Raw genomic sequence first — 62,582 nt, forward strand, 5'->3', positions numbered from 1 at the left:
ATACTTATAATATACGGTTGTTAAAAATCATATCAAAGTTATAAAAGAGGGTAATTATTTTGAGCTCGAGGATCCAGATACCTGACTTCTCTTGTTTTTGACAAGCTCATTGATGTCAGGTATCATATTCGTTGTATTTATTTTAAGAATTGATTAGAGATGTTCATTTGTAAGTCTTGTGCGATGTTTGTTCTTATTTATTTTCATGACGGAAAACATCTGCTCACATAAATAGGTGCTACCAAACATGCACAGAATGCGTGCTGCATGCTTTTTTAATTCCGGGTAGTTATCCAAACTCTTGAAATATTGTGTATAAAATGTAAGTGCGTTAACCTCTTTAAATTTTTCTTTCAAAATACTGTCCGATTGAAGATCTATCAACTCCATTTGCAAATGAACTGGTGCCTGTGAAGCTTCAAAATTGAATGGATTGTTGAAAATTGGGAATTCCATTTCATTCATTTTGTGGAAGTCTTCAAAACGATTGTTGAATTCCGTGATAAGATTTTGCAGAAGTTGAGAATATTGATCCAATTTTTTTTGATCCACTGTGCCAAATGATTTTAAATGAGGGAAATGATCCAAAGTTTGATTTTTTACCTGATTTTCCCACAGCCTCAACTTTGTTTCAAAGGCTTGAATACATGAGTACATTTGAGTGACAATCAGATTTTTACCCTGTAACTTTACATTCAGATCAGTCAAGTGTTTATTCATATCTACCAAAAAGGCACAATCAACCCACCAGTCATTGTCATAATCAATTGGGTTGCCTTTTTCTAACATGAAAGCTTGAATAGGGTCACGTAATGCAAAAAATCTTTCTAAAACTACTCCTCGACTGAGCCAACGAACTTCGGTGAAATAAGGGACATCAGAAAACTTTTCGTCCAAATCTTGTAAAAACTGCCTGAACTGTCGGTGATTTAGTCCTCTGCTCCTTATAAAATTTACTATTTTAATTATAGGTTGCATGACATGGTCCATTTTTAAATGTTTGGATGCCAATGATTCCTGGTGAATTATACAGTGAAATCCCACAAAATTTCCTGATGTTTTCTGTTTTAATTTAGTTACAACGCCCGAATGTTGGCCAACCATGGCAGGAGCGCCATCCGTAGTTGTGCTGCTAAGTATATTCCAATCGAGTCCATATTCTGCCATCAAATGCTCCAATGCAGAATAAATATCATTTGCTGTTGTAGTACCTGTCAATGGAACGCACTTTAATAGTTCTTCAGTTATTTCAAAGTTACTGTTAATACCTCGTATAAAAACAGCAAGTTGAGCTGTATCAACAGTATCAGTGCTCTCATCAACAGCCAGTGAAAAGTTTGTAAATTCCTTAATTTTCTCCTTCAGTTGAAGAACCAAATTTTGAGATAAATCATTTATTCTTGAAGCAACAGTGTTTCTTGACAGCGAAATATTTTGAATTATTGACTTTTGAAATGGAAATGAAACATCGGCAACTTTCAACATACAGTCTTTAATAAAATCACCATCAGTGAAAGGTTTTGATCTCTTCGCGATTTCTAATGCAATAATAAAACTTGATTTCAGGGCATCTTCGCTCTCAGTATTAGCTTTAGTAAATATCGATTGTTGACCTTGAAGTTTAGATTTTAAAGATGACAATCTGTCCATTCTTATTTTTTCAGTGTAACAATCGAATTTTGATTTATGATTCGTATCATAGTGTCTCTTCAAGTTAAACTCCTTACAAACAGCAACTGTTTGATTGCAAATCAAACACAGTGGTTTACCTTTCCATTCTATGAAAAAATATGCATTTTCCCATTTAGACTGAAAAACTCTACGTTCACTATCAACTTTACGTTTTTGTGACATTATGCCGAAATCGTAACAAATATGGAACTCGACACAATTATGGATATCGCACACGCACGACACAAACAAATGTACAATACCTTCTCAACCACTACTTCGCAACTGACTCACGTGACACGTCGACGCACTTCTTTTATATCGATAAGGAAGGTTCTAGTCTAGACTCGAAGCGCATGGAAGATTCTATTGTTCTCAACAAAAATAATAGGGTGTTTCCGCTAAGAGATGGTGTTACTGTCTATCTCTCTCGCTTGTCTAGGCACGCGCTGCCTTTGAAATGACTTATAAATGTAGTGTAGTGTACGCATTTTAAAACTTCCGTAGAGCAATCGAGTGAAGTCTAAAAGCTCTAAAAAACATGATTCTTCTTTCTGTGACACATTGCGATCGCGGGCCGTATCTTTGACATGACTGCTCTAAGTTATATGTTAAACAATATCAGCGCGCGGACAAAGCGTTCCAGGATTGCAGTCTTAATTTTCAATATTTTATTGAGATATTTGGCATACATTCGTAATATAGTAAAAAATGGCGTTACGGAGCCCAATTTGAGAAATATGTTAGTGTGTGGAAAGTACTCTACAATTAAATAAAATATTACAAAACGAGCCTGTACCACCATTAATAAGAACAAAAAAATACACTTTCTTCAAATAAACTTTTTTACCTCATGCCTAGATTTTTTGTCACATTGGAATTACTAAAAATCGATTATCTATATCAAGAAATCGAACTTGACTGACTTGTCAACATTTAGCGCGCCTATGAGTTATTGTTATCACAATACCGTGCCTTCGTTTTTGATAGCATAGTGTCACTGTCGTATTGCTAACGCACTGTTGCTGCACTGTTAAAAGTTCGCAGAACTTTCGAAAAACAAATATTGATGAGGGTAGCCTCTTAAAAAATTGCCATTTTGACACTTACTTGTTAATAACTATTATATGCCTCCGAACTGTGACGGTCATTTCTGTATTTATAATGTAATCGGTATATAGTACCCAAAAAACCCATTTGCAACCTGGCTGGGTCAGTGTCCGTAACATGGTAGTACTTGTATATGTATCAATCAACAATTGTTGATTAATAGGGCTTTGTCATATCAGAGGAACTATACTACTGAATGAAGGGTGAAGCAGTACGATGTGCTCCTACTAGTGTAAAAATGGCAGAAATTGTGCAGTGGCGGATCTAGACATTTGCCTGGGGGGGGGGGGGGACTTCCAGTGAAACACCAACCAAAAGACATAACAAAAATAAACTCAGATTACATAAAAGACATAAGTACAGTAAAGACATAAAAGTTATAGGCATAACAACACGAAACTTTATAAGCGGAGATTTTTTAGGATGAGGAATCTAAATTCGCCACCAAAAATGATGTATTACCCAGAGGGCGCCACATACGTCTTTCAGCGCTCATTTAATACGTTCAATTGTTTTTTATCCCCCACTCTACATACTTTTTGAATAAAAATTTTTATTCTCTTAATATTTTTACTTAAAAAAGGTATACTAGATTTATCTCGATAAACTCAACTGTTTTCGAGATAAACGCATTTTAAATCTGCGATACAACAGAATTTTTTGCATAATAAATATCATTGTAGTTAGACCCGAAAAATAAACTTGAAACCATAATAATTGTGCCAGTTCTCATATTTATGTCATTGCATCGCAAATTCCATTTGAAGAAATTTACGATACATTTTTGCAAATTTTTATGGTTTTAAGTTATTTTGCGGGTGTAACTACAATGATGTTATTCAAAAAATTATGTTACCTCACAGATTTAAAATGCGTTTATCTCGAAAACGGTCGGGTTTAGCGAGATGAATGTAGTATAACTTTTTTAAGTAAAAATATCAAGAGAATAAAAGTTTTGATGCAAAAAAGTAGATAATAAAAAAATTTAACTAATTAAATGAGCGCTGAAAGGTGTATGTGGCGCCCTCTGGGAAATACATAATTTTGGTGACGAATTTAGATTTCTCGTCCCAAAAAACCCCCGCTTAGCAAACTTTGTGTTATTATCCCATACCTGTTAAGAGATATTCAAGAATAAAAATAAAATAAAAGTTTAACTTTGACCGTATTTCGGTTACTATCATTTTTCGTACTAAAGTAAGTTAGCTTAAATCGACTTATTTTAATCTCAGGAATCTGAGATTAAGCTATGGCCCATTCTTTACCAAACACCCTGTATAGAAAAAGCTGACCAGTATACTTTCTAGAGACGCCAGAATTCTACTATTCTTAGGAAACATTGTTCAACTAATTAAGCTAGATTGATATAGGTAACTAATGCGATTCAATTATAATAAAAGAATGTTAAAAATATGTTATTATAATATATGTATTTACCTACTCACATCACAATAATACAAGTACCTAACCTAGTCAGAAGACGTTAGGTCTGTTAACATCGTTTCTGGTATTCTGGTTCGGTGTAAGAAGGGAATACGATAAACTTGCGATAAACAAAACCGGCAGCCTTATCATGGCACTGACTAAAACCACAGTTTAATGCTTAAAAGAATTTTTAATGCCATATTATACTGCGAAACAATCAAGGTGATGAATACGTGACTACGTTTACACAGGCAGGTGTAATTATTACACCGTGTAATATTACCATTATGTAAGCAGCAGAAATCCAGCCAGTGACGATGAATGAAGTGTGAATGCATTGTAAATGCAAAACAACAATTTGTTTCACGAAATTACCAACGTTCTCAATATTTGGAATGGTCTAAAGTTAGAAATCAACAAATGAATAATATAATAACACAATTACAAACACGTATCAGCTTAAAACGCAAATAAAGCAAATAAGCAGTCATACCAATGCTGCCATTATATTTTATACAGTGTTGAGCACGTAAAAGTTGGAATAAATTCATTTTGTCGAAAATGGACGATTTTGGAAAAAATCCCTAAACAGGTCCATTTTTATTTTTAAATTACGACTTCTTGGCATATCTATCATCCTAGTGACGTCACCCACCTGGGCGTGATGACGCCATCGATGTTTTTTTTAAATGAGAATAGGGGTCGTGTGATAGCTCCTTTGAAAGGTAATTCAATTATCTATTCAGTAATATAAACATTAGCATAATTATTTATACAGGGTGTCCAAAAAAATTTTTTGGATTAAATTTATTGACATAAAAAGAAGAATGTCTGTAATTTATTTAATTCAAGATACATTTTACTGCTCTCAGAAAACAGAGGTTTTACTACATTTTTAATGTTTAATTATGTTAATAATTATTATGTCGATATAATAACAGCCGAAAATGAAGATGACCTACAAAGATTAATTAAAGAATTCGAAAATACGGCTCTCATATACAACATGGTGATCTCAACAGAGAAAACTAAATCGATAGTAATATCGGCGGAACCGAGACGATGTAAATTGGTCGTAAATAACAAAATAATAGAACAAGCGATGGAAACGGAATACTTGGGAGTAAAACTGTCAAGCTACGGAAAAGTGGAAGAAGTACAAAAACAACTGAACATGGCGAACAGAGCAGCAGGATGTCTCAACAAACACAATCTGGAGAAACAAATACCTCACAATGGAAACGAAAACCAGGTTATATAAGTCAACAATAAGACCGATAATGACGTACACAGCGGAAACAAGAGCAGATACGGCGAAAACACAAAGACTGCTGGAAACAGCAGAAATGAAAGTTTTACGAAAAATAACAAACCGAACTCTAAGAGACAGAGTAAGAAGTGAGGAAATAAGCGAGATGTGGTATAGAACAAATAAACATGAAACAAGAAGAAAGATAGAATGGAATCAACACATAGAAAGAATGACAGAAAATAAAATAGTACGAATAGCAAGAGACAAATCGCCAAATGGAAGAAGATCATTGGGGCGACCGAGGAAAAGTTGATCAGACAATGTCAATTGAGGCTAAAAACCGAAGTAAACTCAGTGGCGGCTCGTGACCTCAGTATGCGGGTAGGCAACACACACACACACACACACACACACATATATATATATATATATATATATATATATATATATATATATATATATATATATTATGTTATATGTCTATTTGATCTGAAAATTAAATTTTGATAATTATAAAAAGGATTCAATTTAATATAAAATATTTTCAATTTTCTCAACCACGGGCATATAAATGTAGAACAACCTGTATACAACAAATTGTTATATTTAATTTTAAGAAGTGATTAAACGAAACTCGGGAAAATGCGCTTAGAACAAACAAAGTGAATGGCGCGTACCATTATCGTTGTTCGCGGAAGGTTCGATCATTAGCCTATGCTAAATAAGACTCAGTTGGAATCGATAATAGGTCATTATCGTTGTTCGCGGAAGGTTCGATCATTAGCCGATGCTAAATAAGACTCAAGTGAAGTAGATAATAGGTCATTAAATTTTGTAAATAGTAGAAAGTAATTTTAGAATGGGAATTAACTATTTCTTTTTTGAAATCCATTAAGCATATTTAGAAAGATTAAAAATTGGTTTTGAGGAATACTGCGAATGAGAGTTGGTGGTGGAAGGTTGATTTGTGAATCTGGAAGGGATATTTAGAAAGTAGGGGAATGAATGACAAATAGAGATCAGAATGTTTTGAGCTGTCGAGAAGTGAAGTCCAGTAGTAGACGGTAGTGTACGGAGAGTGAGAAAGCCGGTGTAGTTCCGTGAGTGTGGAGTATCTATCGTGGAACGAGAGGTAGGCCAGGTTGAGAGTAAAAGAACCTCCTTGAGCCAAGAGTGTCCCGGTAGCTGATTGCAGTTTCGAAAAAGGTAGAATACAGCATCACGACAGAAGCAGGAAAGAGAGCTATACGAGCTAGTTTTCAAAGGAGAACATTACTGAAAGCCAGGACGAGGTTTTGATCGCAGCCAAGGATAGCAGGAAACGGGTCTTGTGTGAAGACATTCTTAGTTCACCAGAAAAAGGTCAGTCTCATATGTTTGGACATGAATGTATGGGTTTTTCGTATTAAATACCACATTATAAATTGAAGAACATAATAAATAATATCAGAAAAGCTTCATCAAACTTAAATAGAATTGTTGCTAATAAATCCTAATAGTTAAATGTTAATAAAAACTTTCAATTGGAAACCAAAAGGAAATAAGATTCCCATTTGTAAATGTTATGATTAAGAATAATAAGATCTAGCAAATATTAAGCAGTGATTGCCATTTAAATAAAATAAACAATATTTTGATTATAATTGTAACCCATATGTGTGTATTATTTTACTCTTTTCTTTCCTATCCCGATTAGGAACCATTGAGAAATACTTAGAAGCCACGAGAGTAAGTAATTAATTTTATAATTCGCCCTGAGATTGAAAACATATTGATATGTGATCTGGTAAATTAATTAGATTATGATTAATGCATTGATTAAATTAAATGACATATAAGAATATTATCTCATATCAATAATCAAGATCACATCAACTGTCGTCCAACGTGGAAAGCATTGAAAAGTATTTCTAGTGGCAAATTTGAAGGATAGAAAGAGTAAAGCCGGTATTTGAAAATTTATATGCCTGTGGTAAAAAGTGAGATACTTACATTTGATAACATAAAATTTTAGATCTCTTTAGGTACAAATTTTACATAACTGATTTAATACTTTATTTTTACGATATTTACATTTGATATATTTATGAACAATTTATAATATTGGGTGAGAAAAAGTCGTTTTGGTAACATACTAGTAAAATTTCATATTTGGCGGGGACAGTACTTCTTGAAAACAAATGTCTGTGACAAGAAGCCAAAGCAAAGACAACAAAAAACAAAAAGAACATTCAAATCAAGAGAATAATTCAGACCAAGAAGATATTTTAGACACGACAATCATGGCATCAGAACAGCAAGAATTATCAGGAATAGATAAACTATTACAACTGATGCAACTCCAGTCACAAAAAATGGATGAAGCAAAAAGGACAATGGATAAAAATCAGGAAGAAACATCAAAGAAAATGGATAAAGTGGATCAAAAAATGGATGAAACACAACAAAAATTGGATCAAAAAATGGATGAAACACAAAAAAAATGGATGAAACACAACAAAAATTGGATCAAAAAATGGATGAAACACAACAAAAAATGAAACAAGCAATAGAAGAGAACAACAACAAAATGGAGGAACGCATAGGAAAGTATGAAAAGGAAGTAAAAGGATGTTTAACAACAATGAAAAACGAGATGAAAGAACAAGAAATGAAAATTCAAAATAAAATAATGCCAAACATGTCACATGACATGATAGTAGGAGTTGACGAATTGGCAGAAAAACATGTAGTGATAGATTTTAAAAATAATACGATGAATCTAACAGAAGAAAAAGAAGAAGAACAGGACAAGGAACAGGAGAAACAAAATACGGACGAATCAGGTAAAGAACAAACAGTGGAAATGAATTTGGTAACGAAGCAAGGACAAAGAAGAAAAGGGAGAAAAAGTCAGAAAAAGACAAAAGAAAATGAAACCTGTGGCTCCTCAAAAGAAGAGTTGAGCCCAGAAGAAGAAAAATTGAGAGTATCAAAAGCAAAAGAAAACTGGGATTCCTCAAAAGAAGAGATGAGCGCAGGAGAAGATGAAATAAAGCTAACAAATGAAAGCGAAAAAGATATGATCGAAACAGTGGCATTTGAAGAGGAGGCATATGAAAACGAGGATGCAGAATACACGGTAAAAGTATGTGAAAAATCTGAGGAAAAAGACAGAAGATTGATATGGGAAAAAGGGAAAGACAACATAATAGCCGACACTCTAACACAGGATGAGGACACTGAAAATAAGGAAACAATTACTCTACAGGTGGGACTAATTAGAGTAATACAAGAAGAAGGGGTATAAGACGTAGATTAAAGTAATGAAATATACAGGGAGTTGGTTTTGCCTCGAGAAAATTTATTTAAAAATGCAGATAAATTTTATCGAATACAAGGCGGGGATTTGTTATATGTCTATTTGATCTGAAAATTAAATTTTGATAATTATAAAAAGGATTCAATTTAATATAAAATATTTTCAATTTTCTCAACCACGGGCATATAAATGTAGAACAACCTGTATACAACAAATTGTTATATTTAATTTTAAGAAGTGATTAAACGAAACTCGGGAAAATGCGCTTAGAATAAACAAAGTGAATGGCGCGTACCATTATCGTTGTTCGCGGAAGGTTCGATCATTAGCCTATGCTAAATAAGACTCAGTTGGAATCGATAATAGGTCATTATCGTTGTTCGCGGAAGGTTCGATCATTAGCCGATGCTAAATAAGACTCAAGTGAAGTAGATAATAGGTCATTAAATTTTGTAAATAGTAGAAAGTAATTTTAGAATGGGAATTAACTATTTCTTTTTTGAAATCCATTAAGCATATTTAGAAAGATTAAAAATTGGTTTTGAGGAATACTGCGAATGAGAGTTGGTGGTGGAAGGTTGATTTGTGAATCTGGAAGGGATATTTAGAAAGTAGGGGAATGAATGACAAATAGAGATCAGAATGTTTTGAGCTGTCGAGAAGTGAAGTCCAGTAGTAGACGGTAGTGTACGGAGAGTGAGAAAGCCGGTGTAGTTCCGTGAGTGTGGAGTATCTATCGTGGAACGAGAGGTAGGCCAGGTTGAGAGTAAAAGAACCTCCTTGAGCCAAGAGTGTCCCGGTAGCTGATTGCAGTTTCGAAAAAGGTAGAATACAGCATCACGACAGAAGCAGGAAAGAGAGCTATACGAGCTAGTTTTCAAAGGAGAACATTACTGAAAGCCAGGACGAGGTTTTGATCGCAGCCAAGGATAGCAGGAAACGGGTCTTGTGTGAAGACATTCTCAGTTCACCAGAAAAAGGTCAGTCTCATATGTTTGGACATGAATGTATGGGTTTTTCGTATTAAATACCACATTATAAATTGAAGAACATAATAAATAATATCAGAAAAGCTTCATCAAACTTAAATAGAATTGTTGCTAATAAATCCTAATAGTTAAATGTTAATAAAAACTTTCAATTGGAAACCAAAAGGAAATAAGATTCCCATTTGTAAATGTTATGATTAAGAATAATAAGATCTAGCAAATATTAAGCAGTGATTGCCATTTAAATAAAATAAACAATATTTTGATTATAATTGTAACCCATATGTGTGTATTATTTTACTCTTTTCTTTCCTATCCCGATTAGGAACCATTGAGAAATACTTAGAAGCCACGAGAGTAAGTAATTAATTTTATAATTCGCCCTGAGATTGAAAACATATTGATATGTGATCTGGTAAATTAATTAGATTATGATTAATGCATTGATTAAATTAAATGACATATAAGAATATTATCTCATATCAATAATCAAGATCACATCAATATATATATATATATATATATATATATATATATATATATATATATATATATATATATAGAGTTACTAAGTTTTATTATATTATAAATACATTTTTCTTAGGTTCTATGTACATTTAAAAAAACGCTGATTTAAAGGACTTACTTCTTGACAAAACTCGGAAGTGAACCAGTTCGCGTGGTGATGTATATATTGTGTTTAGCGAAATGACATACACACCCCCCGGGCCAATCCCGGTCCCTGCCAAATCGACCCCCGACACTATTCGTCCGAAAACTAGAGTGCCACGAGTAGATTCGGGAAGAACCCTTCCTTACCACCCCCTGGCTCATCCGCCAGGTCGTCACTCGATCTCGCGTCACCCGAACGTCTAGTTTCCTTATCCCATGATTGCATTTGGTGAAGGAAACTATTCAATTCGCGCTACTCAGAAGAATAGGGCATTTAAGAAGCCCCTCTATCCTCTGTCACTAAAATTCGAATTCGCTGGTGTGTATCCTGACCGCAGTATCCCACAGCCCTTCGGCGGATTGTGAGATAAACCATCAGCCAGATGTCAATACCTATATTATTATGTTCGAAAAGTTTAGGACCCTGGCCGATCTGAAAGGTGAAAAGCTGAAAAAAAAACATTTTTTTGGGGGTATCGAAGTACCATTTTTTGTTTTTATATATATTTTTTGTATTTTTATATTTTATTATTTCAAACCAAAATGCCTTATTTAAAAATAGTTTTATTACCTACGATAAATTAAATTAATGCGCCTGTCTTTGGTAGAAGAAAACTTATTTATGATTATGTCGTAAAATTGTTCGTTTTTAGACAAAATCGAAAGGAAATCTTTTTCAATTGACAGTAAAGACAAAGCTGTCAGTCGATTTTGTGACATAGCATTTCTTAGATAGGTTTTAATTCTTTTTAAACAAGAAAAATTGCGTTCAACGGAAACGGAAGTTGCGGGTATAGTAGCAATTAAAACAAATAATTTATATGCTTCAGGAAATATTTCAATTAAGTCATTCTCGTTAAAATATTGCAAAATTTTAAAAACATTTAATGTATAAAATTCTTTATCTTCGTAAATTTATTTAATTTTTGTTTATTAAATATTCCAAAATATTGTGTTATTAAACTATTTATTTAATTATGTAAAAAACTTTTTGAAAAATTTTGAAAATGTGAAAAATTTGCAAGGCTAAAAAAATGTAATTCTTTTAAATCTCTAAAGCGAGCTTCAAGTTGCATAATAATATTATCTATAATTTCAAAATATAAAGCTCTATATTTTGTCGTCCGGTCAACATCGGACGACTGTTTTATTCTTTTAGGCGGGTTTAAGTTAAATTCTGATACCCTTGATTCAGCCACAGAAAATAAATTATTAAAATCCTGATCATTACGAAGTTGTCTTATTCTTCCCAAGGCTATATCTATTTCTTTTTGACAGAAATTTATATCTAAGCATTTCAGTTGTAAAATTTTGTACAATATGTCAGTTATATTAAATATTTTATTATAAAGGCACAGAAGAAAAGCAAACTCAAAATTTTTTAAATTTTGCAAATATCCTCGAGCACCATTTATAGATTCGGCTCCCGAATTTTCGTCTTCGATAATTTTATTAAACACTGAAATTAACTCATTCCATTTTGAATTAAGAACGTTTACAATTTTCGACTTTGAAGTCCATCTAGTTTCAGAGTTTGTTGGAATACTTCGATTTAGAATTGAATTCAGAATAAAGGTTCTCTTCACCGAATGATTAAAAAAACCAGGAATTGATGTAACCGTTGCAAAAAATATCCTACAATTTCTAATACATTTTGAGCCGTCTTGCAATACTAAATTTAATCTATGAGCGCAACAATGTGTAAAAATTGCTTTTGGAGCATCTACTTTAATTTTTGATTGTAATCCGTTTAAAGAGCCGGCCATTACACTTGCACCATCATAACATTGAGCAATTAATTTATTTTTGTAATCATATGGCTCAAGCACGTTTGAAATTAAACTATATAGAGCGCCTGCAGATCTATTCTCGCTAATATCAAAAAACCCTAAAAATCTTTCTGTTACCTGACCAACTTTGTTAACAAAACGGATTGTTAAAGTACACTGTGATTTTTCGGTTATATCAGTAGTATCGTCCGCTAGTATAGAAAAAAATTGACTTTCATTAATTTCTCTTGAAATTTCATTTTTTACGTAATCGGCAAGACAATCTATTAAATCATTTTGTATTGTTTTTGACAAACCCGTGAACGCCCCTTCTATTTTTTTAACATGATCTTGGATTTCCTGATCGCGTTTAACTACTAAATTAAAAATTTCTTTAAAATTACCCATGTTTGAAGAATTATGGCTCTCATCACGACCGCGAAATGCAAGTTCTTGTTTTGCTAACAGAATTGTAACATCAATTAAATATGTTAATAAAATTCTATTTTTTCTAACTTCTTCATTATATATCTTATTAGATAGAGAAATATGTCCAGCTAAAGCACTGTCAATAGTTTGTTTATTTTTTTCTAACCGTTTTAAACCTAAGCAATTGTTTAAATGTTCTTTCGAAGATTCATGTTTTTTTACACTAGCTGATAAATTTTTCAGATCTGAATATCCCTGACTCACCCAAACATTTTGCTTCATATTTGAGAGCAACAGACAAGGCCAACAAAAAAGTGAATTTTTAAAATAACTTCCGCTTAGCCATTTATGGTTTTCATACCATAATGTTTTAAACGATCTCGAAAATGGTCGATTGTCTTTTGTCTTATCTGTTGATAAAATTGTTAAATTTGGTAAAGGCCGGCCCATTGAAATAATTTCTGATCTTTCTTGATTTTGGCGCCTTGAAAAAGGCGTCTCGATCAAACTGCATATTACATCGTTTAAAATATTCATATTCGATGACAAATGTTATTCCACCAATAAAACTAACACACCTACGTTTCCACAACGTCAAATATTACTTATTTTATTTATGTATGAAATAATAATTTACTCTTCGAATAAATTGATAAGTTAACAATTAACCTCGCTTTAAATTTTTAATTATCTATATAATCTAATAACACAATTCGTCAGTTTAACTTTAAATTATCCAAATTGTATTGAAACACAATACAAATATAATGGATGACTGACAAATAACTATTCACATATTTATTTGTCGTTAATATATTAATATAAAATTAAAATGCCCTTCAATAGACCGATCTCAAATTTACCTGTTTATTATTCAGTTTTCATAAACAAATTTAAATTGTCCTACATATTTTTGTTGAATACTTAACCTACTAATAACAGCCAAATTCAAAAAACAATTTTTTAAAACAGTTTCACAACACACCATGGAAGCAACTGATAAAGTTTTGTAGGTTCGGCTACAAGATTCTGTGCCTATCCACTTTCAAAATTCGTAGAGATCGGGCCCGCACCAGGCCTTTAGTTCGTGTAAACAAAGAGAGATCGCACGTCAATTCGATGTTGGCGTCGTTCTATTTCAGGCTACGTTCACGAGTGCCTGACCAAGGAATAATAATGCACTTACTGATACTACAAGGAGCGTACAATAATTATAACTTCGGATAAATTTTTTTTGGATATTTTTAAAAATAATTTGGATAATTTTTGCTTTTTTATTGTAGGTATTGTGTCAAAATTTATAAATTGCAATTTTGAAATAAGTAATTTATATTAATAATTTATATTATTGTACTACATTTGAAGAGGGTAGGCGGCGCCTACCTTGCCTACCCCGACGGGCCGCCCCTGAGTAAAACAGGCATTGAGCCTATTTATAAAGTAGGAAGAAGAATAATTATGTTAATGTTTATACAGGGTGTTTCATTGGGAAAATAACATACGTTAATTGTAGAAAGGGACATTTGGGTGTCGCACCCTATGGGTCTTACCTACTTTATCAATAACAAAGTTACTAGGTGTTTTATCTATTTTGCCATTTTCTTATTTGGTTCATAACTTTTTAACCACACTGTGTATGTATTTTATATTTGGCACGAAAATATTCTTTAAGGTGTCCAACTAATTAAATTAGGTATTTATAATTATAAAAATTCAGGTTCGGGTTAAAAAATATTTGAAAAATACACCGACACAAAAACAACATTCTGTACATTAAATTTTTTTGAAAATGGATTCTGTACTTAAAAAGGGGATGGAAAACTAAATTTAGTGGTATACTTTGAATTTTCGGCAAATCGTTTTTTCTGGTAAAATTTTGAAATTGAATTCTGAAATTATGTGAATTGTGAGAGCTCGAAGTAGAAAGAAACTTGAAATATGACTTACAACTTTTTAACCACACTGTATATGTATTTTATATTTGGCACGCGAATATTCTTCAAGGTGTCCAATCAATTAATTTATTTATAATTATAAAATATCCAGGCCAGGATTAAAAATTTTTTTTTCAATGGATTCTGCACAAAAAGGGAATGAAAAAATAAATTTTGTTTGGGGATTTTATTGAGAAAATTGTCAGATAAAAAAATCTATTATTATGCGCCTGTAGTGTCCTGACACACCATCATGAAAGTATATTTCACGTTTATTGATAGGTACTTTCATCGTCTAGCGACTAGCAGTACCTACTGGTAAAATATTTTCTAAAAAATTTAAATACACTTTACCGGTTAGGGTGGGACGTAAAATATATATGGTTGTATTAATTTGTTAACACATATTCCACACATTGCTATACCCAAACGTGTGTCTCTGACATTGTATATCTCTCTTGAATTTTACTTCATCCGTGAAAACATCTGTTTACAATCCTTGGATTTCATTTGCTTACAATACTTTGATTTCAGGTGGTCCAACTACTAAAATCAATTATTCTTAGTGCCAAATATAAACTAAAAATACAATGTGATTAAAAAGTTGTAAGTCGTATTTCAATTTTTTCTACTTCGAGCTCTTGCAATTCATATAATTTCAGAATTCAAATTAAAAATTTTACCAGAAAAAACATTTTGCCGAAAATTTAAGTATACCACTAAATTTAGTCTTTCATCCTCTTTTTTAGCGCAGAACACATTTTTAAAAAATTTAATGTACAGGGTGTTGTTTTTGCGCCGGAGCATTTTTTCAATATTTTTTAATCCAGACCTGGATTTTTTAGAATTTTAAATAAATTAATTGATGGGACACCATAAAGAATATTTCCGTGGCAAATGTAAAATAAATATAAAGTGTGGTTAAATAGTTATGAACGAAATAAGAAATTTGCAAAATATATAAAACACCCAGTAACACCTAGTTGTTATTGATGAAGTAAGACCCATTAAGTAAGGTATTTTTGAGACTGCCTTACTGTCCCCTTTCTACAGTTAACGTATGTTACTTTCCCAATGAAACACCCTATATTACTAAATAACCTTTCAAATGAGCTAGCACACGACCCCTATTCGCGCCCAGATGTTTGACGTCACTAGTATGTTATCGCGCCCAGATGGATGACGTCACTAGTATAATCTATATGCCAAAAGATCATAATTTACCAATAAAAATCGACCTGTTTCGGGATTTATTTCCAAAATCACTCATCCATGAAATAATGAATTTGTTCCATTTGGCTTTGACACCAGAGTCTATTTTACTTCAAATCAGACCCGCGGCAGTACTCAATTTTCGAGCCCCTAAATATGATTTAATAATAATAATCATAACTTTTTTAAATAAATTAATCATTTAATAGAAATATAGTTGCACCAGAAATTTAAATTTTTGTGAACAATAAATAAAAATTTAAAAATACAGTGTGTCGCATTTAAGATGAAGACAGCTCTATATTTCGGCTATCAAAATAAATACAGATTTGAAGTTTTGCACAGTCATATAGATTGAAGGTTCACATTTTTTAAGACACTCAACTGAAATTTAAATTTTAATCGCGGCCTACTGCGAATCCAAAAACAGGGTAAATTTTCTATATTTTGCTCCGCGTTAGAGATATCGGAAAAAGTTATTTGAAAAAGTACTTCCAAATCTTCTCTAACCCCACATACCAAATTGCATGACAAAATTCGCACTTTTAGTTTTTTCAGTATTTGTAGTCAGGACCCTAAAATTCGCCTGTCTCGAGATGCATCTCGGGCCAGCCAATTTTAAGTTTTAGGATCAATATTACATTTGTTTATATAAAACACTTAATATTCTTTATAGTCTTTCCATACATTTCTTCACCACTTCCTTCCATTGTTTTCTGTCCAAAGCTGTTTCTTTCCAGTTTACAATATTACTTTTTTGTAAGTCTTCATATACGCTGTCCTTCCATCTCCTTCTTGGTCTACCTATTCTTCTTCTTTGTATTGGTTTACATGACAGAAACATTTTTGGCATTCTTTCCTTTCCCATTCTTTCAATGTGTCGTAAGTATCGGATTCTCTGTGCTTTGATTGACGTCGTTATTTTTGGTTCATTATCTAGTTCTTCAAGTTCCTTATTATTTCTTCTTCTCCATTGACCATCTATTTTCACGCCTCCATATATTGCTCTTTGTATTTTCCTCTCGCACCTTTCTAAATGGTCTATTTCTGATTTTTTTAGCACCCATTTTTCACATGCATATTATGTAGCTGTAGGTCTGATAACTGTTTTGTAGATTCTTATTTTTGTTTTTCTTGAGACATATTTAGATTTCGTTAATGGTCGCAATGGTAGGGGAGCAAAGTATGCTAAATGTGCAGTCATTCGAGCGCTTTGGGGACCTATTGGGTTGTGAAGAGTAGGTCCTAAAACCAAAAAAATTAAGTACAGTTTTCCATTTTAGTGAGGACTTGTCCATTTTAATTTAATTTCCCATTTCCAACAATCATTTTTTTAGATTATAGCGCCATCTATCCATAAGTCGAAAAAATGTCTCAAATAAAAGTTACTTATTTTTACGTAAGGAATCCAAATCTGCCATAAAAAATGGGGGCTCTCATTTAAGATTTTAAAGTAACCTCCCACCCCACCTTCGTGGGGAGTCGTGTTTGATGCCATTCGATAGATTTTTCAAATATATTGAATAAGTGTATTTTTCAGTTTTTCGATCTGATGTTCATTTCGCGAAATATCGCTGGATTCATATTTAAAATATTAAATTTACCCCCCATCCCTCTCCGTGTAAAGTCGTGTTTGGTACCATTCAATAGATTTTTGAAAAATATTGAGTAAGTATTTTTTAGTTTTTCGATCATCTGTAATTCATTTCACGAAATATTCGCTTTTTTCAGTCCCCTGCATTCAGAGCCAATATATGGTAGACGTACATTTTCAGGGTACAAGGTTTTTCCCCATGTAATAATCTGACGCGCTCGAGTAACGGCAAAAATTCCCGGTTGGGCTCCCCTACCACAATGCTCCATACTTTTTGTTTCCTTTTACTATCCTTGCTTTTATCTCCCCTTCCCTATGTCCCTTTTCATCTACTTTTACACCCAGGTATGTAAATTCTGAAACTCTTTTAAATGCATACATTTTCTCCTTCTATCTCCAATGTGACATTGTCTTCTTTTTCTTTATGTTTCTCCTATTATCATGTATTTTTTCTTTTCCTTATTTATGAGAAGACCAAAAATTTTGGCTTGTTTTATTATATTGCTCAATCGTTTCCTATGTGTTTATTTTACTTTTTCTAATTATTCCTTCCAGTATTACATTAAAAAGAGTCGTTGATAGTGGGTTTCCTTGTCTTAATCCATCCTTTGTTTGTGGTGTTATCGTTTGTGGTATTATCCATAGTCATCTTTACCATCGTGACGATTTTACTTGGTAGGCCCATCTCTTTCATTAGTTCATACATCTGTTGCCGCTTTACCGTATCGTAGGCCTGCCTAAAGTCGACAAACAGGACGTATACTGCTATTTTATGTTCGTAGCACGTAGTCTGGATTTCTTTTAACGCAAATATTTGGTCTGTCATCGACCTATTGCTTCTAAATCCTGCCTGATATTCGCCCAATATCTTTTCCGTGTATGGATTTAGCTTTTTTCTTACGATGTTTGTCAAGATTTTGTAAACGACTTCTAGCAGCGCGATACCTCTATAATTTTCACATCTAATTTTGTCACCTTTTTATGTATGGGGCATAGCCTTGCTCTGGCCCATTTTCCTGGCATTCTTTCTGTTTCCCATATGCTTTTATCAGGTTATGTATCTCTTTGTGTAGTGTTTTCCTCCTGCTTTTATCATTTCCTCCGATATTTCTGATATTCCTGGACTTTTATTGTTTTTTAGTCCCCTTATTTCATTTTCTATTTCTTCCTTAGTAGGTGTTTCTATTACTGTATGGTCGTCTTCAATTACTTGGCTTATTTCCATTTCTTCTTCGTTTTTGTTTAGCAGTTGTGTAAAGTAAGTTTGCCAATTTCTCATTATTTCCCCTGGTTCATTTATTAATTCTCCTTCATCATTTTTCATATATGGGTTATATTTCTGGTATCCTCTTTCCATTTTTCTTTTTTCCTGGGAAAAGGAACTTATTTCCTTTTTTTGGAATTTTTCCTCTGTCAGTTTGAGTTTATCCTCGTTGTATTTTCTTTTTTTATTTCTGCATGTTCTCTTCATCATTCTCCTTAATTCTCTATATTCTTGTGTGCTAATGTCACTATTATTTGTTAAGTTTTTTATTCTTATTTTTCTAATTTCTTCTGCTATTTTTTGACATTCCTCATCATACCATTCTTTTGCTTTCTATTACCTTTAATTAATGTTTCTTTACTGGTGTTTAAAACTGCTTCTTTTATGCTTTCGTACTTTTCTTGCGAGTCTAGAGTTTCTGGTTCTTCGTTTAGTCTGCTGGTTATTCGTTGTTCGTACTTCTTCTGTGTCGTATTATCTTTTAGTATTGCCGTGTTGAATTGTTTTTTTGATTTCTTTGTCCGTTTGATTGTCTTTCTTTATATTAGCATTCATTTTATAACCTGCTCTTACCAAAAAGTGGTCCGAGTCACATTCCGCTCCTCTCATGCTTTTTATATTTATTATACAGAGAGAGTCTGTAAAGTGGAATAAATTCAATATCTCAAATACTAATTGTTTTTTGGAAAATGCTCAGACCCGTCGATTAGTATTTCAAATTGTCCTTTTTGACATTCAATAAAAATGTATACAGGGTGTCCCAATTTAGAGATATGACGTCATCGTCGATTTTCTTAAATGGCAACACTGTCATTTTGATAGCTAATTTGATAGGGTTTGTAAAGTTATACATAACTGCAAAATATCAAATTTTTATTCTCTACCATTTACAAGATAATAGAAAATAACAAAGTTATATCTGTAATTTGGAATATATTCAATAATTAAAATACTAACTGTCTTTTGAAAAATGCTCAGACCCGTCGATTAGTATATCAAATTGTCATTTTTGACATATAATAATAATGTATACAGGGTGTCCCAATTTAGAGATATGACGTCATCGTTGATTTTCTTAAATGGCAACACTATCATTTTGATAGCTATTTTGATAGCGTGTGTAAAGTTATACACATCTGAAAAATTTCAAAATTTTATTCCCTACCATTTACAAGATAATAAAAAATAACAAAGTTATGAAGAACAAGAAGTAATCAAATAATAATTGAATTTATTTATTTCAATTAAGCAAATGCTCATAACGTTGCCCATTGACAATTTGACAATAATTGAGGGCAACATTATGAGTTTTTGCTTAATTTATTGAAATAATTAAATTCAATTATTAGTTGATTACTTCTTTTTCATAACTTTGTTATTTTTTATTATCATCTAAATGGTAGAGAATACAAATTTGAAATTTTGCAGTTGTGTATAACTTTACACACCCTATCAAAATAGCTATCAAAATGACAGTGTTGCCATTTAAGAGAATCAACGATGACGTCATATCTCTAAATTGGGACACCCTGTATACATTATTATTATATGTCAAAAAGGACAATTTGATATACTAATCGACGGGTCTGAGCATTTTTCAAAAAAAACAGTTAGTATTTTAATTATTGAATATATTCCAAATTACAGATATAACTTTGTTATTTTCTATTATCTTGTAAATGGTAGAGAATAAAAATTTGATATTTTGCAGTTATGTATAACTTTACAAACCCTATCAAATTAGCTATCAAAATGACAGTGTTGCCATTTAAGAAAATCGACGATGACGTCATATCTCTAAATTGGGACACCCTGTATACATTATAATTGAATGTCAAAAAGGACAATTTGAAATTCTAATCGACGGGTCTGAGCATTTTCCAAAAAAACAATTAGTATTTGAGATATTGAATTTATTCCACTTTACAGACTCTCTCTGTATATTATGGGCGTGCTTCTTCTCTATTAATATGTGGTCTATTTGGTTTATTGTCCTTTTATCCGGGGAAATCCACGTTCCTTTATGTATATCTTTTCTGCGTTGATGTGTGCTTTTTATTACCATTTGTCTTTCTGTTGCAAAACCTATAATTCTTTGACCGTTATCATTTGATATATCGTGTTTACTGCATTTTCCTGTTATATTTTCATATATATCCTCTTTTCCCACTTTAGCATTGCAGTCTTCCATTACTATTTTGATATCAAATCTTGGTAGTCTGTCGTATTCTCTCTCTAGTTTCTCATAGTATGCATCCTTGTCTTCTTCTGTGGCATCTTCTATTGGTGCATGAACATTTATTATGCTTATGTTTCGTTGATTCTCTTTTAACCTGACTGTGCACATTCTATCTGATATCGGTTTGAAATTCATTGTATTATAATGTTGGTATTTGGAACATATCCGATACCGTATACCGTCAGGCGGATGATTAGTCACTGCCTTAGGTCACTCGTTTGTTTACTCATTCTTGTGCGGGTTCATGGTTGTTGAACTATTAATAAAGAACTATAATAACTGTCTCTGGCATTATTTACAATATTATACATGGTGTCAGGTGTTCATGTGATTAAAGGTAAAGTGACCAATTAAGAAGAAAATGGAAAATCTTGTTTTTAGACCACCTGAGCCTCTAAGTTTGGATGGCAATGTTTCGGCCAACTGGAGAAAGTTCTGGCAGAAATTTGAAATTTATTCGGAGGCCTCTGAATTAGCCGAGAAAACTGAGAAAAAGAAAGTTGATTGTTACTTAAGTCTTGTAGGAGATGATGGATTGGAGTTGTACAATACATTTACCATTGAAGGTGATTTGACTCTTGAAAAATTAAAGGACAAGTTTGAGGCATATTGTGCACCCAAGAAAAATGTAATATTTGAAAGATTCTTGTTCAATAGTGTTGTGCAGAAAGAGGGTCAGTCTTTTGACTCATTCGTGACGGAACTTCGTAAAGCCATAAAAACCACAGAGTACCCGGATCAAGATAATATGTTAAGAGACAGGATAGTCATGGGCATTTTTGAAAAGGGCACCCAAGAACGATTGCTTAGAGAAACGTCTCTAACTCTACAAAAAACAATAAACGTTTGTCGTGCTTCAGAAACCAGCAAAAATTTATCAAAAGAGATGCAGGAGGTAGTACAGTTGAATGTGCTTAAGAAAATTGACCGCAAACCATCTAAGCAAGCAGATAGTGGTAGTGGTAACAGTAACAGCTCAGGTAACAGAGAATCATGCAGATTTTGTGGGTACTCTCACCCTCCAAGAAAGTGTCCGGCGTATAACAAAACGTGTGCCAAGTGCCAAGGGAGACATCATTTTGCTAATGTTTGCAAAAGTAAGGGAAAACTTGGATCGGACGAGGCAAGTGGGTCCAAACGAAGGGTACATCATGTCGAAGAACATGCACAGACTGACAGCGAAGGTGAAGAGTTTTATGTAAGCTCATTAGGCAGGCATGTTGGGGCGGTTCATGAGGGCAGCAACCGCATGTGGACAGAGGAGCTCCAGGTAAATGAGCGGAAAATCAAGTTCAAACTAGACACTGGTGCTGAGGTAAGCGTAATGCCATTAAATGTACTGAATCTGGTGTGCCCAGATGCTTGTTTGCTTAAGTCAAAAGTGACTCTAGTTTCATATGGTAGTATTGATTTTAAAACTAGATCTCTTGGTAAAGTTGCATTAAACTGTTATAATAAAAATAATGTAGGTCATGTTTTGACATTTGAAGTTGTAAAAGCCAATGATCAGATACCTCTATTAGGCCTGGAAGCTTGTGTAACCTTGAATTTAATTAAAAGAATTAATAGTACACAGGTTTATGAAAATAAGGGTGCTAATTTTAAAACGTTTAATGATGTTATTAAGGCTTATCCAACTGTTTTTGATGGAAAGTTAGGCAAGTTTCCAGGTCAACATCATATAACTTTAAAAGAAAATGTTGTACCAGTGGTTCAACGTGTAAGGAGGGTTCCTAGAGTTTTATATGCTAGAGTTAGATCAAAATTAATAGAATTGGAAGATCAAGGTGTCATTTCGAAAGTTGATAAGCCCACTAAATGGTTAAACCCTCTTGTCATAGTTGAAAAGAATAATGTAAATAGAGATTTAAGGTTATGCTTGGATCCGACTTATTTGAATAAAGCTATAGAGCGTGAGCATTTTTTGATCCCCACAGTCGATGAAATTGCAAATAAGCTAGGCGGTAAAAATATTTTTACAGTTGTTGATATGAAAGATGGGTATTTTCATGTGCAATTGGATGAACAAAGTTCAGAATATTGCAGTTTCGGAACACCTTTTGGTAGGTTTAAATTTGATAGGTTGCCTTTTGGAATATGTAGCGCCCCGGAAGTTTTTCAGAAGTACAACTATGAACTATTTGGTGATTTGGACGGAGTGGGAGTATATTTTGATGATCTCCTTATTGCAGGTTCATCTGAGGCTGAGCATGACCAAAACCTTAAAATAGTACTTGAAAGAGCTAATAAGTTCAATGTTAAATTTAACATTTCAAAAGTGCCATTTAAGCAGCAGAGTGTTAGGTACATGGGTCAAATTTTTTCAGGTAAGGGAATTGAGCCTAATGATAATAATGTAAAAGCAATTCTAGATATGCCTGTGCCAAAATCAAAGGCTGATCTTCTCAGAATACTAGGTATGGCTAAATATTTGAGTAAGTTTGTACCCAACATGTCCAAAATCACTGCGCCGTTGAGAGAACTAACAAGTTTAAAGGTCCCGTGGCATTGGTCAACAGAACATATATCATTCTCGTCCCGGACGTCGAAGAGTAAGGTCACTGCGTGCACACCCCACTCTTACCGACGAACAGCGAGAAGCCTGAGAGCACCAAGTGCTGAAGAAGCGGCGCACGGTTAGCCCTAAGCTATTAGTTTGGAACCAGCGTGAAAAACCAACGACGCTTGGCCGTGTAAACCAAAAAGGTAGACGGATTACTGGGTTTCAGAGGAATACTCTGGCCCTGGGCTCGAGCGAGTTCGCTCGCCCCGAACTCTACCTAGTGTTCACATACGGTTACAAGAACAAGTGCGAGTAAGGGGGCCAAACTAACTGCGAAAAAGGCCTTCAACGAGGGACCCACCAGCAGCAGGGTAAACTGCACCCATCAGGTAATTATAGTCACTGTCTTACGCCGGAAAAGCACGGAGGGGTGGACAAGCCACCTTTATCCCTGGGGTTTACCCCCCAGAACACCTTGAGGCTGAGGTGCCCTCCGATCGCTCGACTTGCATCCTCACCCATTTGTAATGCCTTCTTCTGTAAGGTCAGTCAGCTCCACCCGGTCGCTTCGTCCTCGGACGACGGCCTCGACAAGCGTTGCCACCACCATCACCACCACTACAGCCACCTCTACTGCCAACCAGTTCTCTTCCTTACATCAGGAAGGCACTGTACCCCCAGCCAGAGGTTACAACCGGCTCACGGCGGAGCTAGACCTCGAGACGCTTAGCGCGGAGATGGAAATCGTCCGCAACAAGTATCGCGAGGCCTACCTTCGCATCGAGCAGGACGACGCCTCCAACCCCCTTCTGCAGCGATATGCTAATGATTTTCCGCCTCTAAGAACACCAGCACAGGCTGGTCCTCAGCGACAGAGCGCTCGGAATATTCACGGTGCCATACCCAAAGTCCCAACTCAACCGTCTAAGCAAGCACCCAAACAACCGAAACAACAATCTTCTCAACAGCAACCCTCTTCTCAACCACAAGCAACCATCAGCACTGAAAACAATCCTGAACCGAACGATTTCGTCTTCCAAAGAAGACAAATAAGACAAATGTCTTACGCCAATGCCGCAGCCAATCCACGCCCCAAAACCCAAGCCAGAAATCAAAACGTCATCAACGCCATAAACGATCCCACACTGTCCGAATATCTAATCAAAGATCTCCCAAAAGATCTTTGTAACAAACGTACCTTCTTTCGGCAAATAAATGCCACCACTCTTTTGTCCAACAAAATTCACTCTTGCAAAGTCCTCTCACATGGAATCGCACATCTTCGACTTTTTAATCCTATAAATGCAGGGGATATCGAGAAAGCAATCCACACTGCAACTGGCCAAACCATGGTTACGGTCCATAGCCGTAGCAGAAATGCAAACACTTCCGCAAAAGAGCCCACCTATCTCCTCTGCATAACTGGAATCGACGTGGATTACTCCGAGCAGGAGGTCACCGACTTGCTCACAGAACAGCAATTCCCAGTCGAAAGACTGTGGAGAGTCAAATCCTATAAAACAGGCAAGGACTCCAAAGTGATCAAGGTGGTGACCAAATCCTTGGAAAAATTCACGTCAGCACTGAGCCGAGGCATAACTCTAGATGGCGAGATCTACAATGCCGAACTCCCTCATGGCTCCGACCCTACAATACCCACTCCAAAATATTGCAGCAAATGCTGCATCAACGGACATTCCATCGACGAATGCCCACAAAAAGCATTCGTCTGCCCCCACTGCGGCGGCAACCATAAATCCAGCGCCTGCACCAAACAGCAGGAACCAAAATGCCCGAATTGCGGCGGTGACCACCCCGCATATTCCAACAAGTGTCCTCAAAGACACACCATCCCCTCCGCCCAACATGAAATTCAGCCACTTACGATCGAAAGATCATTCCCCCCTTTCGAACTCCCTACAGAAACAAAAAACATCTTGTCTATTCAGACCGCTCTGTTGCTTAACTTGTTGCCTGAACTTCGTGAGCATATCGCTGCAATCACGGCTAATCTGATTAGCCAAGTCTACGACCACTCGACAGTGGTCCACGGGTACGGGAGCAATGTCACGGTGACATTCCGCTCCAACCACTAAACACCCTCCCTTTATGGATTTCACCCTAGGCACAGTCAACTGTCAGGGTCTCTCCAAAAAGAGACCCCTCATCAAGAATATCCTGTCGAAGCATAACATCCAGATCCTCGCACTCACAGATACTCTGTCGAAAAACGATCCACACTTCGCAGGATATTCGATCATCCATCGAAGCCGCTGTCAGGTTTCACGTGGGAATGGTATTCTCGTGAAACACGGAATACCGCACAACACACACACATTCCCACAAAATTTTCGTCCACCTGATGTGGACTTCCTGGCAATTGACGTGCACATCCCCAACAACGAAACCCTCACGATAGTCTCTTACTACAAACACCCGGGTCAACCACTCAACAGGCATTTGCTAGAGTACTTTTCGAGGCTCGGCAAGGCTGTGTTGATGGGTGACCTAAATTGTAGACATACACAGTTTGGTGATCACCATCAAAACCCAGAAGGCATCCGCCTCACGGATTATCTACTAGACCTTCCCATTTCAAGAATCACCAACACTGAATTCACGTTTTTGAACGCCAATGGGGCCTCTATTATCGACCACATCCTAGTTACTAGTAACATTCTGGATCGGTTCGGGGATAGATGCCACATAGGCGATTCGATAACGTCAGACCACGTACCTCTTCTTGTCGACACCGACATTCTCACTCCAAAACAACCAAACCCTCCAAGATCTATAAGAGACTATCGTCACGCTAACTGGACTGAATTCCAAAACTTCATCACACAAAATCTCCCAATGTTAGGCGAACTCGATACTAACGATAGTATCGACACCAGTGCAACCAATATCGAGAACCTCATCACTGAGGCGATCACGCACGCAATTCCACTCAAACAAATAACTTATACATCACCGGCACTTCCACAATACATCATTGCCAAAATTCAACAAAAACGACGTCTTCTACGTCAATACAAGGCCAACAGAAACCCACTAATCAAAACAGAGTACAACCGAATCTGTGCCAGGATAAAGAGGGAGATATCTGTCCTAACGGCTCGCCGGTGGGAAGAGACTACCTCAAAACTGGACTACAGAGACGGAGGTAAATTCTGGCAAAAATTCAAAGTCCTAACAAAACAAAAATTATCTCAACCATCTCATCTGTTGGTCAACAATCACATAGTCAATTCCCCAGAAGGGAAAGCCGAAGCATTCAAAAATTCGCTTCAAAACAATTTTCAAACGCCAGATAACCCGAACTTTGATCGCATATTTAAATTCAACACAGAATACATTGTAAATGTTACTCTCAACCACCACATTCCAGTCTATGATCCTATCATGGACCCCCTCACAGACAGGGAAACGGAGAGCTTTTGCCAAATCGGCAAAAACAGCGCTCCCGGACCTGATGGCATCAACCGAAGGTGCCTCAAAAAACTTCCAGAGAGTATCATCCCTCTTCTAACTAAAATATTCAATGCATGTCTCAAAAACAGCCATTTTCCTACTCCTTGGAAAGTGGCCAACACCATCATGCTTTTGAAAAAAGGCAAACCCCCAACCGACGTGGAATCCTACAGACCAATCTCATTAATCAATACTCTGGGTAAGGTTCTTGAGCTAATCCTAAAGGAGAGGCTCAATAACTTTCTCGAAAACCACAATATCATACCAAAATTCCAATATGGATTCCAGTCAGGTAAATCTACCAAACATGCATTAATAGATTTCACTACCAAAGTCACTCAAACCATCAACGATGGTTCTATCGCCATAGCCACATTTCTGGATGTGCAGAAGGCTTTCGACCAGGTCTGGCACGACGGGCTTGTTCGGAAACTTCTGGACATCGGGCTTCCATTGCAATTTACCAAAATTGTACACTCCTACCTCCACAACCGTACTGTCAGAGTGAAAATATGCGATCAAAAGTCCACCCCCTTCACTCCACAAGCTGGAGTTCCCCAGGGTTCAGTCCTAGCGCCGCTGTTGTACATCATCTACAACAGCGACATCACTAACCAAAATATCCCAGGTGCTCGGCTGTTTCTCTATGCAGACGACACGACTCTGCTCTCAACTACCTCTCGATACAACCCAAGACTCCTCTTCAGAAGAGCACAGGCTCTGTTGGACGGTGTCGGCGAATGGTGTTGTAAGTGGAGAGTCACGCTCAACGCGAACAAAACAACAACAATTGTGTTTCGCGCCCCTACTGTGTCAAATAGAATCATTCGCAATGAAGACGACCAATATCCTCTGAGTTTGTTGGGAGAAAGGCTTGTTGTTAGCCCGACTGTGAACTATTTGGGAGTACTGTTTACCAGGACTCTCAACTGGGACGCAGATCTAAAGGCAACTTTAGATAGGGTAAGGAACAGGGCCAGACTTCTCAACGCTCTCTCGGGAAAAATTGGCAAGACACACAAGAAGACTCTCATTCACACTTACAAGACCTTTATTCGACCCGTCATGGAGTACAAATCATGTATCTACTCTCTTTGCTCAAGACAAAAACAAGAGAGGTTGTTGAGGACGGAGCGCAGAGTCTTGCGTAGATGTAACTATGAGCACTGGCGATATCCCTCAAACGAAATCCATAACATCTCGAACATCCCCAAAATCACCGAGAGAATAAACTCTCTGAACAGGAACTTCACAATCAAAGTAATCAACGGCCCCCCTTCCGACACACAAGAATCTCTCAAATGTTCCTGTTCATCTTCCGGCCACGTACTCTACCGAAAGCCCAAACGCAAAAAGATTCACGTACCGTCCGCTCTAATGCAAACATGCATTGACGAACTCCCGGTAGAGTACGAAAACATCCTTGAGGCTACCCCGTTAGCCTTCCGTACCCACCTCTAACATTTCCTCTTCCTTACCCCGAACAGGGAGAAGTTGGTTTTTTGCGGTTTCCCAACTTCATTGCACAATTATACCTGTTCGTCCCAAGAAAATAGCCGCAACTATTTTCTCCACTCGAACGCTCACTGTCCACGCTGCGCTCAAAGCCACCTCCTGACCGCCGACGAGGGACGCAGGTTCGCCTGTCGTTGTACAATGGTTTCTAGGGAGCTTGGTCGAAAGCAAAGCACGGACAGTACACGTAAATGTCTATGGAACCAACACCAATCCATCAAACTTTCTTCTCTGTTGACTTCTGGCCTTCTGGACAACACCGTCTGGCATAACCCAGGACCCAAGAACACCAGGACACGGCGCTTGCCCCGGTGTGGTTTTCGGACTGTTTGCTTTGCTGCCAACACAATACATTCACCTCAAACCCTGAAGAGGACAAAATCCTAAACGGGGAAGCACATTGAACGCATTTCTTCTAAACATTATCTAGACAAGCAAATCAAACAATGTGGCATGGCGGTCAACAGAACACGAGCATTCTTTAAATAGACTTAAACACCTACTAACAAGCGCTCCGGTGTTATTTTTTTTTAATTCCAATCTACCTGTTGAGATAGAGACTGATGCTAGTAGGGATGGGTTGGGCGCTTGCCTGTTATAAAATGGACACCCAGTGCCCTTCGTGTCTAGAAGTCTAAATAAAACTGAGCAAAATTATGCGCAGATAGAAAAGAAAACTCTGGCTATCGTGTTTGCCATACAAAAATTTCATTTTTGGCTCTATGGCATGAAAAATATTAAAATTTCTAGTGATCATAAGCCCTTAGTGTCAGTTTTTCGTAAAAATCTACATTCTATCTCACAATAAAACACTGAAAAACGTTTGTTTTCTATACTTCCACAAAATTTATTACATCTATGTTATTACTACAGCTGTTTCAGCAAAGTGCCTTTCTCAAGTGATGAGTGCCTTTCTATCACTTGAGAAAGGCACTTTGCCGAAACAGCTGTAGTAATAACATAGTTGTAATAAATTTTGTGGAAGTATAGAAAACAAACGTTTTTCAGTGTTTTATTGTGAGATAAAATGAACTTCCATCAAGTAACGGTCGAATCCATCAATCTACATTCTGTTACACCACGCTTGCAAAGAATGCTAATCAGGTTACTTAACTATGATTTGAATGTGACATTTAAAGCTGGTAAATATTTATACATTGCAGATACTTTATCTAGGGCCTTTTTAAATTGCAGCGGGCTAAAATCAGATCAGGAATTTGATTTTGCTATTCATTCTTTAGTAACAGAATTACCAATGTCTGATCAAAAAAAGGATAAGTTTAAAATTGAGACAGAAAATGATTCACAATTAAACAAGCTTTTATATTATGTTAAAAATGGGTGGCCCTTGATTAAAACTGATGTCCCTGAAAACCTGCATCATTATTTTAAACTTAAAGAACAAATTAGCATGTCGTCAGGCTTATTGTTTTTGGATTATAAATTAATAGTACCTAGTTCTTTACATTTAGAGATGCTTAAATTAATTCACGAGGGGCACTTGGGAATCGAAAAATGTAAAGCTCGTGCAAGGAAAATTTTTGCTGGCCAAATTTAAGTAATGATGTAGAATTGTTTATAAAAAAATGCAAAACATGTGAAAACATTAGTAGAAAAAATTGTAAAGAAAGTTTACATCCTTTTGATATTCCAGAACGTCCGTGGCAAAGGCTAGGAGTTAATATTTTTTCATATTCAGATAAATCGTATCTAGTAGTAATGGACGCATATTCAAACTGGTTAGAGATAATTCATATTAAAGATAAGTCTGGTCCAACCATAATATCAAAACTGAAATCATTGTTTTCCAAATTTGGAGTTCCTGATACTCTTGTCGCTGATAACATCCCATTTAATAGCTCTTGTTTTCGAAGCTTTGGTCAGGAATGGAATTTTATCATTGTGAAAAGAAGTCCAAATTATCCACGTGCCAATGGATTAGCGGAAAAAGCGGTATCCATTGCAAAGAATATAATAAAAAAGTGCCTTAATGATGGCACTGACATGCATATTGCGTTACTTCAGTATAGAAACACACCACTTAAGTATATGGACTACTCTCAATCGCAGCTCCTTATGAGCCGTGTTTGCAAAACAAAATTGCCGGTTTCCAATGTGTTGCTACGTCCAAGTTTATGTGAAAATATTAAAGAGAAATTGATCGCTAAGCAAAGAAAGAATTTAGATTATTATAATCAACATGTGAGAGACTTAAAAGAGTTATATATTGATAATAATATTACGGTTTATAACCATGTAAAGAAATGTTGGGAACCAGGCAGGGTTGTAGCAAAGCATGATTCACCTAGGTCATTCTTGGTAGAAAATAAAGAGGGGAATGTTGTTAGAAGAAATCGTGTGGATCTTCGACCATCACCCAATACATTCAGGGTGGAGAACCCCATTTTGAATGAAGAATTTGAAAGAGATGATATTTCTTCTGATAACATTCCACCCAAGACGTTACCTATAATAAATAGATCCGCAGAGCAAAACATCCTGTCTCCCACACCGTTTGCTCAACCTTTAAAGGATAATGTAAACAAGGAAGTAGCACTAAATCAAGCGCCTCAGCCTTCAGCTGTGGTCATAACTAGGTCTGGTAGACAGGTTAAGAAACCTAGTAGGTTTAATTTGTGAATTAAAACCAGTTTTATTTTACTCCTAATGTTAAAGACCTTTGTCATTTAAAAGGGGAGATGTATTATAATGTTGGTATTCGGAACATATCCGATACCGTATACCGTCCGGCAGATGATTAGTCACTGCCTTAGGTCACTCGTTTGTTTACTCATTCTTGTGCGGGTTCATGGTTGTTGAACTATTAATAAAGAACTATAATAACCGTCTCTGGCATTATTTATAATATTATACATTCATCACTCTGGTTTTCCATATTTTCTGTATGATAAAGCCTGTTCTTAACAATCTGTTATTCCCCCACTTTTAAAAAATACTACATCCTCTATTTCTGTGTCTAATTGTTTTGTTTCTTGTAAAGCTAATATGTCTATTTCATATTTTTTTGTTACTCTAATTAATTGTTTAAGTTTTCCCGTTTCATAAGTCCCTCTCACGTTTCATGTTCCCAAATTAGTTTTCATTTTCTTGTCTTTAATCCCAATCGCCTCCTTTTCCATTGCCGTTGTTGCCACCCTTTCATTTACGTCATTTAGTTTTTTTGGTTTCTGTTTTGGTTTTCTATTTTTCCAAGTTGTTGCTGATGTTTATTCCATGTTCATACCTCATCATTTATTTTAATTTTTTGAAATCCTACCTTAACGATTTTTCCTTCCAATTTAGCTTCTTTTGCCTTCGTTCTGATTTTTCCCTATATCCTTCGTTCATTTTTGTCCATGTCATCATTGATGCATATTTCTTTTCCCTTAATATCTCTTAGCTTGCCTTTGTTTTTCATAATTTCTTCTTTGTCAGTTGCATTTTGGAGCTCAATCAAGCAGGATTTACTTCCAATTTTTCTTGCGCTTTTCATTTTTGCCTAAACTTTTTAAAAAGTTTTGGACGTTATCTTTTGTTATGTTTTGATCGTAGGTATCCATTTCTACTCCCTGCAGTATTATGTTATTTCGTCTTTTGTCCTTTTCCAGTCTGTCTAATTTATTTTCCAATTCTTCCACTTTTTGTTGAGTTTCCCTGTTTTCTTGTTTCAGCTTTTCATTTTCTTGTCTGAGTTCCTTCATTTCAGCTCTATACTCTTTTTGTTCTTCTCTTAGTTCCCTTATTTCCAATATTTAGGCTAGGATATTTAGGCTCTCCAATATTTTTTCTAGTTGCCTATCATTCCCAGGCGACCTATGTATTTTTTTACTTCTGCTATGGTCTGCCTCATCTTCTATTTTTCTTGTCTTATCCTCCACACTATACTCGTTTTCAGCCATTTTGTACGTAGCGTTAAATGGGCATACCCGTTTCAACCTCTCTTTCCTTGTCTAAGGTTTCAACCACTCGAAAGTATGTCCACTTATCCACGCGCCAAAATTGTTTTTGTTTTCGGAAGGTTACTTCTTTTTTTTTAAAATCCGGTACACCGCTTGAAATTTGGCCAGTATTCGCCCGTGTTTATAAGCTTATCTGTTAGCTGCTAACCTCACTGTTTTTGTCCGTTTAATGTTTTATATCAGCGGTTCTCAATCTGTGGTACATTTACCACTGGTGGTACATTTCATTTTTTGAGGTGGTACACAAAACGCAAAAACAGCCAAAATCAGCACCACTATTATAGTTAATTAGATCACCTAGTTAGATATGTATTTTAGTTAGGTGGTACCAAAAATAATAAAAAGTATTTGGTGGTACATGACACAAAAAGATTGATAACCGCTGTTTTATACTATTAATGTACCGTTTTTTCTTAGATTTTTCTCTTGCACTAGGTAGAGAAACGTTTAAACATTACCTTTTACACTAATAGTCCAAGTAATGAAGCTTAAAATAGGACAAAACCTCGCAATTTTTACAGAATGGATCGATTTGCTTGAAAATTTGAGAATAAGTAGTGAATAGTTTAAGGACCAAAATCTATATGATGCCGAAAGGCGCTTTTCTCATGGGGGTGGTTGCCATCCCATCTTGAGGGTGGAAATTTTTTATTATACTTTGACCGCAAAAGTTGGTAAAAACATTCATTCTAAGCAAAAAACGTTCTATACATTTTTTTGATAAAGTTAACAGTTTTCGATTTATTCGCTATCGAAAGTGTTAGCTTTATATCTATAGAATCAATGTTTTTAATAAGTTTTCTGCTAATAACTCCAAAAGTTTTCGTTCTATCAAAACAACTTTTAGTGCAGTCACTGAAGGTGAATATGAGCTATTACCTCCGATTTCGTTGAACCTCCATCGATTTGCACGAAAATTGCTGAGTGGTTAGAGGATATCTCAAGGAACAAAGGTGACATGGTGCCAACTTGCGCTTTTACCCTGGGGGTGGATGCCACCCCTCCTCGGGGGTGAAAATTATTTTATAAAAAATAGCCCCACAATTCGATAGAGCGACAAATTATAAGCAAAATTTGTTATATAAAACTATTAAAATAAATCAAAACTTTTTGAGTTATTAAAGATCAAAGATTTTAATTTTTCGTGAGAAAAATGCATGTTTTTAACCGATTTTTCATAAATAACTCAAAAACTATAAGTTTTTACAAAAAAGTTATTATTGTCAAAATTGAGGCTAATAAAAATCAAATAAATTCCTTACTAGAAAAACCTTTCAATGTTAACTGAAAGTGAGTTATAGGTAATTGAATGTATATTTCTTTCGTCGAGTACCCAAATCTAAGTATTCAAGCTTAAATAACGGGAAAATGATGCATTTTATAACATAAACTTATTAAACATTTGTCAAAGCTCATTGAAATATCTATCAAATAGGTGCTCGAACAAGTTGATAGCATTAAAGTTTATGCACCAAAAATGTTTCAAAATGTATCTTTTAAAAAATTTTCTAAAAAATGTTATTGTTTTTTTTTGTAAATAACTCCGTTAAATTTTAAAGTAGCAAGTTCATCTAATAATTGGTTAAAATTTTATTCCAAGAGCTATTAAAAAACGTCAAAATAGTCATTTACACCTCTTACTTTTTTAAAAATAAAAGGTTAAATGGCCCCGGTTACATGGTTCTCGCAGCAAAATTGAAATTTTAAACGTTTCTATCTCGGTTATTTTTTACTCTACGAAAATAGTAAAATGGGTAAAGTATTTGTTACAGAAAAAACTAAAATTTAGTTATTTATCATTTTTTACGTATATTGAGTATTTTTGGAGTTATTATCAAAAGAAAATGAAAAGTACGATAATTCTAAAAATTCTGATTTTTTTAAATTATAACTTTTTTCAAAAATATGCATTCTAAACCGGTCAAATTTGTTGAAATAATTAACTATGATAACATAAAGAAATTCTTGTGAGGATTACTACAAATTTTAATTTTTGCGCAAATGGCGTATGTTTAGTTTTTAACTTTTTCCAAAAAAAAAAATCGAAAGGGTTCTCTTATTTTCATCATAACTTGCTTAATTTTGATGCTATTAACTTTTACTGAAGCTCATTTGATAGGTATTCCGAAGTACTTTGACAAGTGCTTAACAAGTATATTCTATAAAATGAATCGTTTTCCCGTTATGTAAGCTTGAATACTTAGATTTGAGTACTCGTCGAAAAAAATATACATTAAATTACCCATAACTCACTTTAAAATAACATTAGTTTAGTTCTTTAAGTAGGGAGTGTATTAAATTTTTTATTATCTTTAATTTTGGTAATAAGAGCTTTTTTACAAAAGCTTATAGTTTTTGAGTAATACGTGAAAAACAGCTTTAAAACATGCATTTTTTAAGAAACAATAAAATCTTTGATATTTAATAACTCAAAAAGTATTGATTTATGTTAATAACTTTATATAACAAATTTTGCTTAGAAGTTGCCCCTCTATCGATTTCTGGTATTATTTTTACTAAAAAAATTTCACCCCCGAGAAGGGGTGGCAACCACCCCCAGGGTAAAAGCGCAAGTTAACATCATGTCACCTTTGTTCCTTGAAGTATCTTCTAACTACTTACCAATTTTCATGAAAATCGAGGAAGGTAAGTTAGCGGTGTTTTTAGTCATTGGCCTTCTTCTTTCTTATTTATTTATGTATTATTAATAGATTGTGGAAGTTTGACTGGCTTAGAGTGATTAATTTAAAAAAAACTGGAGTTAAAAGCGAATAACGAATTTTTGTAGTTTGGTAAAAAATGCCATTTTCTTCAGAATAGAAAGATTAGCATCAGAGATACGAAAAAATATTTAAATATAAAATTCCCAAGAACTTGGTTTGAAAAAAATTTTTCTGCGGCAAAAATTGAGTGAATCGTAAATGAGTATATCGAAAAACATTGATTTTTTCGATATAAAACTAACACTTTTGATAGCGAATAAATCGAAAACTATTAATTTTATCAAAAAAACTATAGAACATTTTTTGCTTAGAATGAATGTTTTTATTAATTTTTGCGGTCAAAATATAATAACAAATTTCCACCCCCCACTGGGGGTGGTCTATCCACTACTTACTCTCAAATTTTCAAGCAAATCGATCCATTCTGTAAAAATTGCGAGGTAAAAAGCTTCGGTTCCTGGACTATAAATCAGTATTCAATTCTCACTGCACCACGCGATAGTCGGGTAAAATGCAGGCGAAAATTAAAACACTTTGTTTACTATCTAATGCCACGTTGCCAATGCCGGAAGTGGATAAGCTGACTAATTCTAAGCAACTTTACTTCAATAGAGTTTTTTTCACTGTCAATACCTTTCGAGTAAATACCTTAATTTTTCATACAAAAAATACGTTTTTAGACGGTTTCACGCAAATAACTCAAAAGTAAATGTTTTATCGAAAAAAATATTCATAGTAAAAATATAGCTTATAAAAAAGTGAAAAAAAATGGAATATTAATAGGTGTGAAGTCTGTAGACCCAGTAGAAGCAGGGTTGTAGCTAATGAAAAGTAGGTTCTTATTCGTAAAAATACAAATGAAGGGGTCAGAAGCAAAATCGCCTAAGTAGCAAAATACACATTTTGAGAAATAAAGCATTAAAGTATTTGCTAATTTAAAAATTCTGGACGTTCAAAATAAAAAATTTTAAAGTATCAAACAATTCAAAATACGTATAACATTTTAAAGAAACTTCTGGCGAGAAATTATTTTTATTTTTGTATCTCTTTTGACAAAAAAATGCACTTTGACCAAAAAAAAAAACAAAAGTTTAATTTTCAATTAATATTATTTATTTTTTCTTAAAAAACACAAATTTTACTCTTTTATAACACTAAAGCTACTTGTAGACTGGTAAAAAATCTATGTACTCGTCTTTTTCGTCGTTGGCATCTCCTTTGGAAGACTCAACAGCAGTGCTTGCTTTTTTCATTGTGTTTTTGCGGCTTTGACTCATGCGACAAATTATTATAAAATTGAAGGTAAATGGGGGATATGAAATCTAGCAGCTGTGGTAAATTTTCCCATTTTTGATAGTTAATTTTTTTTATTTTGCTTGATCTCCAAAGTAAGATTACTCACCGGTCGTCCAATTGGTTTTTATTATATTTAAACCACTTAATGTCGCTCCATTTGATCACATGATTTTCGCTATCCTTTTTTGGATCTTTAATGAAATTATTTAAATTTGAAAGGGACACAAAATCTGTCATCTTAAGAACAACAATTTTTTTTGAACATTTCTTTTATTAAGTCACACCAGTGATCAGGTACAAATATCTCAGGATTTTTATTTTTCAGCTTTTCTCTTAGAGCGAAACTCTGATCACACTTCATATAGGTGTGACCAGGTTCAAAAAAATTTGTGGTCAATATTTTCAATATGTGTAGTGCGAACAATGTGCATGAATAATTTGCTTATATTTTTATTCATTCTGACCGCCGCATGAGTCACTGTAAGCAATCACATTTACTTGATCATTTCTGAACTAATAGATTCTTATTTTCTGTTTTTTACAAAAAATCATTATTTTTTTTTTTTTATTTGTGACTTTAGCACTTAGCTATTTAGCCAGATACAACTTGATAATAATTAATACTAATACAAAAAAAAACTATTAAACCTAATACAAATTATTAAAAAGAAAAACATATTATTCTAATTTACTTAATACTAAATAAAAAAGTGTCTATCTATACCTACTATTGCAAACAGATCAAAATTGTCAAAGGAAAAAAAAAACCTCTTAAAAATTACTAAAAGACATTACTATAAATAGGGAAAAGGAGGGAAAATAAACAATTGGGTAAAAAAAAGGTTAACGAAATTGGCTAAAATTGATTACAGACATACATTTGTACTATGTATAAATTTGATTAGACAATCATATACTCTTTTGTCATTAGTAGTCAATAGGTTATTTATTTGGTACGGAGGAACTATTTGCAGCGTTTGCAAGCTGCTTAAAAGAGTTCCTGTATGCTGAATATATTTGGAACAGTTAAAAAAGATATGATTAAGATCTCCTTGTTCTTGACATGTTTCACATAAGTCTGAATTGTAAATTTTGATTTTAGCAAGATGAGTAGGATAACAAGCATGACCAAATCTCAATCTTATTAAGGTTGTTATATATTTACGGATGTTACTAAATTTCTTAAACCATCTCGAATTTGGAATTTGTGGTTGTATATAAATATATTGTGTTGTTGAGTGGTTACAAAAAGTTTGCCAATAAGTTTTCCAACGATCTATTTGATTTCTTTTAGAGATACAAAAAGTGTCAGGAATACAAATTCTCTCCTCTGGTACAATTTCAGCTGAAGAGGTTATTGCAGCTTTAGCTAAAGAATCAACATGCTCATTATATTTTATACCAACATGAGCTTTTACCCAAATAAAATTAGTAGATTTATTTTTATTTTTAAGCTTGACAAGCATGTTCTTAATTTGGTAAATGAAAGGATTAGAATTATAATTGGGTAATTTTGAATTTTTGAGAGATAATAAAACTGACAATGAATCGGATATTATTAACACTGAATTATTGTTTAAACTATCGAAATATATCAAGGATTCAAGAATTGCAATTGCTTCTGCACTAAAAATTGAGCAATTAGAAGGTAATTTGAACATTTTTTCTGTTGACTTAGATGGAATGTAGAAAGCACATCCGGTCCCTTCCGATGTTTTGGATGCATCTGTATAGATTACAGTTGCTTTGGGCCATTTGTCTATACAGGAATTCAAGATGCATGAATCTAATAATGAACTATTATAATATGTAGGTATACGTATATCAGGTTCATAAAAAAATGCGAAATAGTCGTTAGTATCAAGGTTGTTGATATTGTTGATATACTTATTGTTGCACATGGTTCTAAAGGCTGTACACAGGGTTGGTGTATTTTTATGAGTCCAGTAACTGTTTGTTAGATCATCTGTGTTTAGTGAGCTTATGCTAGAATATAATGAATTATTGATACATGCAATTTTCACAACAAATTTTTCACTCAGATAATCTCTTCTAAAATTCAAGGGAGGTTCTAAAGCTTCAACATGCAATGGTGCTATTGGAGTAGACTTCATTGCTCCCATACAGATACGTAGAACAGTACGTTGAAATACATCAATTTTATTTAAAATTTGTTTACTTGCTGATCCATAAAGTATACATCCATAGTCCAGAATAGATCTGATGTAAGATTTGTAAAATAGTAAAGCTGTTTCTACATCAGCTCCCCACCAAGTTTTAGAAATGGATTTTAAAAAGTTTAGACCTTTATTGCTTTTGTCAAGCATATACTCGATGTGTAATTTCCAAGTTAGCTTTTGATCTAGAAACATGCCTAGATACTTTATTGACTTGCAGAAATTTAAAGTTTGGCCATTTAATAAAATAGTATTTGTGTTAGGAATATTATGTTGTGAAAAAATACACACATTAGATTTATTAGTGGATAAATTAAAACCATTTTCACAAAACCATTTTGAGAAATATTCATGTAATTTTCTTAAGATTGTAAGGGAGGGTTCATATTTTGTCCTTTCTGTATATATGAGGAAGTCATCCGCATATTGGATTGTTTTGTAAGTAATACTTGGTGCATTAAGGCTATGAAAATCAGCCGTATACAAATTAAAAAGAAAAGGGCTTAAGACTGATCCCTGAGGTAATCCCCAACTATTATAACGTGGTCCAAGAAGTTCATTTTTATTGTTTCTAACGTATAGGCGTCTATCAGTGTAGAAATTAAGAATAGTTTGTGCTAGTTTTATGGGTATTTGAAACTGATTGATCATTTTGTCTTTTAATCGAGGTAAACACACACTGTCATAAGCGCCTTCTATATCTAGTGATAAAGTAGGCAAATAATTATTTCTAGAAAAATTACCCTGTATGTCCGCTACAAGTGTAGCTAAAGCATCTAAAGCTCCACATCCTCGTCTGTATCCAAATTGATTGTTTGGTAGTAACTTTTTAGTATGGACCCACCATTCTAGTCTGTTTTTTAACATACGTTCCAAAGTTTTAAATACACACGAAAAAAGAGAAATGGGTCGATAAGATTCGGCTGAATTTGGATCTTTTGTAGGCTTTAGAATCGGAATAACAATTATGTCTTTAAAAATATTTACGTCAGAATTGTCTTGAACTATACGATTAAAAAGGTCCAATAGAAAATGTTTTGCTACTTCTGGAAGGTTTAAAAGCATGGAGTATTTGATATGATCGTATCCTGGACTATTATCTTTACGATTATTTATAGCGAAAATTAGTTCATTGTAAGTAAAAGGTTTTAAGAGAAAATGATTTTTATCAGCTGGGGTTGATGCTATGGAGCTGGGAATTATTTGAGGGTTCGCAGTTGGGGGTGCAACTTTAATAAGAAAGTCATCCATCCATTTCTGATCTAAAGATTTTATGTTTGATAGCGGTTTTCTGTAAAGTTTTTTAGCTTGATTCCAAAGAGTTGTAGCGGATGTATTTTTATTGAGCGAAGAGACCCATTCAATCCAATGCTTTTTGGCTATACTTTTTAATGTTTTTTTGGTTCTAGCTGCAATCTCCTGATATTGAACATAATTTTCAAAATTACTTTTTTTCTTGTAATTTATTAGAGCCAATTTTCGTTGTTTGATAATATTGTCACAATCAATATTCCACCAAGGAGGTGGGTGCCTTTTACATTTATAAGGTTTATATTGGGGTATAGCTACTCCCGCAGCCGTATTTATATTATTTATGAAGAAGGAGTACTTATCAATTAGATTATCCGAGTGAAAATTGTTTGTATCGTGTAAATTTTGAATAGTAGAGGAATATAACGCCCAATTGGCTTTTTTAATATTCCATTTATTTTTAGGAGATATTTCATTTTCATTAATTGCAAGAAGAAGTTCTATAGATATGACATAGTGATTTGATCCTAGAGTGTCAGGAATGACATTCCAAGATGTCTTGTTAACCAATTCAGGTGAACAAAAAGTTACATCGACAGCCGAATCTTGTTGATCAGGACGTCTCAAAATTGTAGGTTCGCCATTATTTAAAATTGTTAAATTTAAATCATCTGCGACATTTATAAGTTGTGACCCTATGGTATCATTATTACGACAACCCCATATAGAGTGGTGTGCATTAAAGTCACCACCTATAATTAAAGGACCCTCAAATTGTTCAAAAATTTTAGTCCAATCGTCATATTTTGTTTGTATTTTTGGAGGTTTATAAACAGATAAAAAATTTAACAATAAAGTTCCATATTTAACTTGGATAGCACACACTAAAATATTTTCATTGTAATTTATATTGATTTTATGTTCAACAAAACGAAGAGATTTGTGTACCAAAATTGCCACACCAGCGTAGCCATCGTTTCTGTCATTGCGGACTATATTGTAACCACTAAAACTATATTTTTGATTTCTTTTGAACCAAGTTTCACTTATAATAGCAATGTCAATATTTTTATCATAAAGAAATTGTACCAGACTATTTTTGTTAGCTATAGCAGAACGTGCATTCCATTGCATTATATTTAAATTGCGTGTTTTGGGCATTTTATTGGTTTTTCAAAGTATCCTCCAATACCTGTTCTATGCTACTTGTAATTAATTTAATATCAATAGGTTGTCTATTGTTACTTGAAAGAATTTTATTTAAAAAATCCACGATAAAAATGGATAGGTTGCTAGCTATACTACTCTTCTTGGTTTCCAAACAAGCGTAGTTTGGTTTATTTGAATTTATCGGCAAAGGTTGTGAAGGTCCAAAGGAGAATGGAAATAATGGTTCATGGATAGGTGACTGGATAGTGGGAGAGTTTGATTTTCTCTTCTTTTTCATTGGAGGACTAAAGCTTACAGGATTGGGTTGGGAAAGGAAATTATTTTGATTGCAATTGGTATTTTTAGGAATTTGATTAGGTTGTGATAATGACATACGATGGTTGTTAGGAAGAACAGGAAAATTTTGGTCATAATTTGTTAGCGGTGAAAAAGAGTTGTGATTTACTAGACTGGATAAGGAGTTTTCAGAAATTTCTTTAGCTTCTTTAAAGGAGGTTTTTTGCTGTATCATTATATTTTTAATTTTTTTTTGATTATCGTAAGAGGGACACTTTTTTGAGATAGAAACATGATCTTTGCTTTTACAGTGTATACAAAAAGTTAAATTTTTATCACAATTATGTTTATCGTCTTTAATTTCTCCACAATTGATACACTTTTCTTCAGTACTGTTACACTGCTTAGATACATGCCCAAATTTAAAACATTTGAAGCATTGGGTCACTCTTCCTACAAATTGTTCGACAGGAAAAAAGACTCTATTAAAAGCTACTCGATCAGGTAAAATATTCCCCTCAAAAGTAACAACAATAGTTTTTTTTTGGTACAAATTCAACTGTTCTGTCTTCTTTTTGGACTTTTCTATTTAATCTGTAGATATTAGTGACGCGTGAGTGTGATTCTATATTTTCCATAAGATAGTTGATATCGTAACGAGTATCAACATCTCTTACTAACCCTTTAATTTCAAGTAAGTGATTTGGAATAAATGCTTTTAAATTTTCTGACTTTAGGAGGGGATGTTTAACTAAATTATTTGCTTCTAATAATGATTTTAATAAAACCTTAATCCGGTTTCGGCCTATACTCTTAATTTCCAAAATGTTATTAAGTTTAAATTTTTTAAAAAGGATATGGGCAACTGTCATTGCATGCAATTTTCCTACATTATTTTCAGTGCTTTCTATGTATACCCAAATATTTTGTACATTGTACTTATCTGAAAGAATATTGAAAGTTTTCGGTTCCAACTGCTTTGTTTTCTGGAGGTTACTATCACTTGGATTATTACTAGTAACACTTGAAATTAAAATACTGTTATCCATATCAGCATCTGTCGTCACAAAAGACGTCGGTTGTGTAGTTTTGTCCCCCATCGGGGACCGATATTTATTAGTTGTCAGAATACACTTGTCTTCTTAATTGACTTTTCACTAAAATTTTAAAGTTTACCTATATAAATAGGTATACAATTTTATTCACTGACAAAAACTGTTACTTTTTCAACTCGTATGAAAGTTTAAATAATACTTTTTGAGCTAAAAATGTTAATTTTTACTAAGAGTAGATTTTACTTCGTACTATCAGTTTGAAGTTTAAAACGTCAATGAAAAAAAATCATTATAACTTACATGACTCACAAACATGATCCAAATATTGTAATGACAAAATATATAATTTCTGCAAACAATAGTATCACTTACAACACTGCTATTAATCTACTAGAGTAGTATAACCTACACTCCATAATAACCAAATCCAAACCGTGAGTGAAACCCAAACAACATAAATAATTAATAGCTATTTGTATAAAATGGGAGGAAAGTGCTACTTTTCCTTCCGAGAATGAAGTAATCATTCAAGGGAGGAAAAGGCACTTTACTCCTATGTTATACATATGGTTTTTCCACCTTCCTCAAATTAATAACAAGTCATTTTTCATTTTTTACTTAATTTATTTATGTAACTAACCAACAAAATTTATTAAATCTAAAACTAACAAGTAGGTACAATATATCTGTCAACTGTCAAATATAAGTCAAATTATTAATGTAAACATTGTTAAATCAGAATAACAATTTACTGTTTTTTACCATTCTGCAAAATACCGGGTGTTTTATAAATAAACGTTAAAATGTATAGATACTTACGTAATAGAAAATAGATATTGTACAGGGCGTCAATTAATTATAATAACACTTTTTTTTCTTTGGCATGTTAGTTACCTATGTGTATGCCAAATTTCATGTCAAGCGAAGCGGTTCTTCTATCGAGAAAAACCGTAAGTAAATGAACTATTAATGACAAGTTGTTGCGAAATATCGGTTAAAATACTTACTTAGATGGTACCTATATACTAGGACTAGATGGTATACCATAGATGGTATATATACAATAGAATAGACATTAGATGGTCAGCTAGATTTGATGCTGTTATAGCAGTACAAATGTTATTATAGGAAAACGAATAAGTGTCAAATAGCTCTTTTAACCATTATGTGGTCCAAAATTTTAGAACGTTTTACGTTTTAGTGCTGCTAGTAAACATTAAAAATTCCAACTATAAATTTATAAGATACAGTTATTTTACTTATATCTTTAGCAAAGTAACAGAAGTAAAAAAGAAAAATATTCTTTTTGACATGTATTTTTTTAGTAACTGCTTTCCAAAACAACAAAAATATCTGTAAATTTATTTATATAAAGTAAATGGTCGCTTTAAAGGGGCCTACTTCTTATGACCGCCTTAAACCCTACTGTCTTTTCATCAGAGTGCCAAAGTTATGGATTACTGTAAATATAGAGCACAAAGCTCATGCTAATTAGCAAGAAAAAGATAAAAGAAAGTTAAATCTATGCCAACCAAACCCCAGCAGAAAGAGTGATGAATTACATCTGGCTCGGCACCATAACGAACGAAGAATGGACCAACAACCAGAATATAAGAAGAGAGCTTATCGGAAATGCTAGAACCCCATTTAACGGGATGACGGCCTCCTTCAAGAGCCACAACCTCGCTCCTGGTATAAAAGTAAGAATGCAGCGATGCTACATCTTTTCTATCCTTTTTTACGGTGTTGAATCATGGATCTTGAACGAAATTATGTGCAGAACACTAAAAACATTTGAGATGTTGCTATATCTGAAAATACTTAAAATCTCGTGGACTGACAAGTCGTAAATGAGGAGGTCCTCCGAAGAATGAAGAATAACCGAGACCACCAACAAATCTCGAAAGCTACAATATTTCGGACACGTTATGAGAAATTAATGCTACAAGCCATCCTGAACCGTTTATACAGGGTGAACCAAAGAAAAAAGTCCACCTCGATATTTGTCAGTCGTTATTAGATTTTAAGGAAATAACGAAACAGGTCGTTTTTTATTTCCAAATTACAATTTTTTGATATATATTTCTCTAGCAGTCACGGAAAAGACATCCATCGCAGTAGTCATCCATCTAGGCATGATGACGTGATCGATGATTTTTAAATAGTATTATTTATACAGGATGACCAAAAAAATAATTTTTGAATTAAATTAATTGACGCAAAAAGAAGAATGTATGTAATATTTAACTCAAAATACATTCTATTGCTGTCAGAAAATAGAAAAAGATGTTTATTTGGCAAATAAGCATTGATTTTCGCTTAAATTAAATGTTCAAACTGCCAAGAGGTGGGTGGGAGGCTGTTTGTGATTTAATTTAAGCAAAAATAAATGTTTATTTGTGAAATAAACATTTTTTTATATCTACTGATAGCAATACAATGTACAGTAGGAAAGATGAAAGAATACCCATAAACAAACATATAAAACACGCTGTATTTTCCTGTCACCGTGTCAAACAAAAAATTGGCCAGCGCAAGTACATGTAATAATTATTATTATATGTATTTGCGCTGCACCATTTTCTTTGTGACACGGTGACAGGAAAATACAGCGTGTTTTATATGTTCGTTCATGGGTATTCTTTCATTTTTCCGACTGTGTTTTGAGTTAAATAAATTACATACATTCTTCTTTTTGCGTAAATTAATTTAACTCAAAAATTATTTTTTTGGTCACTCTGTATAGATAATGACATTAATGTTTACATTACTGAATAGATAATTATTAAATCTTTCAAATGAGCTACTACACGACCCCTATTCCCATTTAAAAAAATCATCGATTACGTCACCACGCTCAGATGGACAATGTACTAATATGAAATATATGCCAAAAAATTGCAATATAAAAATAAAAATCGACCTGTTTCGGCATTTCCTTAAAATCTCATAACTACTGCCAAATAACGAGGTGGACTGTTTTCTTTGGCCCACCCTGTATACCTATCGATTGATTATCTTGGTATCGGAATATTCTTTCAATAGTAGGTATCAATATCAATAATATTGATAACGATTCGAATGGAGTATCGCAAACTGAAGAGTAATGTAAGTACATGTAACATTGTAACGTAATGGGCAACGGCGTAACCAGGATGATCCTAAGGGGGGGGGTTACAACTACTGAAGAGTCTCTAGGGGTATGGTGTTAAGCGTATAAACCTTAAAGTTCATCCCAATGGGGGGAGTGGGTTGTAACCCTCAAATCCCTCCCCCTGGTTACGCCTATGGTAATGGGTATTGGCTATTGATTAAAAAACCGAACACCGGTTTTTGGAATAACCGGTTATAACCGCCAGGTTAAACCGTAATATAAATAACCGGTATAACCCAGAACCGGTATTTTGTCAGCAACCCTATTTTGTAAAGTTATCTTGCTTTTATTATGATATAATATTCAATAATAGTAAAAACTGTTACGACTAAAGAAACTTACCGTCTCTGTTGTGTTTATTTTGTGATATGTATTACACTACTGGATCAATAAATAATGAAGTATTTTTTGTATTACACTAATTTCTTAAATTAATTTTTAGACTTCGATTTTAAACACGTATTAGCTACGTTCAGCGTCGAATCATATTCTCAGAAATATTTAATTTGTTAGCATATGTTTCTATAATCTGCTCATGACTCATGACATGTCATTGATGAATGTATTTCGCTTGTACCAGTAATTTCCGATAGAATTTCATAAGATATTTTCTTGCTTAAGCTTATTTAAACCATTAGGTATATAGCATTTGAAATTGTGTCACTTTTTTGTAGTTTTGACACTAAACCTACCAATTTCACTATTCAAACAAAGAGCACCAATAAATTTACTTCCCACATCTTTTCTTACCTACCTATATTTGAATAATTTAAATTTTTGCTGTAACTATTGATTTTAATATTGGGGAAAGGCGGGCAAAACGGGGTAGCTGCCTAAAACGGGGTACCGTACCCCTTTTTTTTTTTCAATATCACTCGCTCCATCTTTACGACGTTAATGAAATTATATTATAGACGCCTGTTTACGCCTTCTGTCATAAAGCAGATATAATTAACTGTTAGTCGATTGTTGTGAAGAGTACATGTGCGTTTTTAGTTAACCAAGTTATAATATCGGCCGAAAAATAATCCATGGTTAGTATTACTAAAACAATTTATTATTTAATATCATTACTTCCAACTAACAGTGAATGGATTCTAGAGTATTCGTTTGTAATTATATTAAAAAATAAAAACTTGTAATAATTTAAACATGTCATAATCTCAAAATCTGCTCTTTGGGCAAAATGGGGGTACCAATAGGTAGGGTAAAATGGGGTACCCTTTTTACCATACCGATTGGTAGTCTTTACCCTTTTACCATACCAAGTAAGATAGCCGATGATCAAACCAAATCACAGACGAGTAAGAAATCGCAATTGAATAAAACTAAAAAAGTAGAGTCAGATTCAGAAGGTGAAGATAGTGACACTGAGTTGGTTCTGCGGAAACTTTTATTCAGGTTCCACAGAAGGATGGATAAGTTGATCCAGTTGCCTTAAATGGGCTAAAAATTCATGTGCAGGTGTAGAAGATGAGGATGATGAAGTAGTACTTGTATGCGAATTTTGTCAATAGGCTTTTCTTGGTTTCAATTTGGTACCGCATTTTACCCTATACGACGGGCATAATGGGGCAATTTACATTAGTTTCTGTTTTTTCATTGAGTTTTTTTAAATTTAAATTATATTAATAAATAGTTAGTACTATAACAATGATATTTGTCTTATTTTAAGACCTTAAAAGTTACAGATTTTTTTTTAAATTCCAATTTAAACCTTAAGTACCCCATTTTGCCTGCAGTTCCCCTAGAAAAAGTTTATAGAAAAACCTTCAATGATTACTCTAGGCATACACCCCATTCCACGAACATACGACTGTTTTGAATTATCGCGACAACCAATATTTTACTGTGCAAAATATGAATAGCGAAAGTAATTTGTAAATTACATTGTTGTTTATTGGAATAATAATTAGAGCAATTTACTTTAGTACTTAGGTTGGACACTAAAATATTCGTTGTCGAGATAATTCAAAACAGTCGTATATTCGTGGAATAACCTATAGTTTCTATTTTAATAGACAATGTACACAGGGATGAGCGCGCTAATAGTTGGCAAAAATAACGCAAAAGATGGAAACCTATATTAAGTTGAGAGATCAACAGGGACGAACCTGGAGGAGGGTTGTGAAATAAAAAGAAATTAAACTACTCGAGCTGGGAAATTTAGCGATAGAAACCTATAAATTTACATTATATTGATTCTTTCCCACCTTTGGACATATCAGAGGAGCATGTCAACTAAAATTGTGACTGTCACAGTGGTAGTTGCCAAACTCGTCTGATACGTCTAAAGGTGGGAAACAATCAATAAAATGTAAATTGTCAAATAAACTGCTCATATTTCAAAAATAAACTGCTCATCTAAAGTGAGGGATATAGAAAATTATGATATCTTTAGAACCAAAGGAGATAGGTGGTTTTACTCTTTAAGATGTGTTTTGACTGAAACAAAACTAAAACAGCAATAGGAAATAACAGTTAACAAAATTTTAAAAACGTAAAGGTACATAAGGTAACAGTTATTATCAACACCTATAAGAGATATTTGTCGACCAGGTAAGCGGTATGCATAGCGCAACATAAGAGAGACGAGATTATTTAATGGAGGCTCTGTGAAGGAATTTTCTTGAGAATAAGTGCGGATTTGGTGTCTACATGGAGGGTCTTTAAATAGCGAGAGGTCTTCTTCTTCAAGTGCCGTCTCCTAATCGGAGGTTGGATATCATCATCACTATCTTTACTCTATCCACCGCTGCTCTAAAGAGTTCTATAGAACTGCATCTAAACCAGTCCCTTAAATTCTTTAACCATGACACTCTTCTTCTTCCTATACTCCTTCCGCCTCTTATCTTTCCCTGTATTATCAGTCTTAGCATTTCATATCGCGGTCCCCTCATTACGTGTCCCAGATATTGTAACTTTCTTATTTTTATTGTGTTTATTATTTCGCATTCTTTACCCATTTCTCGCAGTACTTCCGTGTTCGTTTTCCTCTGTGTCCATGCTATTCTAAGCATTCTTCTGTAACACCACATTTCAAATGACTGTAGCTTATTAATGTGTTCTTGCTTTAATGTCCAGCTTTTAAGTCCATATTGTAGTATCGAGAACACGTAGCATCTCAAAGCTCTTGCTCTCAGTTCTAAGCTAAGGTCTTTGTTGCAGAGAACTGTTTTCATTTTTACAAACGCATTTCTTGCTATTTCTATCCTGGTCCTTATTTCTGTTGTTTGATCATTTTTCTCTGAAATCCAGGTTCCTAGGCATTTGTATTTATCAACCCTTTCTATCGGTACATTTCCCAAATGTATGCTTGTTTGTATGTTTGTTTTCTTAGTTATTATCATGTATTTGGTCTTTTTTATATTCATTTTTAGTCCATATTCTTTACAGAAATTGTTTGTTTTGTTCAGTAGTAGTTGGAGTTGTTCAGCAGAGCTTGCTATAATCACGGTGTCATCTGCATATCTTATGTTGTTAATAGATCTTCCGTTAATTATTATTCCTTCACTTTGAGATAGCAATGCTTCTTCAAAAATGGCTTCACTATATGCATTAAAGAGTAATGGAGACATAATACATCCCTGCCGAACTCCTCTCCTGATTTCAATTTCTGGACTGGGTTCGTTATCTATTACAATTTGTGCTCTTTGATTCCAGTAAAGGTTTGTTATTATTCGTAAGTCCCTTCCCTAATAGCACAGGACGTCCTTTGGACGTCCAAAATAGGTCCATTTTTGGTCCTTACGTCCATGGACTATAAACGGACGTCCTTTGGACGTCCCATTTTGGACGTCCTTCGGAAGGAATAAATATGGACGTCCTTTGGACGTCCGACGTTGGACGTCCTTCGGACGGAATAAATATGGACGTCCTTTGGACGTCCGACGTTGAACGTCCTTTGGACGTCCATACTGGACGAAATACGGACGTTTTATGAACGCGTATATATTATATTGGACACATTATACCAATTACGGGATCAAATAGCAAAATAATTCAATAAAATATTAACTTACGCGTTAACTTTACGTTAATGAAATACAGTCAAACCTGTCAGTAACGGCCACTAAAATGAAAGAACTATTGGCCGATATAGAAAGGTGGCCGTTATTGCCAGTTTTTGTAGTCTAGATATACAGTAAAACTTGTGTTACTGGCCACCTGATAAAATCGGCCACCTGTACTAACGGCCAGTTTAAATATTCCCCAAACCAATTATATCTAGACTACAAAAACTGGCAATACCGGTCACCTTTCTATATCGGCCAATAGCTTTTTCATTTTTAGTGGCCGTTACTGACAGGTTTTACTGTAATTGGTTTGGGGAATTTTTAAACTGACCGTTAGTACAGGTGGCCGGTGTTTGCAGGGGGCCGGTAACACAGGTTTTACTGTAGTTTAAATCGAAAAGATTAAATCTTAATTCAAAATTGTATATACAATTATTACAATTATAAACAAACTAAGTATATAGTTTAATATCCAAAAAATGTTTTTGATTTTATGTAATGTAATGAAAATCTTATTTGTAAATTATTGGTTACAATGTTTAACAATAGGAAATATTCAAGAATAAATAAAATAAAAGTTTAATCCTAACAACACAAAACATTCCAGGAATGTAGGTACTACCGTTCTATTCCGTGAACATCTATCTGATTAAATTATGGGTGGAAAGTTACCACAAGATATTCTATGAACATAGTACAATGTCTTCCTGGAGGGGTAAAATTTTCCATTACAAGATTTTAAGAGAGGCCATTTATTGTACTGTTCAATTTGCGTTCATTTTCAAATTTGCCGCGCGAGTATCTATGTAGGGTCTCGTGGTCATTGTCATTGGTCATCACATTTCATTTTCATAACATAACCGATAACCTAAAAATTTAGTAAAGTAAAAATTTTGATTGGAAAAAAATGCATTGATAAGGGGGTGTGGGAAATGGAAATTAGTGGCTTTTTTGCTGTACTGTCTGCTAGTTTTTGCTCTGGGCTCTGGCTAGATCTCTTGTTTAAACAATTTTGTAAGTATTATAAAATCCGTTTTCAATTTTCTTTATTCTTTATGAAACGAATCATTTATACATGCATATTATTACCTGTAAATAGGTACCTATTTCTTTTGATTTTTAATTGTAAAGAATAGAAAAATTACTCTTCATTTTAATTTTTTTTAGAATCAGCTGAAAGTGGCCTACAAAAAAAAAACCAAGAAGGAAATGTATAGCCTTGTGGCTATGAAAGGCAAAAGAGAGATATAAAAAGTGTATTGGCTAGTTGGAAGAAAGTCCACATTGTCCATGCATAATAAGTTATTACTTTATCAACAAATATCAAGAAGATAGCAGGGTCACGAGCATCAACTTCATAAGTTCAAGAATATCGAGGAAATCCAGCTCCTCGATACTACTGGGCAAACTAGAAGATTGAAGAGGACAAATCCTTTTGAACTAGTTTGAGTGATAGGTGATAGTGAAAAACGGAGCATAGTGCTTGTGTGCTGTGCCTGTGTATGTTAGAATAGTGCACGATCTTGTTAGATTAGATAAGAGACGCTATGGGGTAAGCTCTTCATTTTAAGAAACAGTAGTAATTTAGGTTAAATTAAAATTGCTCATTGGTCAGTTATGACCAGATTGTTTTTTTATGTTTGGCAAAAAGGACTTAAGTCAGAATTGCACATTGATAATGTTTTGATGATTTCTGGACCAGAAAAAAACTGTTGTAGATGTAAACTGTATGTACAGTAGAATCTACTACAGTACTGTAGAAATCATCAAAACATTATCGATGTGCAATTCTGACTTAAGCCCTTTTTCCCAAACATCAGAGAATTGTAATGTACAATAATTCTCCTATCTGCTTTTTCATGAATTTTGTAGGAGACGAAAAACCATTTTTAGGATCATCTGCTTTCACATGTAAATTTTGACATGTTTTGTAGTAAATAGATAGTTGAATTTACTACAAAACATGTCAAAAAATATATGAAAACAGGAGGTGACTATAAAAAAAGTTTTTAGTCTCTCTTACAAAACTCATGAAAAAACAAATCGGAGGTATGTCACATCAGTGACTAAGAATGTCTAAAAAATATACTTTGATGTCCCAAGAACCAAATATAACCTACAGTCCATCTAATTTACTTACTGTTGCACGTCATTATCTAAGCCAGAGATCTAAGTTGACATAGTTGCCAAAGTATAAAAAGATCCTGAACCATTTTAAATCAAATATGTCACATAATTATTGTAAACGTGGATTATACAACAAAACAAATTAATATTCAATGTAAATAAGTAAAAACTTAAGAAATAGAGAACAAGAATTAAGTTATAATCTTTTAAGATTTGCAGTGCAAGAGTTTTTGCACTGCATTGTTAATAATTAAAAAACGGCTCCGAACTCTTGGCAAAAAGCCGGTAGGTTTCTTTGTATAAGTATGTCTACAATAACAACTAAAAAAGTTGTCAGATACCTCGATTATTCCAAGTCGTTATAAAATTAGGTGAAATTTATATTTTTATAGTAGAGGATCTTTTTATAGTAAAGTAAATAATAAAAACAGTAAATATAATAAATAAAACAGATACTTATAGTAAAGAATATAAACAAATATGAAGTGTCATCACCGTAACTGTCAAATAAATGTTACCAATTTATTCTAAAATGTCACCTTCGTTCGATTACAGTTACAGTGTGATCCGAACAAATCTGCTTCATAAAAACGCTTTATAATCCATTTATACAAATTAAATGAAACATATTATTGTGTATTTCTTTAGGTTAACATTAATAGAAATCTTCAAATATTATTTCTACGCGTATATAATAAAATATGTCTAGTGGCTGTAATTCCAGTGTACTCGGCAAAGTGATTCTAAAAAAGAACACACCTACCGCCTAAATATTTCGTGTTGGTATCATGCAACCTCACAGGCTACGACGCGGATGACGCGCAACAGTTAGTAAATTAGACGAAGTATGTAGATATATACAGGGTGTAACAAAAATACAGGTCATAAATTTAATCACATATTCTGGGACCAAAAATAGTTTGATTGGACCTAACTTACCTTAGTACAAATGTGCACACAAGAAAAGTTACAGCCCTTTGAAGTTATATATATATAATAGCACCAAGGGTCTTAGAGGCCCATGGCTTGAAAAGTTTGTTTTTTTTCTTCATTTTCACGTTTCTTTATGTACTGAGATCTTCTCTGGCTTGATATGCGATTTTTCTCCATTCCTTCCTGTTATTCATTTTTCTTTTCTGACCCTGTAGCACCATTCTTTCCAAATCTTTTTCGACCTCTTGCTTCCATCTATTTTTCGGCCTTCCTCTTCTCTTTCTTGAAGCTGTAGTGTAGTTTAGTACCATTTTTGGAGTCCTCGTGTTTGGCATCCTTTCAATGTGACCTCGCCATCTAAGTCTCTGTGCCTTTATCATTCATTTGAAGTTACAAGATGAAGTGATTTTTTCCAATATATCGAAAACTATTAGAGATTTTTTATTGAAAATGGACATGTGGCATTATTATGGCAGCAGTATCTTACGAAAAAACTATAGTAAAATTTGGACACCCCATAAAAATTTTATGGGGGTTTTGTTCCTTTAAACCCCCCCAAACTTTTGTGCACGTTTCAATTTAATTATTATTGTAGTACCATTTAAACACAACGTTTTAAAAACTTTTTTGCCTCTTTCAATTTTTATCGAAATATTTTGAATATTTGTCAAATCCACCACATATTTGTATATGGTTAAGTATGATTATGGAGACTTGGTAATAATATGCAGACTTATTTATGCTTTACATTTTAAAGAAGCCAGAAAAAAGAAGCCAGATCTCGATAAAATGTGCCTTATCGAAAAAATACAAAGAGGCAAAAAAGTTTTAAAAACATTCTGTTTAACTAATGGTACCTCAGTAATAGTTTAATTGGAACATACACAAACATTTGGGGGGTTTAAAGGAACAAAACCCCCATAAAATTTTTATGTAGACATGTTAAAAAAGAAGTCGCAACTCGATAAAAACTGCCTTATCTGAAAAATACTAAGAAACAAAAATATTGAATTTAACTAATGGTACCACAATAATAAAATTGAATTGGAACATACACAAAAGTTTGGGAGGATCTAAGGGATCAAAACCCCCATAAAATTTTTATGGGGTGCACAAATTTCACCATAATTTTTCTTTAAGATATTCCTGCCATAATACTGCCACATGTCCATTTTCAATAAAAAATCGCTAATAGTTTTCGATATAATCGAAAAAATCGATTTTCATTTTGTAATTTCAAAGGGCTGTAACTTTTTTTATGTGCATATTTGTACTAAGGTAAGTTAGGTTCATTCAAACTATTTTTGGTCCCAGAATATGTGATTTAATTTATGACGTGTATTTTTGTTACACCCTGTATATACAGCCGATTACGCACCACCTTAAAAATTGGGCATTTTTGATGTCTCGAATTTCCTAAACCTGTTGTTGCATCTAAGTGATTTTTTTATAATATTCTAGCCTAGGCCCTAGGCTATAGGTTAAGTACCTCCTTATGCTTGTCATGCACGGGGAGCTATACTGTAATATATATTATATCACATCGCACTCTATAGTAATGAGTGAGCCTGCACATATGGAACCATTTGTTTTCTGTCTGCAGGCTCACTCATTACTATAGAGAGCGATATGATATAATGTACGTATATTACAGCATAGCTCCCTGTGCATGACAAGCTTAAGGAGGTAACCTATAGCCTAGGCTATAATATTATAAAAAAATCACTTAGATGAAACAACAGGTTTAGGAAATACGAGACATCAAAAATACCCCATATTTAAGGTGGTGCGTTAATTTCTTGGAGAAGTGTATTGTAATTTAATGTAACTAATGTAATATCCAATAATTGTAATTTAATATAAGATGTAATATAAGTTCCTTAAAAAATATATTTTTTATTTCCCACGACATTAGATGGATGTTCGGCAGCAAGACATTGGACCAAACTGGGACGTCCTATGAAGGCCCAATTGACGTCCACCGAACGTCCCTTCGGATGTTAAGTGGACCTCCATTGGGCGTTTGGCAACGTGGCATTTGGACCAAAATTGGACGTCCTGTTAAGGTCCAATTCACGTCCCTTAGAACGTCCGGTTAAGGTCCAATTTACTTCCGATTAAGGTCCAATTTACGTCCGATTAAGGTCCCCTTTACGTCCGATTAAGGTCCAATTTACGTCCTATTAAGGTCCAATTTACGTCCGATTAAGGTCCAATTTACGTCCGATTAAGGTCCAATTTACGTCCGATTAAGGTCCCATTTACGTCCGATTAAGGTCCAATTTACGTCCTATTAAAGTCCAATTTACGTCCGGTTAAGGTCCAATTTACGTCCGATTAAGGTCCCATTTACGTCCCATTAAGGTCCAATTTACGTCCTATTAAGGTCCAATTTACGTCCGATTAAGGTCCAATTTACGTCCGATTAAGGTCCAATTTATGTCCGATTAAGGTCCAATTTATGTCCGATTAAAGTCCAATTTACGTCCGATTAAGGTCCAATTTACCTCCCCTAGGACGTCCGATCAAGGTCCAAATTACGTCCGATTAAGGTCCAATATACGTCCCCTCGGACCTTAGATGGACGTCCAATGGACGTTCGGTAGCGCGACATTTGGACCAAAATAGGACGTATAAAGGACGTTCCTCGGACGAAAACGGACGTCCAATGGACGTCCCTAAAGTCCGTGAAGGACGTCCAATGGACGTCCTTGTGCTATTAGGGTTTTGTCTATGTTTTTTGTCTTTAGAATTTGGACTAATTTTTCATGTCTTACTTTGTCAAAAGCCTTCTCAAAATCAACGTAACAAACATGCACATCCACATTCATGTCCATGCATCTTTGAGCTAACACATTAAAAGCAAATAACGCCTCTCTGGTTCCTAGTCCGTTTCTGAACCCAAACTGACTATCATCTATTCCTTCTTCTAGTTTTTTGTTTATACGACCATGTATTATTTTCAAGAATAATTTGAGAATGTGACTTATTAATGATATTGTTCTGTATTCACTGCAATCTTTAGCGTTTGTATTTTTAGGGATAGCACAAAAGGTTGAGAGTAACCATTGTTTTGGTATGTTTCCTGTTTTGTACACTGTGTTAAACAAGTCTACGATAATGTCTAAGGTTTCATCATTTATACATTTTAAGCTTTCTACTGGGATTTGGTCTGGACCTACTGCTTTACCATTTTTGCTGTTTTTTAATGCCGATTTAATTTCTTCTTTTAATATCTTCAAAACCATATCATCTTCTACTTCGACTTCCATGTGCTCTGTTCTATTGTCTTTGAACAATTCATTTATGTATTCTGTCCATCTCTTTAATTTTTCGTTAGTACTCAACACAAGTTTCCCATCTGTATCTTTTAGTATTCCCGGTTTTCACTTTCTGTTGATCTGCGTTAATTCCTTAATTTTTTTATGTGTGTTAAAATTATCATGTCTTTTCTGGTGTTCTTCTATTTCTGCGCAATGTTCTTTTAACCACTGTTCTTTAGCCTGTTTAATTTTGGATTTTATTTGTTTATCCACATTTTTGTACATCTGATTATCTTTGTTTTTATGCTGACGTCTTTCTTCCATTAAATCTAAGATTTCCTCCGTCATCCATTGTTTCTTTTTGTATCTGGTTGGTGTAAGAATTTCTTTTTGACATTTATCTATTTCTATCTTTATTAATAACCATTTTGTCTCTGTTTCAGTATTTTGTTGGATTTGTTCTTTAACATTCATTAAACGGTTATTAATTTCATCTGTCAGGCGTTGTTTTATGAGTGGGTTTCTTAGTTTACTTGTATAGATTTTTACATCTGTTGTTCTGCGTTTTATTATTTTCATTTTGAGCCTAATTTTGGTCACTACTGGATTGTGATCTGATCCTATGTCGGCACCTGGATAGGTTTTTGAAGATATAATTGCGTTCTTGTATCTTTGTCTAATCAATACATAATCTATTTGGTTTCTTACAATTCTCCCTTCTTGATCTGCTGGTGACTTCCAGGTATATAGTCTTCTCTTTGGCATTTTAAACAATGTATTAGTTATGACAAAATTATTGTTTTGGCAAAATTCGATAAGCCTGTCACCTCTTTCGTTTCTGTTGCCCAGACCATATCCTCCTGTACATCGCTGTACAGCGAGAGGTACATTACACAAATTTTTTTCTTTAAACAGTCTGTTCCTTTCGCACTATACCTATGTAGGAAATAATTTCATTTTAGTGGTATGATTAGACATGTCCTCCTCAAGTATTGCATGCCGTCAGTAAACCCGTCTTGTTTCTTTGGTATTAAAGATATCAAAAGAAATTTAAAAAATAAAATATTCGCAAAATATGAGACTACAACATAGTATCGATGTATACCCACCTTTTGCCTTTTCCTCCCAACAAGGTGTCTCAAACTTTTGTTTCGGTTAAAACACATGTTAAACTTCAAAACCGTCTATTTTGTTTGCTTCTAAAGATATCAGGGACATTCAAAAAACAAAATGTTCACAAAACATAAGAATATAATACGATTCTAATGTATATCTACTCATATTTATTTGTACTTCGTCCTCCTTACAGGGTGTCTCAAACTTAACATAAGAAAAACATTTATTTTCTTCCACCCGGTATAAGTACAAAAAAGAGTTTGAATACACGTTTGCATATATGTATGTGTAAATACTAAAGAAAAATCTAAAATAATAAAAAAATCAGCGAAATCCGTTAATCTGTTCGCGAAAAAATCAACGTACATAATTTTCTATATCCCTAACTTTTGACGAGAAGTTTATACAGTGATGAGTGCGCGAGGTCATATTCTGTACTTTACTATACGTGAATAACACTGGTTAAAAATGGATTGTGTCATGAGATAACACTAATAATAAAATACCTATACAGGAGAAGAAGGAGGAATGTCACGGTGTTACCGGTTAGTTAGGGGGAATGTCAGTTGTGAATCACGCAGAAATAAGTGAAAACACGTTGTTTTCGTGTGTTCCCAAAGAGTACATTTTCCAAACCTATGATTTTGAAAAAAAAATACCATCAAAATATATCAATAATATTAGTAGTCGGAGAGATAGAAGCGGATTTTGTGCGTGATAAGTAATATAAAAATATACCGGGGATATGTTAAATTAGTTGAGTACATGACTTTCACCAACGGCCGGAAACCAGAGTGGGGGCCGAGGGTAGTTATAAGGGGTCAAAGTCGCGGTTTTTATTATTTTTTTATGACGCTCATGATCGAGATAGTGCACCAAAATTTGGGAATAAGTAGGTCATGACGTAACTAAGTAAAATCTCTAGGGGCGGAACGCTGCGTGGCCGACAAAGGGGTGGGGGTAGGGGTGAATATAAAAAATATAAAGGGTTTTTTTGCGACGTTTGTGATTGAGATAGTGGACCAAAATTTGGGAAGAAGTAGACCATGACATTACTAAGTAAAATCCCCCGAGCCGGAAACCAGAGTGGGGGACGAGGGTAGTATAATTAAGGGGTCAAAGTCGTCGTTTTTATTATTTTTTTTGTGACGCTCATGATCGAGATAGTGCACCAAAATTTGGGAATAAGTAGGTCATGACGTAACTAAGTAAAATCTCCAGGGGTGGCACGCTGCGTGGCCGACAAAGGGGAGGGGCAGGGGTGAATACAAAAAATATAAGGGGTTTTTGCGACGTTCGTGATTGATAAGGTCCACCAAAATTTGGGAATAAGTAGACCATGACATAACTAAGTAAAATCCTCAGAGCCGGAAACCCGAGGTGGGGGACGAGGGTAGTTATAAGGGGTCAAAGTCGCCGTTTTTATTATTTTTTTGTGACGCTCATGATCGAGATAGTGCACCAAAATTTGGGAATAAGTAGGTCATGAGGTAACTAAATATAATCTCCAGGGGTGGAACGCTGCGTGGCCGATAAAGGGGTGGGGGTAGGTGTGAATACAAAAAACATAAGGGTTTTTTTGCGACGTTCTAGATTGAGAAAGTGCACCAACATTTGGGAATAAGTAGACCAGGACTTAGCTAAGTAAAATCCCCAGAGCCGGAAACCAGAATTGGGGATGAGGGTAGTTTTAAGGGGTCAAAGTCGCAGTGTTTATTATTTTTTTGTGACCAGGCACAACATTTGTCCCCCACGCAGCGTTCCGCCCCTGGAGATTTTACTTAGTAATGTCATGATCTACTTATTCCCAAATTTTGGTGCACTATTTCGATCACGAACGGCAAAAAAACCCCCATATATTTTTATACTCACCCCTGCCTACCACCCTTTTGTACCCCAAGCAGCGTTCCGCCCCTGGAGATTTTACTTAGTTACGTCATGACCTACTTACTCCCAAATTTTGGTGTACAGTCTCCATCATGAGCGCCACAAAAAAAATTATAAAAAATAATAAAAACCGCGAATTTTAGCCCTTATAACTACCCTCGTCCGCCACTCTGGTTTCCGCCTCTGGGGATATTACTGAGTTATGTCATGGTCAACTTATTCCCAAATTTTGGTGCACTATCTCAATCACGAACGTCGCAAAAAACCCCTTACATTTTTTTATATTCACCCCTGCCCCACCCCTTAATCGGCCACGCACCGTTCCACTCCTGGAGATTTTACTTAGTTACGTCATGACCTACTTATTCCCAAATTCTGGTGCACTATCTCGATCATGAGCGTCACAAAAAAAATAAAAAACGGGACTTTGACCCCTTATAACTACCTTCCTCCCCCACTCTGGTTTCCGGCTCTGGGGATTTTACTTACCTATGTCATGGTCTACTTATACCCAAATTTTGGTGCACTATCTCTATCACGAACGTCGCAAAAAGTCCCTTATATTTTTTATATTCACCCCTACCCCCACCCCTTTGTCGGCCAAGCAGCGCTGCGCCCCTAGAGATTTTATTTAGGTACGTCATGACCTACTTATTTCCAAATTTTGGTGCACTATCTCGATCATGAGCATGAGCGTCATAAAAAAAATAATAAAAACCGCGACTTTGACCCCTTATAACTACCCTCGGCCCCCACTCTGGTTTCCGGCCGTTGGTGAAAGTGATGTACACAACTAATTCAATATATCCACGTATAGTTTTTCCATAGATATTTTTCCGCTCCCAGCTCTTAGACTATAGTCTTATAACTTTGAAAATGCTCTGCTGAAAAATTCAACAAAAGTGACATTCCTCCTTCTTTCCCTGTACCCTTCATTTTTTATTGCAGATTTAGATTCCTTACATAAAAATAAGTAACTTTGATTTCAGATATTTTTAGAATTATGGATAGATGGCGGTATAATCTAAAAAAAAAACGATCGTTGGAAATGGAAAATTAAATATGGACAACTCCCCACTAAAATGGAATACTTTACTTAACTTTTTTTGGTTTTAGGACCTACTCTTCACAACCCAATAGGCCCCCAAAGCGCTCGAGTGACTGCACACTTAGCATACTTTGCTCCCCTACCATACTAAGCTCTACCTTATCCTCGGAATGGGACGTTTCATCGCCGCCGGTTCATCGTTGCCGTTTCATCGCCAGTCCATTTCATCGCCGGCCGTTTCATCGCCAGTTAGTCAGTTGATCTTGTATTATGGGAGATGACACGACACGACGTTAAATTCAGTTCAAAACTTATGACAAATAAATAGATAAAAAATATTATTATATTAATTTACTGTTCTATTTCTACTTCCCCTAAATTTGATACTAAACAATATTAAATTTGTAGCGTTAAATTATATTTTATATTATAAAATTTTAAAAGTCTATTACAAGATTATGGCAACGGGAATGGTCATATCCCGCATTTCCTAGAATTCCTAATTAATACTAAAAATAAATAATAAATGTAACGGTTGAAAATTCGGAAATATATCAGTTAGCGATTAACTGACTGGCGATGAACCGGCGGCATCGAAACGGCCGGCGATGAACTGGCGGCATCGAAACGGCGGCGCTGAAACGTCCTAGACCCCTTATCCTTGGGTATCTGATACCAATTTGTAAAAACATTAATTTATTCCATATTGCTACATGGACTCCCGGAATTATATAAGTATGAGGCGAATAAAAGCCTTTGAGATGTGAGTTTTTCGAAGAATGCTGAAGATCTCTTGGACGGAGCACGTGACTAACCACGAGGTGCTGAGACGAATGGAGACTGAGAGACAACTAATAAATATTGTATAAAACAGAAAAACGAGTTACCTATTAGGACATATATTTACAGAGGAGAAATATACAACGACTCATAATAGAACCCAAAGTGGAAGGAAGACTGGCTGAAGAACGTTAGAGACATGGACACACATTCGATACTAAGAACAGCTCAAGATAGACAACTACAACAATTTGCTGTAGTTATAGCCAGTGGCGGCTCGTGGCTTTAGGGACAGGGTCGGCAAGGTTTTGTCTCCTCAGATAGGTATGCCATCTAATTAAAAGGCTTCAATTTCATAGAAGATTTTTGGTTTTTGTTTTTTCCTATAAATTTAGAACCTAAACCTGTTTATAAATTAACTCTAGTCTATGTTGTTTCGAACTAGCAAAATGGGTTATAACGTCATTGTAAAATTTATTATTGTTTTGGAGAGGTTTTAAAAGTTTTTTTCTATGGACGTTTGAGACAAGTTTGACATTCTCTCTTGTTTCATGGTGTTTCGACAATACGTTTTGACTCCTTTTGAGACAAGAGAAATCCCGTTCATTTGAGGCAGAATTTGCCCGCATTTGAGCACAATAATTTATTAATTTCGGGAACAGTTTGTTATACCTAATGAATTGCAGTACCAATTATAATGGTATATAAAATTAAACATATTTTGTAACTTATCCCACCTTCCGAAAATATTTAGATCGGCATATAAAACTGTTAATCCATTTTCTTATTTTATTTGATTAAAGAATGATGGATAATTTTTAATGAACTTGTCTAATAGATATTTTGAAAATTCTTTGGAAATCATAATTGAGTTATCCTTCCACTCACAAAGGTCCGGAACATTGTTTAAATAATCAAAATGTCAAAAAATGAAGAAAAACTTCGATTTTTTTTCTTCGTTTTTGATTTTAACTTTCAAAGTACAGTAAAATCTCGATATGCCGGACCTCTATTTAACGGACTTTGGATATAACGGACCAAAAATAAGGTCAAATGTAAAAAATTAAAAACGTTCTGTTAATAATATACATACTTAACCCTGCCTTTAGTAACATACATTGCATAACAACGGGGTCCCCGTGGATCCCAAACGTTGTATTTTACAAAGAATTTCAATAAACTTTTTATTATAGCAAAATGAGGATACATTTCTAAATAATCTGACTTATTTTAAACCTATTTTTATATAACGGACACCCCGTCCCCCCAATTAGTCCGTTGTATCAAGGTTTTACTGTGTTCACTTCTGAGAAAAGTTACACTGACATAAAAGTTGCGTAATTAAATTTCCTACAATATAGGATTGGTTAAAAATTTTAAAAAGTGTCATCCTTATTGCAAAACAGCAATAATTGCGAAAAAAAAAAACATAAAAAATAAGCATTCGCATTTTACGTTTTTCAACCATTTATGCTACACTTACGACCTTCATATTTTAACCAGAAAACCTTTATGATATAATAAAACAATACTGTAAATTTCATTAAGATCGATTCAATACATTTTGCAATCCAGCTTTTGCAAAAAAAAATATTTTTTTCAAAACGTTGTAGTACTGACAATAAAGCAGATAGCAAGTTGATTTTTTTTACATATATAGAAGAAAGGTATTACAGTATTCTTCTATACGTAAAAAATAAATTCAACTTGCTGTCTGCTTTATTTTCAGTTCTGCAACATTTTGAAAAAATTAATTTTTTTGCGAAAGCTGGATTGCAAAATTTATCTTGCAAAGTCTATTGAACCGATCTTAATGAAATTCACAGTATTGTTTTATTATATGATATAGTTTTTCTGGGTAAAATTATAAAGGTCCTAAGTGTAGCATAAACGGTTGAAAAACGTAAAATGCGAATATGTACTTGTTTTTTTATGATTTTTTTCGCAATTATTGCTATTTTGCAACAAGGGTGACAATTTTTAACTAATCCTATACTG

At 34.3% G+C, this 62,582-nt stretch overlaps 1 protein-coding gene and 1 long non-coding RNA gene across 3 annotated transcripts in view; one reads left to right on the top strand and one right to left on the bottom strand.

The window, feature by feature from the left end:
* The window catches only part of LOC126886017 (DNA repair protein RAD50-like), a 61,565-nt gene extending 57,129 nt beyond the window's left edge, over positions 1–4,436 (bottom strand). Inside the window, exon 1 of one of the 2 annotated variants that reach the window (XM_050652856.1) lies at positions 4,227–4,436. The gene's annotated coding sequence lies outside the window, so the exon portion shown is untranslated. Of the gene's footprint in view, positions 1–4,218 lie in introns of both variants that reach the window. The other variant, XM_050652857.1, reaches the window with a different exon arrangement.
* Positions 4,437–49,143: 44,707 nt separating this feature from the next.
* On the top strand, positions 49,144–52,968 carry LOC126886018 (uncharacterized). The gene is made up of 2 exons (XR_007698544.1): positions 49,144–50,444; positions 50,598–52,968. It is a non-coding gene; the product is annotated as an uncharacterized LOC126886018 (long non-coding RNA).
* Positions 52,969–62,582: the final 9,614 nt, after the last annotated feature.

This window comes from Diabrotica virgifera, chromosome 6, assembly GCF_917563875.1.
Source record: "Diabrotica virgifera virgifera chromosome 6, PGI_DIABVI_V3a".
NCBI classification, from domain to species: Eukaryota; Metazoa; Arthropoda; class Insecta; order Coleoptera; family Chrysomelidae; genus Diabrotica; species Diabrotica virgifera.